We start from the raw sequence: 63,005 nt of genomic DNA on the forward strand, positions 1-63,005 counted from the left end.
TTCCTAAACTGTAATGGAAACGCAGCATTAAAGTGAGCCGGGCCTAATAAGGCCTAACCAAACCGAGCGAGGACGAGCGAGGCCGAACGAGGCCTGCAGTGGAAACGCGCCATTAGTATGTGTTGTATTTTTCAACCTTTCCATTGCAGCCCCTGGTTTGCTTGAAACACAAAGATACATTCTCTCAAAGTTGAATGTATTTATCTATAATAATACGGAAATTAAAGTGTTCCCATTCATATCAACCACCACTTGTTTACAAAAATGTAAATAAATAAATACACCAAAAAGACCCACAAAACATTATTCCACAAATACTCCATTCAAACAGAAACATAAAAAACAAACTGATCATAAGAGTATTTTTTACTCGATTTGGTTGGTTGTACCATTGAAAAAACTACTCCAATGATTCTGCTTAATAATGTTCTTACTGTACTGCAGGTCAAATACATAAATGTCTAAATTGCAGCAGCATGTCAAACATGTCTTATTATTTGCAGTAGTGAAACTAAAACATGCAAAACCACTTTCATGTTGCATAGGTATTTATGAGGAATGAGTCAAATCAATTCTTCATTGTGGTTGATGATGATTTTAAACACCGCCTGTCTGCTCTTTCACCTTTCACCTCAAGCCAGTAGAAGCCAGGGTCTTGTTGTGGTCGTAAAGTGTGTTCCACCTTCACAGACCCCAGCAGAGGTCAGGATTAGCAGGTCGTGTGGATTAGGAGACACGGCACAAACAACTTCCCTTCAGTCTTCAGTACCAGGCAGCAGGCATTCACATCATGTTTTTATGACTCATTTGTTCAGCACATCCTTGATAACACATAAGTAGTTCTGAGCCATTATGACCCCCATTTGGACAAAACAGCACATGGGTTACGTGAACCTCTGGCCCAGGTGGTTTCATTTAAGTATTAGGTCTAAATAACAGTACTTTTTCTTCTTACAGGTAACAGTGTCTTGAGTTTTTGCAGTTTAGTGATTTAAGATTAAACATAGGTTATATATATAATATATGTATTGATAATATACAATCCCACTTTTCCTGCAACACCTGAGTTTTCCACATGTTAATCTTGAAAGCTGTGAGAATTAACTATACCCATTTCAATTTGACGTTAATAATGGGTTCATAGTAATTTTGGGACACTAAAAGGGGCCTGAGGGGATTCGCTGTCAGTGTTGTAAACTTTAATGACTTTCCGGCTAGATTTATTGACTTTTGATCATGTGCTGCGAACTCCATTAGAAAACAGAAAAATATGCTGGGTTTTCAGTTTGAGTCAAATCTAGCTTACTCTTATGGCGCGTTTCCACTGCAGGCCTCGCTCGGCCTCGCTCGGCCTCGCTCGGTTTGGTTAGGCCTTATTAGGCCCGGCTCACTTTAATGCTGCGCTTCCATTACAGTTTAGGAACTGGGGTAGTTACTATAGTAACGCAGTGTAGGCGGAGCCGTGACGTCATCTTCAATTAGAGCCCCAGAAAAACAACACAGCCATTAGCTCTTAGCACTCAGAGCTCACAGCTCTTCATATCTATTCAGAAACTAGACAAAAGTTAAACAAGTACAAACCACAGACTGCCTGTGTCATGGTGAATACAGTCGCTGGTTTATTTATGTCTGTATAGGCCGTTGTTGTGAGTGTGGACGGTCGGAGCATATATAACGTTAGCTTAGCCAAGTTCCATTTAGAAAACACGCATTTTAAAAGGGTTTTTCGCCTGCCGTCTGTCTGCAGACTTGTCAAAGCATTAATTCATGGTTTTTACTAACCGGTATGAGTATGTTGTTACTTCGGCATTATTTTGAAACGTGTATTACAATTAAATCACGGTCAAATATGTTCATCTTGTTGTAGTTGTAGCCCCCTTGCCAGCGATTCTCTCTCTAGTTTAGCATACTCAGCCCGACTCAGCCTGGTTGTTCCTGGCCCTAGAACCACGATTTTATGGGACCAGAAAAACTGTGAATTAGGACCCGCTAGCCGCCGGTACTAGGCCAAGTGGAAACGCAACCAAAAACGGGCCCCGCACGGCTCGGCACGCTTAAAGCGAGCTACCCGCTGCAGTGGAAACGCGCCATTATTACTGGCTTTTCTGTTGCCGACCCAAACTTTAAGGAGATATATTTTAATGGGGTTAATGGTTCACTTTTACATGACATTAAAAAACATAAGAAACAAGTGGTTATGGTTTATAGAAGGTTACATTTAGCTTAAATAATTAATTATTAAACAGGGTATTTAAAGAAGTTATAAGGCACTTTTGACATACAACACATTTAACACAAAAACGACTAGTATATTTGTATCTTATTTTATTGAATTCTGTAAATGTTGTTCAATTTAACTTTTATGCTGAGGTGCTATTCTTTCCCATGTGAAGCACTCAGTTACAATAATTAAAAGATAATTGCTTATTATTTGTTGTTGTATGATAGCATGTATCTAAATCTTAAATGCTACTGTAGTAATGCAAAACATATCATCTTCTCAAAATATCCATTATAAGCACAAAATACTAAAGAAAATCATAAACAAAAACCTAAAACTCTTACTTAGGATATTTGTTGTGAGTGAAATATAAAACTTGATTTGGCACATGGCTCCATGAAGTCATTTAATCTCATTAGAGCACCTCACTCCTGCAGACTGCACACTCAGTGTGATTATATTTAAGATATGGAAATTACAACCATGCAGTTTAGCTCTGCTTCCTCTTTAGTGCTCCTGCGTTGCAAGATGTCCTAATCGGCTCAGTAACTAATTATTTGTGTGCCATTGTAACCTTCCTCTTACAAGTGACGCATGTTGACAGGCGTTAGCCTGCATCACCTCTTGACCTTGCTGCTTCGCTCTTCCTTCCACCTCAGGAGTGTTGTTGGGAACATGTGGGAACCTCCAAGTTTTCCTCTCTTGCGAAATAACTCTGATTACAAAATGCTGATGTTACTAATGAGCTGCTCTCGTGTTTTACTTTTCTTCTAAGTGGCCCCATCTGTCTGAATGAATGCCTGCAACAGCAGATAGTGGTTGGTGTTCATTCGCACACGTGCAGAGAAATCTCAACTAGAGAATATTTCATAATAAAACGTTGATTGAAATATCACAGCTGCCACAGAAATCACGTAATTGCAGCTTTTTTAGTATTCCAGTCAAATCTATTTCAGCATAACAAACAACAGGATAGTATTATCTTGCACCAAACAGTTTGCTGCGTAATCAGGTGAACAAGCAGTGATGATAGAGATGGCATTGGGGTACAATCTCAGCTCACAAAAACAAGATATTTTCAGCCTCTGAGAGCTCCTGTGATCTTGATGGTGTTTTTCCATTAGTGCGTCCGAGTGTGAGAACATCACTGGATCAAAAGGAGCATCATGTTCTGTTTCTAAACAATAGTTGAATCAGACAAGGATTTTCCTTCCTCATTCTTTCCTCCAAAGCTTCCTAGAATAACAGAGGAACTTCTTCATTTCCGAACATGTACAGTAAATCTTGTTCTACCTTGTATGTTTGTTGATACTGCATACTTTGATTTGCAGTATGCATACGATACTGCAGTGGTCCCCATCTCTATTTTAAGACATCCACAGGCTCTTTCAGAAACACATATGACTTCATAAACGACCCCTGTAATGTATAAAATGTATATGTTGGATTTTAATTAATCTAACACTATAAACTACATAAAAGTGGATGTTTTTTTAATCATGTACAAACTTATACTGGTAATGATTGGGTCAGTTTGGTCAAGTTTGATTTGTGCTACTAGTAACAGATGCTAGACCTTTAAGTAATTTATTCTTTATATTTAGCTATTTTTATATCAAATGTATCGAACTATTTCCATTATTTATCTGACAAGTTGATGAAAAACGTTTCCCTGATGTCCAATTTTTAATATGAATTATTCCAAACTCATTATCCATTACAATGTATATGTCTTAACTTTAATTAAATTCCAGCACTTACAATATTGTGTACATCTTATAAATTATGTTGCATATCTGTAAAAAAAGGTCAATCTGTTTGACGAAAGATGAAACAAGTATTTGTAAATGTTTCACAATTGCAGGTAGTAAAATAGTTCAATACACCAGCTGCTCCTCTGTCTGTGTGATGTTGCAATGTGAACAAATAAAAGTGGAGATCAACAACAACTGAGACTGTGATGTGGCCGCAAAATAGCTTGAGATAAGATTGATTGTTTCCAAGGTCCAGAGTTATCTAATTCTGAATCTGAATCTGTTCACTCCTTCACATGCACAAGTGTGTCATATATCAGGGGAGGGGGCAAAGTGCTGCAAGCCAATCCCAGTAATGGTCTATTATGTACAATTCAATTATTAGCATAATGATCTCCAACACTGTTTAATTTGAATAACTTTATTCATTTTAAAAGACTACATTTATAAAATAATTGGAATGATCCCTTTTAACTTTAGGACGAGCAGCTGATTAGATATTATTACATTAACTACACTAACTTTACTGGTCATTACATTTTGAAAGCAGAACAATTGTATTTTCTTGCTGTAAATAACCATTTTTTTGGCCAATTATTTTGCCAATTGTTCAATTAATTGGTCATTTATTGTGTCGATAAAATGTCACATAATGAATCGCTAATACTTTATTATAATAATGTTTGTATTTTTGAACAAGCCTAATGGTATTTTTAATGGAAGTAATTTATCAATATCATCCTTTATACGCAGACTTTTTGTTTAGAAGTAAAGCATTACAAATATGGAATTATAAAGTGAAATATACCCTATCCCAAAGTACCAAAAGTAAAAGTACTTATTAACAGAATAAAAATGTTATTTTTGGAATATAATTATTAATGCATTAATTAGTTTTATCACTTTACCTCTGCATCTTGTAAGAGTGAATATCATTTTAATTGCAAACTATATACTGCTGGAAAGCTTGACCTATAATAATTATCATATCTTTAGTTGATTATATATTTTTTCAATTGAAGAAAGTAATTTTAGTGTAAATAATCCCTCTTTAATAGTAGCTGAACATTTAGATATTTAAATGAAGTACAAGTACCAGAAGGTGTATACTTCAACACAGTACTACAGCAAATGTACTTTGTTACTCTGGGTATATAAATAAATGCATTACTTTCTGACGCGTTGCCACCTGACAGTAGGATCAGTTTGTTGTGTAATCCAATAAGCTCCAGTCCGTATTTCCCCTGGAGCCCATCTGGCTGACTGGCTCGGTTTGTTTACTGGCGGAGGCTGAAGAAGGGGATCCTACAGGACCTGCTGGGAGACTGTACAATCTACTTCTGTTTGTGGAAGAAGAACAGGGGAAAACAACTTTATTTCCCATGCTTTCCTCTCATTCAGATACACGCTTACTTGCTGTGGTGGCAGGAGCCTGAACACAACTCGGAGCATTTATAGGTTGTTTTTTTTTCTATTCCCAAACAAAAAGAAGAAGAAGTGCGGAGCCACGACTGAAGTCTGTCAGAGAGTGGAGGTCTCACTGAAATCTCTGCACTGACTGAGAGTACTCGTTAGAGTTGACCAGGGAAAAACTACACTTTGTTTCCCAAGCGAGAGGAATCAACTGCGATGTTTTGTTTTCGCAGGAGGGATTGAGGGATTCTTTTTTTTTTTTTACGAAAGACACGCTAACGTTACGCCACGCATGCCACAACCATCGAGTCAGCAGCTCCAAAAAATCCTCTAAATTAAGTTATCAGTCGCTTTAATGGGATTTTTCCAGCATGCAAATTGACTCTTGTATTAATAATATACAGTGCAGCTGTAAAGGTATGCGGGGGGTTTCTTAAAGTAAAATATATTGAGATAGTTGCTGAAAAGCAGCGCAAACTTCACTTGTGGCCTGGACTAGAGGTGGAGCTAGGCTAGGCTAGCTAGCTTAACCGTAGCATTTTTTCAGAACAACAAGTCTATTTTTGCTCCTTTTTTCGGACACGGACAATCTAAACTGGTTCAGTTTATCCATCAAATGCATTTGAAGACTTAAAAGGAGCTCTCATATCCCGTAGTGATGTGTGTTACGGGTGCTTTTCCATGAGGTGGCTAACTTTAGCAGTGCTAGCTTGTGTTTGAGTGAACACGTTGGACTCGTTCCTCCGCCCATCTTCCGGGATGGCTTTTATTTATTTTTGTTTACCTGTTGGCCCACTCCGCCAAACAAAACCAATTTCCTGAAGGTATTTCTCCTTCAGTCTGAACTGTGTCCTCGCCAAGGATTATTCTGCATTTGACCCGGAATAGTGGTGCATGGTGTTTTATTCCGAGTCAGTTATGTGGCTCCGGACTTTGTGTTTTGTTTTCACGGTCTGCTTTGTGATGAGCTGTCATCGAGCAAGTGGAGAGGGTAAGTAACATTATTATCACTTTTATTCATAGTTTATATTAAGCATTTTAATCATGTTAAATTGTCTGAAAACGTGGCTGGGTGGACTGTTTGTGTATAAAAACATAGACAATATGCAAAATGCTAAAGATCTACAATTTTATTTAAAAAGAAATGTCGGACTGTCAAATATTTTGCATTTTGTTGTCTATTGCATGTGAGGGGATTCACAATGACATCTAAAAATCATTACTTATTTGTTAATTTCACCAAGATAGTGAGGAAATTATTGACTCTCCTTTTTATAATTTGTTAGAGAACCTTAGGGATATACACTATTAAATCATTGTTGCATTAATTATCAGTACATTTTATACACATTATTAATACAATAGTAAGTGCAATTACATTAATTTGAAAAACATGCTTGGACATATTTTAAACATACTCATGATTCTCAGTGCTGCAAAGTTGTCATTTAAATTATAATGTTGTTATTGATGGTGATTTCTTTTTGAAGGCACGTAGGCAGCAACAGTGGTGTCGTAGACAGTCACTGCATTGAAGGGACAAAGGTTAACACTTATCGGCTATTTGGAGTCTGCAGGCACTGTAAACAATATATTTTTCTCCCAAATAAGTAAGCAGTCTGAGCATTAGGGAGAATTAAATATCTGTTATTGTGAAAGGGAAAGCCTTGGCTTGTTGCTGTGGTCAGTGCAGGAATGCAACAATAAGCCCTCTTTACAACTCCTGACAATCCCTTTTTATATTCAGCAGCCAGCAAGCACCGGGTGATAAGAATGAATGGTTAATATTTGCAATCACCCCGAGACATTTTCAACATTTTCAAAAACCACAATCGGTATTTCACACTCCTTGAATCTGTAAACCTAAATATTGGTTGTATGTGTGAGGAAATGTAAAGCAAACCGATGGGACTACATGCTGGTTTAAAGTACTGTACAGCAAGTGTGCACTTCAAGTATGACAACACCAGAAGTCAGGCTGGTAAACAGTGACAGTGACAGTTCTTTCACTGTCTCATATACTAGAAGATGTTATCATTTTTGATCTAATCAGATGATCCAGTGGATGTTAGTGGTGCTTTATAAGTTAGATGATCATTTTCCAAGTTAACAGCTCTTCATGTGGTTTCTGTTCAAACTTGTAAAATAGCTGTTCTTTTTTACTCATGGATTTGCATATTTGAAAGAAACGTGTCCTGTGTGTTCAGTCCATGTGTTATAACCTTGTCTTGAGTTGGGAAATGAACTCACAGTGTTGTTAAGATACAAGGCAGGCATTTAAAATAAACAAAATGCTTAAAAATCGTAATAAAGCTTAAAAACTCCACAATAAGCAATTCAAATGTATATAGCTATCAATTAAAAACTCTGTGGTGTGATGACTTGTTTACAAAATAATTATTTCTATAATTGTTGCTCTCATTTATGTCCTTCAAATCTGTACATACAACAGAGAATGCATAACAAAATACATCACATTTCGTTTTGGTGCACAAATGCAAAACTAAAGGCATTTAAAGATGCTTTTATTAGGATTATCACTCAGTAAATACTCCCTAAATGCTCTTGTGTTTTCACCCTTTTTTTCTGCTCCTTGCGAAAACATTGCTCCCAGGTTTGTGCTGTCTTACAATAACGTTGACTCAAGCAACACATAATCCTCTTTTGTACGGTATAATAAGTTTGTCCACTTTATGTAAACACAGCATGTAGCCCCAGGTAGCTCTAAATCTCCCCGACTACTGCAGTGCTGCGTGTGGCTGTGGTCGGATTTAAGAGGCGCTCTGAAGGAAAAGCAAAGCACAAGCTCTCTCACTTTTCATCACATTTTAGTGAGGGGCGAATACAGCGATGTCATCAAACCAGTTTGAGCAAGAATTTTAAGACATCAAGTTGTGTAATTGTGCACTTCAGCCCCTTCCACCCCCCTCGAGCTCCTCTCAGACTGGAGAGAGAACCGCAGAAGGGGAGAGAACCTGGGCCTCACACCGGTCTATTTTATAAGCTGGACTGACCAGTGTCCAAGTCAGGAAACCTTGATGGAAACATTCGCTTAATAATAGGAGCTTATATTTAGTGGCAGCGTGATATTCATTTAGTTTATTTATAATCAGATGGCTGCTAAAACGCTCAATTGTAACTGCAAATATGTATTTTTTACATATATTATACTTCAGATAGCTCCAGCTTGGGCCTCTTATTATAACATTACATTCAAGTCACAGAGCTAACCATCTGTTTTTCACAAAGATGAATATAAACAAGTGATCTTGCTTACGTTTACAGTTACTGATCTTCTAATATCTTAGATTCTTAACAATCATGACCAAAAAAGATTCTGCTGTCAGCTGCACAATCACATTTTTAACCTGTTTCTCAAGTTGTGTCACCGTCTTCTTACACATATGTCACCTTGGAATGACATGTTCGGGCTCCATTTGTACATCGTGAAACAAAATGTAAAAGACAACTTTACCTCAGGCTATTTGTCTGAAGGTTTTTCTATCATAAAAACATTTTATTAAGCCAAATAAGATCATAGATCCAGTATATTGTTGGGTCGAGGACCATTTGATATATAATTGCATTTTGAGATTGTAGTATCAATAGTAGGCAAATTATAAAGAGAATAGAGACAGGTGGTACAACACGATACAAAAGAGGCACAAACAGTGTTTTCCATCAGCTCGTTTCAACTCAGGTTTTGTGTGGAGGTCTCAGGTGGTCAGATTGTCAGATTGCAGCGTATTGTTGTGCCATTATAAAGCATCACTTTATCAAGAATGTCAAATGGCGGGGGACCCGATGAAGCCCCTGCAGGCTGTTGTTGAGATCCACTCCGGTCACAGCAGGTCTCGAAGGCAGGCAGCAATCCAGAGTCCTGGTACTCGTGATTTAGGCCTTCCGACAAGGAGGGCATTTGTAAAGTGATGAAACTGTCATCTCCCCTCCACCACCAGCACTTCTCCAAAAACACTGCAAACAAACTGCCACTGCTGTTTTGAAAAAGTCACGAGCACGCTTGACATGTATACAATGGAATCATCTTTACACTTGTCTACCCTCAACAATGTCCGTTTAATCCCAGTTGACAAATTCATGTTTGAAAATTATATACTGCTTTGAAAATGTAGTAAACTGGCACTCCTTCACTCCGACCACACAGGCGTCTGTCAAGGAAGCCTTGTTGTGTCACATCTTTACCCTTGACACCGTTAACAATAAATGTGCTTGCTGTTGTGCTCTCACACTTCAGAGGTAATAATTACCTCACTGCCAACATTGATGAGAAGAATATTATATAGTATAGAATATTGTATCTGAGTGCAGCTGGCGGGCGATCACCAAACGATCTTTGGTCCGGAGCCATCCATACAGGATCCTCTTCAAATGCCTCACGAGGGAACTTTGTGGTTTAATAGGCTTTCTCTAAAAGCCTGAATCACTTTTATTTCATTGTATTCCCTCTAATGTAATGCATTGTCATTGGGCAGCACTTGCTATGTCACCCCTACCTAACAGCTGGCTCATTTGATAACCCGCTCTAAAGACATGTATAGGCGAGCCTGTACTCTTGAGACATTTACCAAGAATAGAGCTGCAATGATTAGTCAACGGATCTTTATTTTAATCGACAGAAAAATAACCTGCAACCATTTTGATATTAGATTTATCTTAGTTTTTCATGCAAAAGCTTCTAAAACATGTAGATTTCCTGCTTATTCTCTGTTTTCACATCATGTTAAATGCAATATTTTATGTTTTTGACTGACAAAACATAGCAATAAAACACATTAAATTCGACTTTGAGAAACTGGAAACCTTTTCAAAATGTTCTAAATCAAACGATCTTCAAATGATTTAGTAAATATATAATAATGAAATTAATTGTTAGTTGCAGCTAGGCCTGTCGCGATAAGCAATTAATTGACTTATCGTACGATAAATAAAAATGAACTCGACTTTTCTGACCTCGATAAATTGCCGTTTAAATGTGTGTTTGTTTACATAAGGATGTGACCAGCATTTTAGCCAGGCGTGCTGTGAGGGGCGGGGCTCACACACAGCCAGGTCATATTTTTATATATATATATACACAGTCTATGGTCAGGACACTCCGTGTGAAACAGCGTAGCAGCCAAATGAATAATATAGAGACAATATTTATCGCAATAATTTCCAGGAAAATGTATCGTCCAACAAAATTAATTATCGTGAAAGGCCAAGTTGCAGCCCTACCCTAGAAGGTTGTGTCTCTGTGAGTTATATTAATACCATTGTCTTAACTGCTGTAATATATCTTATCCTGTGCAGCTGAAGCCAGGAGAAACCTCTCCTAATTAACCATAATTGCAGCCGAGAGCCTTTTTGAAGTAAAAGTTAAATGGACTGTCTGTCGACTCGTCAAACATATCCTCGAGCTGAAACGGTTGTCAGAGTTTAAGCTTGTTTGCCTATGATTTTACTTTAAAGGGGACCTATTATGCAAAATGTACTTTTGATGTCTTTTATACATAAAGTGTGTATGCCAGGGAACTCACAAAGTGTCAGAAAAAAAAACCCTCTCTCTTTTCCTCTGTACCCACATCTCTAAAAAAAGGGTGGTGCTAACAAGCAGATCCAGAATTTCGCTCCTATAACATCATTGGCGAAATGCGGCCGACGTGACACGTCCCAACCTATATTCTCCGGCACACGTGACACCAACCTATCGTCTCCGTATACAGTCGCAGCTGTGTGTCTGTGTATTCAGCAGGAGGTCTGCAGGAGGCACTTAGAGTAAAGTTGTTATATGTAATACATATAATGGCACTGTTCTAGCGGTAAACACTTAAGAAAGAACATGTCAAGCTATGTGCTGTATCAGAAACAATGCGCGGCGTGTTTTGGGAGTAATATGCTGTGTGTTTACATTAGCAAGCATGCTAACACTCAGAGCTAACCATGGAGCTAAGCTAACGCTGTAGGCTACTGGAGAGAATATGTGTAACGTAATGTCCTTGTGGTAAACCTTGCGAGAGAGAAAGGTTTGAGCTCCATACTGTTTCAGAAATAAAGCTTGAAGTGGTTAGGAGCATAACATGGCATTTAATCACCGCAGCGTTTAGCTGAGCTTCTCCCGGTAGAAATCTCTCTCTAGCAGTAGCAGGGAAAAAGCTGTATGACGCTACAAAGGGGCGTGGCTAGTAGCAGACGTTCAATTTAAAGCAGAATCAGCCTGTTTGCAACAGGGCTGCAAAAGAGGGGTGTGAGCAGTATGAGGCATGGCTACAATGGGTGATCTGTTTTGTATTTTAAGCAAAAAATGTCACAGACATGTTTTGTATAGGTATGGCCCTACAATATATTTTTCCAATATAGCATAATAGCCAGGTCCACTTTAAGAACCATAGTTAGTAATAGATTGAATGATATGTTTTCTGTGTTTACAGTGTACCTTTTTAGAACTAAGGGGTGGTGATGTTTTACAGCCGTTCTTAAAGTGGATTACATCCATACATCATACTTTCCAACCTTGAGACCTCAGAAATCGGGAGCATTTCAAAACCACCGCGGGGGGGGGGGATGCTAGTGGATCGCCGGAGCTGTAGATTAACATTATCATGCCTATTGTAGTTTGTAAGTGCAATGCCTTGCGGCCTGTAGCACCATCCTTGTTGATATGTGTGGGCTGGACCTGTATTTCACAGGAAAGGAGTGAGCAGAGGGTCGAGTTGTCCATTCTTGTTCTGTTTTCTGTGACTATCTTCCTCACCCTCTCAGATGCGCACGCTGACAAGCTACCATGGAAACCAAACAATGGTGTAGCTGTATTAAAGTCTGAGTGGAAACAGTCCTGAGTAAATCTGATTTTGTCAGAAATCGGGAGAAATGCGGGAGAAATATGACCCCTGGAGGAAACCGGGAGAGGGCAATAAAATCGGGAGTCTCCCGCGAAAATCGGGAGGGTTGGCAAGTATGCCATACATGCGTATGGACCTTTACCAATACGTCAGATTAGTAAAGGTGAACGTGTATCTCGGTGACCTCGGCATTTTGTGGATTCGGGGTTAGTTTTAGTCTGGGTTAGAAAACAACAGAGCAGCAAAACCTTGAAAAGTGAAGTTTTGCAATCAGCGAGTGTTTGTTCCTGCATGCTCATTGAGGCCTCGGTTTTCTCTGAGGCCTGGCAATAATACACGCCATCACTCTAACTACCTGTAACCAGTGTTTCCACCAGACCAGGGCTGAGAGGGCGTCCACCCCGAGGGGGGGGGGGTTTGTGTGTGTGACGTGTCACGTGACTTGAATTTTTAATTGAGCCGTCCCTTATTGATAATATCTCTTTACGTATTAGTGATGGGAATTCCGGCTCTTTTTAGTGAGCCGGATCATTTGGTTCGGCTCACTAAGAAGAGCCGGCTCTTTCGACTCCTAAATGGCTTCATTTTTCCACAGTTTACCACGGAGCCTCAGTTTCGCTGCTGCGAGGCTCCGGCACTCGCTGGCAGTACACTTTCCGTCACAGGAACACGCTTTGCTGGCGGCGAAAAGAATCCCACCAGACTCCTTTGCCCCTCCAACAGAGGGATGTCCTTGTCCTTTTTCCTTTTCGTCATTTCAAGAGATAAAAACTCTCGATCTTCTCTCGAATTATTTATTTTTTTGGAGGCTGTCAGGCAGGACCCCCCCCTGGCGGAACCGCTGCCTGTAACCCCCCCACCCCTTCATCCACCTCCTTTTTAAAGATCAGAAACTTTAGTGCCTGTTGATGCATGCAGCTGCATTGAAAGGATTGTGCTCAGACTGTGAAGAGCTGACACCCTTTAGCATAGATATGTACAGTATGTGTGCTCCTGCGTCAGTGATATATCTCTGTGCATGATGATATAAAATTAGGGCTCGCTTGTGGCCTAGGCATGTTTTACATCAGGCATTCACAATAGTATCTATCTGGATTTATTACATTGGCATTGCATTTATACTATTCTTGCTTACAACTTGTCTGCATTATGAACAGAATTGTGAGTCAGGTGTCAGATGTGAAGCAATTGACATTTTCTTGTGTGGGCGTATTTTTTCACTTAATTTGATTTAAGCTCTATGGATTTAATGTTATGCCTGGCTGACTCACTGGTGTGCTGCCTGTATGTACTGGGCCAGCTTCAGTGGATCTGTACAAATCCGATTGCATGCACTTATATATTGCAATATTGTGTAGTGGTTTAACTAACAATCACTTACTTGCCTGATTTATTAATCCATCGCAAATATTGAAAAATACACACCACAACTTTCTCTTGTCCAAAACCTAAACATATTCAGTTTATGTTTTCTGTCAGAGTCAAATCCTCTCATTTTATAAGCGGAAACCAGGAGAACATTTTTTCTGTGGACCTTTTTAGTTGAGAATTTTCCAAGGATAAGAATAAAGTTTGGTGCTTTTGCGTCAATTGAATTTATTTTCTTCATTATCTCTTTAAATGCCATTTTAATGCATTTCCATGCCTGACTGAGGGCACTTTGATTATATCTGTGTTCGAACAGTGCTCTACAAACCAGCTCCGCCTGTCTTGTTAGTGGGATAAATGTTTTGTTTTGATCGTTTTCTTGACCAAGTGATGGGAAACCATCCTTCTGGTCCTTTTTAATTAACCTTAAAAGTTCATCTGCCTCAGAGCTGCGAGCACGGAGAGACTTGGGCCATTAAAGATCTGTTCCACTAATGACTCTAATTGTCGATTCGCAGCACCCGGGCTGTGTTTTCGGTCTTGTCTGGCTCAGATTAGGTGATGTATGGAAAGCAGGAGCTGGCCGAATCGCCATAGTAACCTTCGTGATGTCTCCCAGTTTGTTCTCTTTCTCAACAATACAGGCAGCATTTCAATTCTGGGATGCACCTGGTTCGTTTAGCTGGAGCTGTGTGAAGTCTTCACGGACAGAATTTGTTGTTCTCAAGGCCAGAGCGACAAAAACAGTGCTGTTTTTTTTTTTTATAGAAGTTACAATTTCTGCCAAAGTTTTGTTTCTAAACTAAGTGTTCACACATGGATAAGTCGGCTCGGCCAATGTTTTCTCTGCTGCCGCTCTAAAATTCCTCACTTACACACCAAGGCTGCCATGTTCTAGTTTCCAATGTGAGCCACTATCAGTACGGCCGGAGTGTATTAGATTCTCTATTGGGAATGCGCTGCTAAAAATACTGGCCTGGCTGAAAGTGTACACTGATAGGAGCCTGGACTCGCCACCCTGTGATGATTTGCCTTCTTCACAGGGTCACCCAGTGCTCTGCTGGAGACCACACTGTCCCCTAGTACACTGCTAGGGTCTTTGTCTATTAAATTGTTTTGTTTGAGAGTGTGTGGGGTCTTTTATGAAAAGATGGAGGCTCTTTGTAGCGTTAAATGTATTAGTCAATGGATCTACAGGAGGCATTTGCTGCAAATTCCTCCATCAGTTGCAGTCATTTTGATTAGCAGTGTTTAATTTAGAGGCAGATAAGGTTTTGTGACATGCCACGTCATGCTTACAATTCAGCTGTACTCCTCGGACACAACCACAAAGGGAGCTGCAGATCTAAATGTATGACATGTTCTTTTTATCGAGCCAGGTTGCTTTTAATAGCTTGCAGTTTAAACCCATGTTAGGACATTTTGTGTGTATTTTAAACGCGTCAAAGTTGTAGGCTGAACTTCAGATAACTGCTGCGGGGTGAGTCTGCTGGTTAAGGTCATGCAGTGAAAAGCTTGTTGTTTGGACTTGGTCTGGTAGTGTTATGCAGCAGAAGGTGTAAAAGGAGCCGCTGCCATAAAGAGGTGTACGCCTAGCTGTTATACCTCTTCCCCCCTCATGGTTGACCAGTTGGCCCGATGCATGGTTGGTAAACAAATACAGTCCACTCTCCAGGCAGCACACCTCCAGCTGCAGCCATGACTTGTGAACTGTATAATTGGGCCTGGAATGTCCCACATCTCAGCCGCAAAGGAAAACATCTTACTTGTGTTATGTCACACAAAGCATATGCTTAAGAGTTTGGCTCATTTGCAGAACAGAGAGCTAAGGATATCCTCATTACTGTTAGCTCTGCTCATACAGAGCCCCCTGAGTGTAATATGGTTTAATGTATTTTCCAGTAGGTTTCAAAAGCACTGAATACTGCACTATCTGAAGTTTTAGTACAGTTGACATTCTGCCAGAGCTAAAAATAACGAGCTAAATTGGTTTAAAATACAAATCCACATGGACTGAAAAGAATGCGCACCCCTTACTCATCAAAACATAAATAAACAATATAAATAGTTGTCAATGGTGTTAGTTAATGACCAATATTTACAGTCACATACTTACAGTAACTCATAGTAGAGAGCCATACACTATTATTTACAATTAACTAAGAAAACAGTCAGATACCTGACACTTGATATAGTGTAAATATGCAATAAACTAAGTGATTCGTTGAAAAAAAAGACGATTTATAATAGCTATTTGCAGCCCTACATTAAACTCTTGTATCATTGTGATACAGTATAATTGAAAATGATTTGAGACGGTAAAAATGTAACTCATCTCTAGCATAGTGAAAGGGGACCTATCATGCAAAATGCACTCTTGTACGTCTTTTATACATGAATATGTGTCCCCGGTGTGTCAGGGAACTCACCAAGTGTCAGAAAACACAACCCTCTCTCTTTTCCTCCATACCCAAATCTCTAAAAAAGGGTCTGCAACGGATCTGACACAGACTGATCCAGATTTGAATTATTTTCTACGTCACAAAAGGGGTGCTCCGCTTAGTGGTCAATTCTCCACCTATCAGGGGAATGAGAGGTTGGGCCACGGCCGGCCATTGCCGCTCGAAAGCGCTGGAGACGCTGTAGTACATATGCCAGGCCTGTGAGTGGCGCTGTAGTCTGCCACAAAAGCAGCGAAGAAGACATCCCTTGCATGGTTGCCATGGTTGCCCCTTCTGTTTATTCTCCGCTCTGGCTCCCTCCCAGAGGCAAGCTTTTGCGCCTCCTGCTTTAAAACAAATGAATAATGACTCTATATAATCATATGTAAGGGATAATGTGCAGCGACGCGGTCATTATGGGGAAAAGAACACGACAGGCTGATCAGGAGCCCAACGCGAAGCGGATGGATCTAGATCGGCATGAAGGTGTTATTGCGGGTTTCTGCCCCATTACTTCTCTTCTTACTTCTATAAGAATAAAGCACGGTGGACGGAGATCTCTTTTTCTCCCCCTCTCCTCCTCGCTGCAGCCCAGCAGCTGATCTCAAAGCATGCTCCCCTCTCCTGCAGGGGGGCGTGGTCAGCTGCAGCTCACAGAATCAGCCCCCTGCAAAAACAGCGCTGGAAAGAGCAAATAGAGCGAAATGAGGCATGGATAAAATGCAGGATATGTTTGGTATTTTGAAAAAAAAACTATATTTATATACTTTATATAGGTATGGCCCTACAATATATTGTTCAAATATAGCATGATATCCCCTTTTTAAGGAATGTCTCGTGAAACAGGATCATGTGTGGGTGAAGACTGACAAAGCCACAAATCTTCTACTGGTGCAATACGTGACCATTAGTGCTTCAGTTCCCCCTCCCACCCAGACAAATATTTTTAATGCATTAGCTAGGGTTTTTTATGGTCTTGAGTTACAGAAGCAACTCCACAAATCAACTCGGCATTACCAAGGATGAGCATAGACTTGCTCTGAGGACAGCACTCCATATTTGACAGTGGCTCACAGCCAGATATGTGGTTGCTAAACAAAATGTCAGCAAAGACGGTCTGGTCTTTATCAAAGCCAGAGACATCACCACATATTTTTCAGTAAAATATTCCCTCTAATTACCAAGAAATCTATTTTTTTCTTTAGTCCTTGAGACCGTGTCTGACTTCTTTAACCTCCCTTTTCCAGTTTACAGAGCAGACATCTTGCCTATTGCATCAGTCACGTTCAGCACACCATAAATATTATTAGGGAAATGCTTTTTTAATGTTGATGTCCAAAAGCCATAACATTTCCTATTCATAATAAAATAATGTTTAGTTACTCATAAAACGTAACATGTGCATCTTATCCTTTCCACAGAATGGTGTTTGTTTTGTGAGTCATCAATGAAGGTTGTTCCTCTAGTTTCTAAAGAACCTTTGTATTTCCTTTTATATCTTTTCAGTTTGTCCGAGCAAGGACATCCGCAACAATGTGACCAACCTACGAACGCTAGAGAACTGCACTGTGATCGAAGGCCACCTGAAGATATTACTCATGTTCAGGACCAAGCCTGAGGATTTCCGGGGCATCAGTTTCCCCAAACTGACGGTGGTCACCGACTACCTGTTGCTCTTCAGAGTTTACGGCATGGAGACCCTCAGCGATCTTTTCCCCAACCTTACGGTCATCAGAGGCAACAACTTGTTCTTCAACTACGCCCTGGTGATGTTCGAGATGCTCCAGCTGCGAGAGATCGGCCTCCATAGCTTGATGAACATCACCCGTGGAGCAGTGAGGATTGAGAAGAACCCGGATCTCTGCTACCTCTCCACTCTGGACTGGTCCAAGATCCTGGACACAGTGGAGGACAACTACATCATGGCTAACAAGAACGACAGAGAGTGCGGAGACGTTTGCCCGGGGGCGGCCATCGGAAAGACCACCTGCCAGACCACCACCATCAACGGACACTTCAGTGAACGCTGCTGGACCCAGAAGAACTGTCAAAGAAGTAAGCAGTCTTTTTTTATAACTCACAAGTTATATATTTTGTACCTCTGTGATTCTTTATAACAGCACTGGAGTATTGCCTAGCTCTGATCCATAACCATAATACAACATATCACGTCCTTGGACACAAAACATTTCATAAACTTGACAATCATAGAGTTTGAAATGAACCAAATGGGAAAAAATTATCAAGACTCTTTCTGGCAGGGATTTAAATGCTATATAAATAGGACTCCCATTTTAATCTGGTGTGGCTGCAGTGTTATTTCTGGCCACCGGTGACTGCAGGCTAAATACAACCTAGTGCTTAAATTATTAATTGCTTACACTTACACTTTTGATAGTTTATTTGTTTTTAAATTAAAAACATTAGTAGGTCTAACCTTCAACCTCACTGTGAGCATTTGCTGCTTTTTTATTGTTTCAAATAATTATTCTCATTAAACAGATTTATATATATGAATAAAGAATCTGTAGTAAATGGGACACGAGTTGAAGCGTTCTGGTCTATCATGATGCATATTGTCCAGCCCTACATCATAAACCTTTGTACTTCCCCTTTTTTAGATGAAACCATATCAAGTGCTTATTATTAGATACATTTTTCATAATTTTCCTACTGTTACATTTTTCCAGTGACCAGTAGTAGCTTGTGTATTTTTTCCTCCGCTACTTTCCGTCAACACATCATTATTTCCCTCACACATCCAACCGGTCTAACATTTACTGAATTCAACTCGCCATTTGGACCAAATTAAAGCACATGATGGTTGGTGTTTGAAACAAAAATAGTTTCTTGTTCGCGTTAGAATCAACGACTGCTTGTAGCCTAAAGCTGTTTAGCCAAAAGTTGGTTTTGTCCGTTTTTAGTGTTGAAATGTCAGAGCAGTGTCATGTGCTCAGGTTTAGTTAAATAGTCCAAGTTCTGTGTCAATGCAGCTTGAACTGTACTCTAATGTGACGCAACACTTAGACATGGACTGTAGTTTTGTTATTGCTCATGTAGTGGACGAGGTAAAGAAGACATTTAACGTCATGGCACATTTCACATTGTCCCATTTAAGCAAAGCTCCTGCGAGACGGGCCTTTCCCTCTGTGTTCTGTTTTTTACTGTAAAATGACAAGCCCACCCATTTCACACTGCCAAAGAGTTCAAGTTCGAGTGCTGAGAAGAATTTTGCGCATGGGTGCTGTCTGAACACCTTGGCTCGCACCATTACGCAACAGATCACGCATTAGTTTAACGGCTCTTTTGAACAAGTTTCCCTGCACGTCTGCCTTTTTAAAACTCTTAGTAATGTTTGTTTTGTGAGGCAGCTATATGTTGAGCTGACCATCATTATGCTCTTCTGTACCCTTTTCACTAGTGTTTTATTTATAGATTTTCCAATGACTTGAGGTGATTGCTTATAGTTGAGGAAGTGTTGTATGAAAAGTCTCACAGCAGAGATGATTTCCTTATTGTGTGCCATTCTCTGAAGATAAATCAAGCTCAAAGGTTGACCGGCAAGCTCTGATCTCCAGTCATTGGCCTGCATTCGGCACAGGCAGGGCCTGTGGTCTTGTGGTCTGTGACTTGCGGTTTTTTGCCTACTTTCACTAAAGCATGAAAAGATCTGTTAAGCCCCAGAACCACAGGACAGAGAGCAAGGCATTCCTTGTTGACTTCAGATGTGCCAGTTGTTCCTGCTTTTTATAGACCTGCTGTAGTTTATAAAGTAAGCTACTATTCCCAAATGTGTTGCTTTTAGTCCAGGTTCAACAGTCACGTTCTTGCTTGATTTGCGGGACCAGCGTTGCTGTCGGGAAGAAAAGCAATGTGGAGCGGCACCTCACCGCTTCATAAGGAGTTTGACTGTGATTTTCCTTCTGGCAGAATCTACACATCAGCCCCATTGAACAGCATAGTCGTGCCAGCCTATACTGCACATGAGGGGCAGAGCTTTACTCTGTGTGTGTGTTGCAACTTGCATGGCGTAATTTCCACTGGGGACAGTGGAAATCCCACTTTTCGAAATCCCGTTTGCGTCCCCCCACTTTACAAATATGTTATTTTTTAACGCAAGCCGTCATCGCCACGGAGGAGCACACAGCCTCTGTGAGCGAGCGAGACAGAGAGAGCGAGAGAGCACACCTTTATCCATTTAATATAGTTGTAAAAAATAAAGTAAGAAATCATTCCGATGTGTACTACTGTATCGGACAGTAAAAAAAAAAAGGGGAGTGATTAGTAAAATATGCATAAATAAAAAGAAAGAATGCTAATTAGGTAACATAAGATAAGAATAAACAAGTTGAAATGTTTGTTATTGGTTGTGATCATATTCTAAAGATGTTTGGATCATTGAAAAGTATACAGCTCCCTTTCATGAGTGTTGAGAGCTGTATCCATAAATTCATTTTGTGCTCAAAGTGCACCAGATTGATGCATTTCACTTCAACATTTTAAAATAAATCCTCCCAGGGGAGCATGCCCCCGGACCCCCCTAGAGGAGGTGAGGACCCCCCTAGAGGTTGTGAGGTCCACCCCCAAATAAAGCAGGTTAAACTAATTAAATTGAATACATTTTCTTTTAGTAAACACTGAAAGTGGGTCCCGCAGACCCAAACAGCACACAAAGGTTAAAGGTAAGCATATCATAATGTTAAAATGTGCTAAATATATACACTGCAAAAAACAACACAAAAGAGGAGTAACAGTAGCTCATGACTCATAGCTCACTTTTTTTGAAAGTAGCTCTCATCCTAAAAAAGGTTGGAGACCCCTGCTTTAGTCATATCTATTCTCTTCAGGTCTCAGGTCTGCTGTTGTTTTGACTCTGATTTATTTTTTATAAACAAATGTGGAGGATTGATCAAAAGTAGCATTTGAGAGGTAAAATATAATTTCACTTCGCCTAAAAATCTCACTCAAATAGGGACTGTCTGGGACTTTTTTTGACTCCAAAAAGTGTCTGTCAGCTCTCTTAATAAAAAAGAAACGCAGTGGTTAAGTGCCAGAGGTAACTGTGGGTCCCACATCATTTCTGCAGTCTGTACACCAACAGAAAACAAAGCGGCAGAACCACGAGGCTTGGCTTAGTGCCCATGTTTGGAGTCAAAACCCATTTCCCTTCCCTGCTTCTATAACAGGGGTAATTTGAATTTATCTCCTAATTTCCCCCTCCTTTTTACACCAAATTGGGTGCGTCCGTTAAGCAAAGTGGCAAAGCAAGGTTGCAGGAGTTGCTCATCACCGAAGTTGATTAGATTTGGCTACAGAGACACACAAACGCACACCATGCCAACGTGTTTATTAGTGGCAAATACATGACATCATCCTGTGCAGCATCTCTCTCATCCTTGAAATTAACTCCCTTATTATTAATAAGGTTTGATAAGTTATAGAGTTCTATTCAGGGGTGCACATAACTTGTTTGCCCTGGTTCTCAAAGGAGCACCTGGAGATGTTGCTTGGTGCGCATCTTTAAAATGAAATAAACCGGACCTTTTGAGGGGGTCTTGACTTTATGAACGGGGGGAGGTGCGCTAGTGAGCACGCAGCAGGGTTACTGTGTGGAGCGCATAAAGCAGACCCTTCACGCGATAGCGAGGGGTAGAGCGAGGGATCGCAGATGCTGTCGTTCTTCGCGGACGGATTAAAAAAATTAAACCTAAAGTCAATGTGTGGGAAACCCTGCTATCTTACCAGTTCTTATGCAACTCGCATCTCTCTCTCTCTCTCTCTCTCTCTCTCTCTCTCTCTCTCTCGCTCTCTCTCGCTCTCTCGCTCTCTCGCTCTCTCTCGCTCTCAATGTTGGTGCGCAAATGCGCCTTTTTTCAAATGATCCGGTACTCTTTTTTGGCGTGGGGTGTGCATGCGCCTCTGCGCACCAGTTATGTGCAGCCCTGGTTATATTAGAAGGTAGTGCCAGACAAATACTTTCACACGTCGGACATTCGTTTGAAAAAATAATTAAAATAACCATGACTTCCTTTTGAATAAACAGCCATGTCTGAACAGGCTTAATGCAACCCAAAATAAAATAAGTTCATAAAGTAAACTACCTTTCCCAGTCGTGATGTGTCCTCTTCACGTCTCAGGTCACCTAATGGAGTATACACCGAATCATGTGTCCATCCTGTTATTCATGTCTTTATTAGTTTTGGAGTAAATTAAGTTCAATGTTAATCCAAAATATATCAAATACTATTTAAAAACAATCTGTAACTGTCAATAATCAGTAGTTTTAAAACCTTTTGTTTTAAGTATATACATTTAGTTGAAAACAAAGGTTTATGAAATGTGTTTCAAAAAACTTTTTATTTCCTTCTAAAAATAATTGGGTTGAATGACTGGGTGAAGGGAAATGGTACCGTCGAGTGTATTTACTTGTGATGAAGTATTATTTCTTGCCAACATCCAATTGAAGATAATGGGCAGTTGATGATGTTTTGATAATGGCTTTTATGTGGCACAGCTTGTTTGGCTGATAGGACCTCGGCTTAGTCCTGAAAGGACCTGGCAGCTGGACATATTGGCTGTGACTCAATAAGAAATCAGAGGCTTCCCGTTGGGATATTATCTTTTTTCACTGCTGAGCTGCACGTACAGAATGTCCATCTGCCCCTCAAATATTGTCTTTAATTTTGTGTAATATGTTTTCTTATTTATTTGGCACTTTGTGTCTTTATTAGAGAGTGGACGTAAGAGGGATAACAGGAAGTGAAGGGAGAAAGATCGATGGCGTTGTGGTTTAGGTCAGCGCCATAAAACCTTTTGGCCCTCAAGGGGTGCCCCCAATCTTGCATATTTAACGGGCTGCTTTTTATTCAAATGTGTGGAAAAGGCCAAGCATTTAGATTACCGTGAAATTAAATCTAATGGCATTTCCCATTTGTATGTGTTTGATAAATTCTTAGTATATCATATTTGTTAAGCTTTTACCGTCATTTCCATCTTTGCATTAGTGTCATCTTTAAGATCTCAGTGTAATCGAATGCAGCTTATGTTTGTTCTCTTTTCCGAGTAGCCTTTGTTGCATCGAGCCCTGAGAGATATACATGGGCTGGTATTTCCCAGGTGGCCAGTATTTTACACACATGATTAAAAGTGATCTTAATTATCTACACTCTGCCAGAGATGAGACACCCACGGGAGGCCTTCATCTTCCACCTCCTTCTTCTTCTTATTCGCAGCAGCTATCGTCAGTGTTTTCAAGATCTGTTACATATTTAATAAGGTCGAGAACGGCTTTTAGCAGACGCTTCGAACTCCGATTGGTTTGGCACTTTCTACACTTGTAGCATTTGTGACCCTGTGGCTTTTGGCAGAGGTTAGTTGGTTTCGTGCAGCCTGTCACAATTGGAGTATTCCTATGAATCCCATTTCAGTCAGGTCAGGTGACGACTCGCTGCCGGACCTTTATTGATATGGATGTTCCAAATGTACTCTTGGCTCCCATCACATATGTCTGTCCGCCAACAAAATGTACATGAAGATTTGTGTGTGTGTGTGTGACAGCAACACAGACATGGGGTTATAAATCACACAGGGGCATAACCTCTGCGTGTGTCTGTGCAGACAGAGTGGATGGCTATTGTTTAGTCTTGCTGCTAGGAAACATGAGAGTAACACTGTGGTGTAATCGTGCATATGAACACATCAGTCATTCACCCAGGCGATATCAGAAGGAAAAGCGAGGTCACCGGTCACTACGGGGGTGAGAACGGTGCAGAGGGGGATTGAGTAGGGGAGGATGGTTCCCGCCTCACCGTCGTTGACCTTTAGCCCTCCTCTTCACTGACCTTGTCGCAGCTCCCACACGCAACGGGCAGCGCTGGCGCCACGATCCTTTTCCACCCCGAACAATGGCTGCCATAGAAGTTCATGGAGAGTTCTTCCCAATTGTTTCCGGTCTTTGTTGGTCTACTTCCTCTCCGAGGTTATGAATGGAAGCACAGGCCTCGGCTGATGTCTCGGTAGCGGCAGACACTTTTATGAGACCAAAATACTGATGGCCGACCCTTGGGAAGTTGGCAAGGAAGTAAAGAGGACACATTTAGCCGCTAATAAAGCTGTCTGTAGGGAAATAGAAGGATATTGTTACCAAGCTTTATTATTTTGAGATGGAAGAATTGACCCCTGTCGTGACATAACATAAAGAAGCTATGACTTTATTATATTGTCTTGACTCTTGACTTGCCTGTGTGTCACTTTAGATTCTTGGATGTCTCTGTGACATGTTAAAAGCTTCTGTATTCATTGCCTGTGGCATTGCCTTAAAACATGAACTCTGTTTGAAAGCCAAGCCAGCCTGGTGCCCCTCCCATCACATGAATCATTCCTTCTGTTTCTATTTCTGTAATGGCTCCTCATTCATTCTGTATACTCTATAATATTAAACCTTTAAACTTAAATCTGTAGCACTTCACTCCAGCGAGAGGTACGTTTAGATGTTTTCAAAGTTGATAGAAAATGTGTGCTTGTAAAGACATTACATCACCGCTCATTTTAAACTGCTGTGTCACTGAATATATGGGCAAATCAGCTTTTATTTATATAGCACATTTTAAAAACGATTTTTGGTCGAGCCAAAGTGCTGGACATGCAAATAATAAATATATAGATTTAGTTTTGGCAATAAGATTACCCTTCCAAGAAGTATTTACAACCCAGCCATCATGTATGAATTCCTTTCCTATCTTTCTTTGTAGCCACTGTGCAAAGACTTCTAAACTAATATTTAGCCCATCTGTGAGATGTTTTTATCATTTCTCTTGTAAAAAAACTTGTTTGTACCTTTTTTATATTTGGTGCTGAGCATTACAAGTCAGTGTTTGACTCCTATACAAGCTAACATTGTTGTAGGAATAGGAACAAATCAAAAGCGTTAACTTGAATATAAAACACTGGGCATCAGCACAGCAGCCTTTTCTCCTTCTGTATTGACACTAATGTGTTGACAAAGTGGCAATACTTGTGATATACAAAGCTATATGTCCCAAACCAAGGACATATAGCCCATTTCTACAAGGCCATTCAACAAGCTTTACAAAAACACAAAAAGCAATATGTCATACTAAAAAAGAAACACACAAGTTATATTTTAAAAACAGTCATCACATAAAGAATGATGAAGCCAAAGGAATACAAAAGAATGAAGCAAAAAAAGAACAAGACGGGTACAAAATACGATTAAAAAAATAATGGATCTCGTGTATAAGGACTTATTTACGAGAGTAAATTCTGGCTTGTTTCTTTCACCAAGCATTTAGTTTGTAATCAGCCATGAAAAGAAAAAAAGCAATGACACAAGATCAGACAGATACGCGTCAGCCTGCCTTTACAGTCTGTTGCTCTCTTCATGGTTCAGTATGCAGAGCGCTATTCTACTAGCCTAAATCCAGAATGCTCTCAGACCCCCCCCCACACACACACACACACACACACACACACACACACACACACACACACACACACACACACACACACACACACACCATGAGTCTTTTCCTTTGAGCTGACTTAACTGCTCTGGCACTCAGTCTCGTGGAGCTGCACCCTGCGAACCCTCGCCGCTCCTGGAACCATTCCCATGGAATCCCAGACATTTCAGGCATTTGGTAAAGCTGGGCCGACAGGCGTTTCTTCACCGCTGTACGCGCTCACACTCACCCCAGCCATTCGATTCACCTCACTGTTGTTTATTGAATCAGACCCGCAGGAAAATTGTTGCTCTTTATCTACTTTCACAAGTTGCACGAGGCCTTGTAATCTATTTAACCTGTTATTTAAATGTTGTTATGCAGTGGCAAAATATCATTATTATTTAATACTGTTACACTGATGCAGCGGTGCCAAGCTGTAAATGAATAAAGAAATAAAAAAAACATCATGTAATGGTGTTTTTCAACCCTTAGAGTTTGAAAGGCTTGAGGAGGTTTTTACTGCAGTCCACGTAAAGCTAAATGGAAACATCTATTGTAAAAAGTTGAAATTGTGCAATAGATCTGTAATTCCAAAATACGTTTTTAATTTGAGTTCAAGCACAACTTGCGTAACTTTTATTGTTCTTTGTTACTTCTCTAGACTGCTGACTTCTCTTTTTTTAACCTCCATTGTAAGTCTGACATTGTTAAAGTGAGGAGTACTACTACATTGGTTTGTGTTTTTATACTTTGTCATGTTTATTTTTCACAGATTTTCTTTTTAGTGAACACAATCTGTTATTGGTACTTCTGGAAAACTAAAAGATGATTCACTTAAAAGACAAAACTGTGATGAAAATAGACCAGATATTTTGAAAGAGCAGCAGTACCCGTGCTCTCTTGACTTGGACCCAGAAATCATGTGTACATTGCTTTGGGCAAAAGTGTCTGCCAAAAGAAAAAAGTATTTCCAGTGTGACAGGAGAAATTTCTTTGCGAATATTTTGGATTTATTTGTACTGCTTCCCTTTTTTAAGTAAGAAGATGAATTCCGCTGGATAGGATTTGACAAAGACAATGGGTGTTGTCCATTTTATTTTGATGTAAATGTGACATTAATAGTTTTGATGTCATAACAGGTAGTCAAAGTTAATCGAAGAGGTAGTCATTATTTCAGCCTGACACCGAGCGCTGAGAGGAAATGAAGATTCAAGGCTGTGGCGTGCGTCATTTGCCTGTAAAGCAGGCAGTGTAATTGCCATCAATGAGTGCACAGTCTTTATCATTCCTATTCCAGTCACGGACAAACTGGATATCCTGCCTTCGGATGACAGCGGCGGCAGGGCAGCGTTAAAAACAAAAAGTGCCTTTCCATGTTGTTTGTGTGTTTTTGTTCTATTAACCTTAGACTGGGCCAGTTAATGAAATTGTTTACGGCTCTTGTTACCACTCGAGTCGCCTCGACCGAGCCCCGCTGCTGCTGAGTCAGAGCAGCTGAACAGTGGTTAGCGGTAAGAAATTAGACAAATAAATTGATCGTTTTTTGGTCGTCTGGTTCAGGAAGATTCAATCTTTTTGGTTATGTTCTTAATTTTGCTTTAACTTAGTTTCTGAGAACGATTCAATATGTACTCTTCAATATTTAGATGTCAGAGTGACAGCTATCGGCCGTGACTGACATCTAACTTATTTCTGTGCTATACAAAACTAAATCACTGAAATTAGTTGGTATATCAAATGGAATAAATATCACCTGATTGTCGTTCTTATGATTGTAAATCATTCGACAATAAAAAGCAAACGACTCAAACTAGAAGAACTTCAGAATGATTATAATGAAAATATCTGCTTTGTCTATGAAAGTCCCAAAACAGTTACAAATGCCCAAAGAACTTCCCAGGTCCCATGGAGTCAAAAACCCAAAGATCTTCAGATTATCAATTTAGAATTAAAAAAAAAAAAAAAAAAAGCTGCAAAACTCCAATAAAAGAAACTCGTTACCAGCAAAGAACATTTCACTTTTCATGTTAAATGACTAATGATGATAACATATTTATTATTAAAATTGAGTATTGATCGATTTACTGACAGATCAACAAAACACTTCAAACCAACCCCTAAAAAGACCAAAGACAAAGAAGGATAAAAAGCGTTGCATTTGAGAAGCTGGAAACAGTTTGATGGTTGTTTGAAAAATGACTTCATGAAGTTATCAATCAAAAGTTTTGATGTCGACTAATGATCGTATAGTTAGCTGTCAGCTGTTTTCACCTCTTAATGAATGCTTTCCCTCTAAGTCTGGAGGGACCAGGCAGTCTCTCTCTCTCCTCTCTCCTCTCTCTCTCTCTCTCTCTCTGTCTCTCTCTCTCTCTCTCTCTCTCTCTCTCTCTCTCTCTCTCTCTCTCTCTCTCTCTCTCTCTCCCTCTCTTTCTCTCTCTCTCTTCTCTCTCTCTCTCTCTCTCTCTCTCTCTCTCTCTCACTGTCTTCACTTTCTCTCTCTCTCGCTCTCTCTTCCTCTCCTCTCTCTCTCTTCGCTCTTTCTCTCCGAGTCGTCTCTTCTCTCTCTCTCTCTCTCTCTCTCTCTCTCTCTCTCTCTCTCTCTCTCTGTCTGTTATTTTGTGCTAATAAATATAGAATTATAAGTAATTACCCTCAAATGATATAAGGCCTTAACTCACAAACGACATTAAAATGGATTGTCTTCAGTCTACAAGGCCTGGGGTTGTTTGAGTCATAATAAAGCATTTCATTAAATGTCTATATCAGTGTCATTGTCAATGACTTGCTTTTATATGGAAATTGAGCATTAGTAAAGCATTATCGCTGATGTCCCTGTGACTCTTTTCAAAGTCAACAACACGACTCAAACGCCATGCGCTCGATGAATTGATTTATTGCTGATTGGTCTTCATTTGCAGGGGCTGCAGTTTGCAGAGACATGTGTGGAAATAGAAGACTATAATACTTCTGTTGCTCACTAGCAGAGAGGGAACCAGGCCGCTCTGAACTAATGACAGACATCTTCGGGGCAGAGACCAGTAATCACACTAAGGCCAGCCCCAGGGGTTTTGATTCTGTTATAAAACTAGAGTTAAAGATTGTGTAGACCAGTGTTTTATCAAACTTGCAAAACTTTTTTGGTGGAGAAATAAAATAAGGTACAAGAGGTACACTACAGTGTTCGAAAATCTTAAATGCAACATTTCAAATGTTAGTCTCAATTCATGCAATAACACTAAGATGGTGTTGAAGATGTGTTGAACTAAGCAAGGCAAATGTATTTATATAGCACCTTTCAACACAAGGTAATTCAAGGTGCTTTACAAAAATGAAAGACATTCAGACAAAAGCATTTAAAAACAGTAAAAGATAATAAAAGAAACATTAAAAGAAAAATACATGAATCAAAAGTTACAGTGCAGTTTAAGATATGAATAGTTCACACAGAAGTTCCACTTTACTGATGAACACAACGGCTCAGTTTCAATTAAAAGCAGCGGCAAAAAGACAAGTCTTCAGCCTGGATTTAAAAGTAGTAAGAGTTGCAGCGGACCGGCAGGTTTCTGGGAGTTTGTTCCAGATATTTGGAGCAGAAAGCTGACCAGTCCCTGAAGACCTGAGAGATCTGGATGGTTCATCATTTGAACTACACTTTATTTATTGTTGCACTTAGATTTGAGTGAGAAACAAGGAACGTTGTGTTCACCTTTCTCCGTGTGTTTAGCTGTATTGCTTCTATGTTTCCAGCACAAGTTAGTTATCTGGATTCCCGTCTAACTTCAACCTCCAAACTTGTTTGAGTTTGTTTGCAGTTAACCTTTGCAATCAAGATAAGAAATGTTACATATCAAATGTGGTTTATCGTACTAACAATCTAATTGTATCGAACTTATTGAAGTATAATTATTTTAAGAACACTGCAAATCTGATATTTTTTACCATTACTAAAAAAGTAATACTCTCAAGTACCCCCTGCAGTACATCAAAGTCCCCCCCTCACTAGACTGAGGTTTTTTTGTTTAAATTGAAAATAGGAACAAAGAAAAAAAAATAGGTTTCAGATGTCTGACTCATACGTGCCTCAATTTTTAGGACATTTTGTTTTCTTCCAATCTGTGTTCCTCTGGCCCTGTACAGCTCTCACTGTAACTGTGCTGTAAAAGAGATCAGCGTGCCGCTCTGTGGGTTTCTACAGACCAACACCTCTGTATGCCGTTATGAAACCAGTATATGGGTTAGCCTTTTCTTTTTCTTTGTGCCTTTCCCATGCTTAATGCATGACCTAATCAGCCCTGAATATCGAGTCAGCTGTTGTGCAGCCACTGCCAAGCAATGCATGTCACATTTCAAACATAAATCAAAGTTCAAATTTGGCATTTAATTCAGCGCTCAAGTTGCAGCTCTTTTATTCTGTCAGTTAGTTTGAAAGAAAAGTTGAAAGTTCGCCATTTTTCAAAAGCTCTTTATTTCTTCTTCTTAAGATTATTCCCTTCTTGAGCTTCAGCAAAACTTTCTTTCATAAGAAACTAAACACTACCCATGTCACGGCCGTGGAATTTTAATTACCAACCCGCGCACCACCACATTCCCGCTTGGCATTTTCTGGGGTCTAATATGATCTTGACGCAGAAAGCCTGATTATACTGCTGTTTTACTCCTGCCAAATAAAAGTAACTTGGAAAAACTCACAACCCTTAATAATTTCAGAGAGAACTGTGGTTCATAAAACGTACGGAGGCTCTTCATTTTAGGCAGAAACCTCAGGGTTTGGGGGAGTGTGCTCCTCCTCGCCTGAATGAACACATTGCTAATGGCTTGCTGGTGTGCATTTCAATGTTGGTGGAAACAAGGAACATAGAGATAGATAACTGTTCATACAGTGCGTGTGTGTTGGTTGCAGATATCAGACAAGGAGCCGATTATGATGAACTGTGTGAGTCATTCCTTGCAAGCTAAGTGGATTCTTTCTGCCTTTTCGACACCCCACGTTGTTGAAGCTCGCCTTGTGTTGGCAAGCTGGGCAAATCTGTTTCTTCACCTCCCATCTCCAAGTTGGCATGGACCTGACGGGATGTATTATTCTCTATCACACAGGGGCTCGGAGTTGAGTTGATTTGTTGTTGTTTGTGTTGAGCTACGGTGATTGAGCGTCTCATTGTGTGGCAATCATCCAAGTGAAACCTCTGCTGATGAGATAAAGAGACAGGCATTTCTGCAGCATTGTTCCTCGGGCTTTCATGTGATCATACCGCATCAACTGCATAACAAGAGATCAGAGTGGTGTCAGAGGAACCAGAGTAATACGGATAAGGACTTCAGACACGGGAGGCAATTCATTCAGCATCAAGACTCAGACAAATAAATAAAAACTGTAGCTAAACTGTAAACAGACCTAAGTCCAACTGCCGACCCAGCACTATTGTTGTCAGGTGATGCTGTCCAAATGCAAGATAAGTCTTGAGATGCTGACAAGAGCAAACTCAAGCCGAGCATAACTAATTGACCCACTGAGAAAAGACCTCTGCTCTTCACGAGCGGCTAACTGAACGGTCTCTAACGATAATAAAGAAACTGGGCCTCTATCTGGAGATTTGCATGTTTTAGGGAAAGAATGACAAACCGTCTCCTCTGCGTCCTTCTCCGAGGAGATCAAAGATGGCTTGGGGTGGCCCCACTCTCAAAGGTCCTCTGGGTCTCACCCTTGTAAACATTTTTGACAGGCACACAACATCTCCTTCAATGTGGTCACTGTTGTTGATTTTATAAAAGCCCCCATGATGAACAATACAGCTAATTTAGGATCGACTACCAGCATTGATTGCAACTCGGCAGACACGGCCAAGTCAGCTGCTGGCAAAGAGAAGTGTGCAAATCTTTTCGACAGTTTGTTCTTGAGCTTCATAAAAGTGGTGGTGCATGTCTGGAGGTTGATATCAGTTACTCAAATTAAATGACCCTCTTTAACCCTAAAAGTCTGCATCGTCTGTTAAAAAAAGCATTAGACATTGCTGCAAATGGCAATGATGGATTATTATTATTATCATCTACTCATGTAAAGTGCAGCTAGATACATTTATTTCTTTGAGCATTTTTACTTGGAAACACAACTGAAGGGATGTCTTGGTTGTAAAAATATCTCCAAATAAATGTATTTCTTTCTTTAGTTAACTGGTTAAAAAACCATAAGATACACCGCAACAGATTCAATGTGGAGATGCAACTACCTAGTTATATTCCTTTATCTGAACTGTTTATATCCATTTTTAATGAAACTTAAAAAGAACAAATACTTATTCTAATTGATCTAACACAATTTCCAAAGATATTTCATTTTAAATTATACAAAACAAAAAAACAAATCACATGTTCAAATTTGACCCAAAACATATTTGTGGGTGATCATCGCTGAAATGCTCTATCGTTTATCAAAGTTGTTCATTTTAATGAGCAACTTTCTGCTTTAATGCAGGGTTCATATGATAACAGGATTGTGTGACTACCTTATATTAGAAGTTGGCTCAAATGTAGTTATTAATCATAATAATAATACATGGGACTTTTATAGCGCTTTTCATGAAACTCAAAGACGCTTTGGCAGAGAGTTAAGAAAAATAAAGACAAGAGAAAACAAAAAAAATAGATAACAAAGAAATACAAAAATAGATAACAAAGAAATACAAAAAGAGATAAACAAAACAGAAAATAGGGGGGAGGGGGGTGGTCAGTGGTTGAATGCAGTGTTGAACAGGTGGGTTTTGAATGCTGTGAGGGAGGAAGAATCTCTGATGGATTGGGGTAGTGAGTTCCAGAGGGTGGGTGCAGCAACGGAGAAGGCTCTGTCGCCCCAGGACTTGAGGTTGGTCCGGGTGGGGAGGGACAGGAGGTTGGCAGCAGCAGAGCGGAGGGAGCGAGTGGGAGTGTGTCTGTTATTATCTAAATCATTATTAAATAATAATGAATGGCCTTCCACTTATTTAATCATAGTGTCTGAAATGATTATTTTTAAATGTAAAGTCAGCCCTTAGCCCCTGATCCATCAGTTTGTTGAAGGACTTATTATTGTTTTTGTTCAAACACATATTTCAATTTGTATGGACTTTTTTCAGTTGTTCCCGTGCGGTTAACGTATGTAAAATCTGCTAATGAGTTGTGGACATGATGAGACCTGATGCATCGCCCAAGGCAGCGAGCTGTTCATCTCAATACTAACACAACAGGTTTGTCTCAACACGTGTTTGAACCCATTTTACTACTACATTCCAATCAACAATCACATTAAAGACAAAGAAAAATGTTTTCCCGGTTGAAAAGTTCTGACAAGATTGATGTGCCTGAAAATCAGCACTATTTACCAGGAAATACTTGTGTTTAGATTAGTAGAAAAGAAGGCGATTCACAGTTGTGAAGAGACGGAAAAAGTAGAGCAGCTCCAGCCTGTTACTATGTGGCTCTTGTGTCGGAGGGTTTTTCAGACCTCCCATTGCGGCTGCCGCTGTCTGACTGGCTGCGGGGGGAGAGAGGGACACAAAGGGTTAAACTGTGCGCCTGTCTTCCTTGGAGATGGGAGAGGCCATTTGAATGGCTAGCTTCTGCAGCTAGCCTACACATTGGCTAAGGCTGAGGGTGGATCTGCTGCTGGGCCTGTGCTCCGACATGGAGCCAGCTGCAGGATCAGGAGTCAGTGTGAGCAGACTGCAAAGCTTTGGGAGTGTGTTTGTGTGTACATACATCACATTGGAGGGGAAGTTGAAGGGCAGCTTTTCTAATAAACTATTGAGTCTGAACATAAACCTATCAAGCAGATATTTCTTGTTTTAAAGCGTGAAAATCATAATTTTTGTATTGTTGTAAATCTTGTTGCCGAGTAGATTATTTCAATTTACAGACTGACGTAGATAAAAGGTGGTTATATAATTTGTTTTTTCTAGCACCAAGCCCCCTTTAACTCCCCGCGCACACTGCCATTCTCATATTGCTGCCACCCGCCCCAAACACACACTCTTTTAATCTTTAAGAGCTTACCTCTGTGAATCTATGAGGACAGGGGGTCCATGTTGTTTTGGTAATTTAAGGGTCAACCTCAGGACACTAATGAAACCAAGCAGCAACAATAGAGAGCAACAGACTTTGGAGATAATTGTCTCCTGCAATGGGAACATAAATGTCCCTTCTTGTTTTGTTTTAATGTGGGTGAAAATGATTTCAAACCCCTAAAACAGGGGTGGGGAACCTCCGGACCCCGGGCTGTATACGGCCCGTGAGACCATTTGGTACAGCCCTCGAGGTAATTTATAAACACACGCAAAAAAGAAAACAATTTAAGAAATCTAGACCGCAACAAAATTAAACAAGCGAGTGCCTGTTTTTCCTGGCCAAGGTCAGGGTCCTTGAACACAACACGAGCCTAACGCGTCATCACGTGGTATATATCTCGTCTGACAGAGGTGCAGTTCTGACGGAGAGCACCAGAACGCCGCTCCGGCACTTCAGAAATTGCAGTACCCATAAGGAGCCGTACACATGCCGCAGTTTCTGCGTGTCTGTGTCTTTAGTTGAAAGCCCAGTGGCGATCTGTTCATCTGTCATTCTGATCATACAGTCAATAACTTTGTTGTTATTAGCATCTGGTTAGCTAGCTATGCTAACGAATATAAGAAGCTTTTTCTCCAACCAGTGAGGTAAAGGCACATCTTTATATGATCATTATAGTTATAAGAGAATAAAGTAAACGGGTATAAAATACTATATGACAGTCAAAACAAAGTTGTTATTAATAAACAAGAATACAGTTTAAAAGGGGAGTGATTTGTAAAATATCCAAAAAGAAAATCTGCTTACAGTTCTGTTTCAAATGGGTGTTGAGAGATGTTTCCATAGATCTCCTAATGTTGCTCTCAAAGTGCACCAGATTGATGCTTTTAACTTCAACATTTAAAAACAAATCTTCCCGGGGGAGCATGCCCCCCGGACCCCCCTAGAGGAGGTTAGGCCCCCCCTCCCACTTCAATCATGTTCACATGGATAGGAAACTAAATACATTTGCACACATCTTGTGTCCATATCTTTCCGTTTGGATGGTCATGCCACAACCGTGCACGTGCATGCATGCGCGAGTCATGGTGACATATCTGGATTAAGAGGTTGCTTTCAGCATGAAAGAAAGGCGAAATGAATGGGCTGTGATTTTAGTATTTTTAAGCAGAGGTCAATCATTTGTACGGCCCTCTGAGAATGTAGAAACAATGTAAATGGCCCTTGAGAGGAAAAGGGTTCCCCACTCCTGCCCTAAAAGAAGGAACATAATCCCAACTTTACGAGTTGACCTGTAACCTGCCTTTAACCGTAGGGACTCAGTATCTCCTCGGCTGTCAAACGGTCTTAATGTGGCTCTCTTGGCTGACAAGCTAATCTGAGCAGGCAGGTCAGTCAGCTGTATTTACCTCTGACAATCCTCCATCTATCCACACACACTTGTACTCACAAACTCAGCTGATCTACTCACACACACTCACACCTGCAGAGTCTGATGTTACGTAACTGGCTGAATTAAGGGCACGCACACATGTAGATGCATGTACAAACAGCCTACCTACAGACTGGAATGCCCTCTTCTTGGAAACAGATTTGTGTGTGTGTGTGTGTGTGTGTGTGTGTGTGTGTGTGTGTGTGTGTGTGTGTGTGTGTGTGTGTGTGTGTGTGTGTGTGTGTGTGTGTGTGTGGTGTGTGTGTGTGTGTGTGTGTGTGTGTGTGTGTGTGTGTGTGTGTGTGTGTGTGTGTGTGTGTGTGTGGTGTGTGTGTGTGTGTGTGTGTGTGTGTGTGTGTGTGTGTGTGTGTGTGTGTGTGTGTGTGTGTGTGTGTGTGTGTGTGTGTGTGGTGTGTGTGTGTGTGGTGTGTGTGTGTGTACCACTGAGTTGTTGTGATCTCTATCGATCATAGTGTTTCTCAGCGTGAGGAACTAGAAGATTTGTATACATTTTTATTTTTCAAATAACCCTTTCTAAACACAAATAAGGAAGGGACATTTGATTTAATTTTATATCAATTAAAAGTCACTCCTTTTATTGTGTTTAAAAGAAAAGAAACAAGCAAGACATCACGCACGTGTCTCGCTCCAGGTTTCTCGCCCTCTGTCTCACTTTCACCAAGCCTTCTGGATAAGTGTCTGGCTTTTTTCAACTAGTGTTGGATCCCCGCTGTTTGTACTCACCATGCTTGTTGGCCAATGACAGATGGTCTTCTGGGCGGCTGGCTCGTGAGGGAGGAGGGATTTCCCTCCTGCTGACACATAGCTCCGACCATACAAGATATCTCTGGAGTTTGAGATATAAATATATATTGTAATATACTGTAACTTGGGGGGACTTAGAGAATACCTTTATTAGTCCCACAGAGGGGACATTTAAATTGTTACATCGAAATTATAGAGGCAAAAAATGAATTAAGAGCCATGCATAAAATATTAGAGATAGAGATGACAATTTACAAAAATTACTTTATAAGTAAAGTAACAGTATTTAAAAATAAATAAACTAAGTGTTTTTTTTATGCATGCTTTATTAGGTAACATTGAGCTGTCTTTGGCTCTTTCCTGCTGTAACAATGTAAATGTCCCCTCTGGGACTAATAAAGGTATTCTGATTCTGTTGCATGTAGTAGAAGTGTGCCAGATAACAGTAGTACAAATAAAAGTATATATTGCACATTGATTACAGATTTTGTTACAGTAGTTGAACTGAAATCAAACGCAGGTGTCTGAATGCTGATAAGCTTCTGTTTCCTGCCTCTTTTCCCTCTGCTCATATTCAATCCTTTCTTGAACTTCCACATTTGCTTCACTAACTCTGTCCTTCCTCTCTCCCCTGCAGTGTGCCCGATGCATTGTAAACATCGAGCCTGCACCAAGGACGACCTGTGCTGCCACGACCAGTGTCTGGGCGGCTGCCTGAAGCCCCACTCAGCCGATCACTGCGTGGCCTGCCGCGGCCTCCAGCACGAGGACAAGTGTGTGGTCCGCTGCCCCGAAAACCACTTCACTTACAGGGGCTGGCGCTGCGTCTCCTTCGGCTTCTGCCAAGATCTCCACAACAGATGCAAGCGCGAGAAGGAGCGCAGCAAGAGCGCCGACTGCCACGAGTACGTCATCCACAACGGGGCCTGCATCCACGAGTGTCCCTCCGGCTACACCACCGTCAACTCCTCCTCGTAAGTGGACACTCATGCCGGTCTGATGGGCTCCTGATGGTCTGATGGAACAATGTGTGATCAGTGACAGAACACTTGTTATTATCTGGTGTGAAAAAAATGGTGGCTGCTAGGAGCATTCACTGGCTATATTTTATTTACTCTTATTTAAACTCTCAGCAAATGTTCTACATTTTTCTATTAACTTATGAAATCAACAATCTAATTGAGTGTCAGCTTTTCTACAAACCTTATAATATTCCTCATCTTTTATACCTTATTGGTACTTTTAAACCTTTGAATCCCATTCCAAACTCTTCACTAATACAACTCATTCATAGTCCGTCAACTGCTTCTGGATAGAGATTTAAGCCGGCAATGCCGTTGTTGCCTCTTCATAAAATATGTCCTCCTCGTTTGATGTTTGTATTTGATCCAAATAGATCAGGCAGATGACTAGGAAGAAAAAACTAAAGAAATAAAAAGTTGTTTTTCAGATTTTATCTTAAAGCAAAAAGCTTTTAATCTTTTATAAAAAAAGTGATCATAACGATAGCAACAACAGACTCCATTTTAAAAGAAAAAATTGTTAAAACTCGTTAAAAAAAGGTGGTGTTAAATTATAATTTCCTGCCTTGGTTTAGTTATTGTCACTGTGTTCAGAGCACAGAGTGACTCAGCAGGAACTAGAGGTCCTGCTGAGCTCAGACAGCACTGTTTATGAGCACACACACACACACACACACCTCTTTGTAGCGTGTGTGAGACCGCAGAAAGCCATCTCAAAGTGGTGCAGCGCAGCCTGGCACAGTGGCACATCCTGGTTTCGGAGCCTGACTGTATCCATCTGCGGGAAAAAAAAAAATTCTCACACGCCTCACAAATGATTGATGATTGTTTACCAACTGCTGCTGTCCGCATTGCGGTGAGCGAGCTATAGGCACTGACGTGTGAAGTGTTTTTTCCCTTCTTATTTCCATCTGTAATTTACAACCAGTTGTGTGCATATCTTGGTAAGCTTAATCCGAACAGACTTCCCTCCCTGAAGTGTGGTGTTGTGGTTGTGCTGACTTGCCATTGACCTTTATCGCATCCCTCTTTGACAACTTCACTGACCATGACGGGCTGTTGATTAGTGTGGGCGTGGCTGCGAGACTCTGCAGACAGCACTAATCACTTTGCTCGGGCAGAGGTTGAAAACGCAGCTGGATCTTTCAGGACTTATTGTCTTCTGTTACAACAAGACTGGGAGGCACTTAAACTCCAGGGGAGGCTGTCAGTGACCCGGGGAGCAGGACTCCATTGGCCAGCTGCAAATAGAGTGAGTGAGTGAGTCTGGCAAGCAGCCGCAGCAGCGTGGAGCGGGCAGCCTGCCTCTGACGACAGTGATGACAGGCAAAAAGTAATGTGTGTTTAACCTTTATTTATCCAGAGAAGATTTGACAAGCACCATTCATCTCTGTTCAAACAACACACGGCTTCACATTCATGGAGTGACACGCCTGGGACGTTTCTACCTGGACTCTGTAAGCAGATGAGGGTGAAGTGCTACTGATGTTTGATCACTGTTCAGATCCAACGTTTGAGATCAGAAGAAAATCACACACACCCAGATGTTCCTTTTTGTGCAACAGAAATAATGAAAGTCCACATAGATTCATTTATAATCAGTTAAATAAAATGCTTCAAGCTGTAGTGCATTTCATCAGGCTTGTAAAACAATACGAAACATTATTAACACATTTGTTGGGTTCAAGTTCTTTGTTCACATCATATGCGCAACAATTACACTTGGCAGTCATGGCAATACAATTCTTGGGCCTCAGGCACTCTCCAACAATGCTCATTAAGTATCTATAAAAATTGAAGTAATTTAGTTGAAAGCAAAATCTGTATCTAAGACATAAGTTATTGCAAGTGCAATTAGTATTGCAAATGAATAATATGAATGTAAACAGTGCTTAATGAGAATGAATGAGGAGGAGCTTGACACACGGCAGCCATCTTCAGTGCCAGCTTTAAAGGGTTTTGTCATAAAGGCATGACTTCTGGTTTATATCAAATCTATATTTTGACATCACGTGCTTTACACACATAACATTAATTGCATTATATGATACTGTTCTCTGTTATATAGATATATTTATTTTTGTTCAGCAGAGTTGAAACAATAGGAACGTTGTAATAACGAAATAAAAAAATGCACAACAATAACTTCACATTAGTGTATCCAATATAAAGCTATATATATATTATTGTATACTTTTTGCCTACATTGCACACGTGAAACTTGAGTGGGAGCTGCTCGTATCTTTGAAACAATGCTTGAACCAATTTCATTAAAAGGAGCCTCTCGATGGGCAGATGTGATCCCTTCCTGCCAGGTGATCAGAGCTGTAATCTAAACCTTTATACCAGCGCTGACCTGTGATGAACCCACCCTCATCTCAACCTCTGAATCCCGTTCTGTTCCCCTTATGGCACAGCTCTTCTCTTTGGCATCCATCTCCGTCTCTGGCTTCAACCTAAGCTGTGGAAATGAAAGTGCTTTGTGGATAAGCGGTGTACTCCAAGGCGTTATGAGTGTCTAGGCTGAAAGTGCAGATGTGGCACTAGAGGGAAAAAGGTCAAGAGATATGTAACAATGCCATAGACCTTCTTTTGTTTGCAAGACATAGACACGCTTTTCAGCTATTTTATCTTTTGTGTTTTGTCAGTGATGCTTTGTTTTGTTATTTAAAGCTGTCATGAATCTTTTACAAGTGCCTCTGTACCCTCTGCTTTATATTTATCTTATTTGAACATATACTTGTAGATTAGTGCCATGATATCTGTAGCTGCCACCAGCATCCATTATTTGGCATCCACAAAAGAAATGCCACATTCTTCTGTAATTGTTGTGACAGCTTAGTCAACCGTTGCTAAACAATGGCACTCTCACCTCATAAACCAACCAACCAGCCAGCAGCAACAAATACTTGAACACAATCAAGACAAAAACTCTGTGCAAACAGCGCATTGTCTCATTGTCGCCTTAAATACTACATTTGAACCTTCAAAAACAGTCTTGTTGTGAGTAGTTTTCTTTTAGGAACTTACAATGTTCTCTCTTTCTCTTCCACTCGGCAACTCACACAAGAAAAATATAGTTTGAAAAAAAGCTGTCTTTGGCAAGAAGACATGTATGGATTGTTATGAAGGTTTATGATGCAATCAATGTTTTTACTGCTAGCTCATAGTAATGTATCCACAGAAACGAGTTTTCCGCTCTACAGAAAGATTTGGTGTTTTTAAAGTGACTTTTTCAGCTGTCTGGCCGGCGAGTTTACTGTTTCAGTTTAATATCACTGCTTATCAGCCCTTTCAGCCATAACAGGCAGCCGGTTTCAGCAAAAACAAAATCAGACTGTTCACGACCTGCAAGCCAGATGCTTCTAGTATGTCCGTGTTAAAGAGAATTGTAAAAAAAAATTGAATTAACTTCAAAGCACATCTATCAGTTTTTGATTTGTTGCTCCAACACACATATTTCAGAATATTTGACTAATCTTTGTTTTTTGTCACGCTTTTCTTCAATAGGCTGATCTGCACTCCCTGTGCAGGGCTCTGTCCGAAGGTCTGTATGGGTCTGAAGATGGTCGACTCTGTGACGGCGGCCCAGGCTCTGAGAGGCTGCACGGTCCTCAACGGGAGCCTCGTCATCAACCTGCGTGGAGGAAGTGAGTATCTGTGCTCTAATCAGATTACAATATACAACAGAACAACAATAGGAGACATTATTACAAATAAACCAGATTGTAAATTGAAATAAAATAACATTTAGAATCTGAGACCACTTTGAGAATTAGATGATCTCAAGTGGTTTGTTGTGTTTTTATAAAACAATTGACATATTTTGAACAAAAATACACCAATATACATTAATGAACAGATCAAAAGGTCAACACAAATGTAAGAGGTTTGCATGAGGTGTGATTAAAAGGATGTTTTGGTTCTTCAGAAAAAAATGTATTTGTCCTTTCTCTAAGAAAAGGCAAGAAGCTAGGTGTAGATTAACACACAATATTTGTATCAGATTTGTAGCACATTTAACGTAACCATTAGCACAAAGACACATTGGGCATGAACATTGTATGACATTTTATAATGAAAATGTCTAAAAGTTTATTTGATTGTAAACAATAATTTCTTTGCCAGAACAGCTTATTTTGCCAAAAAGAAAGCTGGGATGAACAAAACAAAGAATTGAAAACAGAGATCAGTTTGTTGCCAAACAACAGCTGCCTGAGGAGCTTCAGCACTGAGCATGCTGTGGAAGCACAGGTCACTTCAGGGCTTTTTCTTCTGGTTTTCTGCAGACAACATTGCAGCTGAACTGGAGGCCAGCCTGGGCCAGCTGGAGGAGATCACTGGATACCTGACAGTGAGACGTTCCTACGCCCTCGTATCCCTCTCGTTTTTCCGCAAACTCCGTGTTATTCGCGGGGAGGAACAGGAAATCGGGTGAGTCTCCTTCTTCTGAGCCTCGTCTCATCCTCGCCATGTCACAGCCTCTGCCTGTAATTATGAGTTAAAAGCGGAAGGACTGACCTTTTTCAAAATGTCTTTCTGTGGTAACTGTTTTTTGTTAGATGTTCCCAAATCATATATGAGGTTTAATTCAGTCGAGGTGGAAGGCACTTGCAGCACATTGGGCTAAACTTAAGCATGGCATATGATGCAAAATGTGGGCTAACCACTCTCAGACACTTTTACATTTTTCATATAATCCTCAGCTAAATCCTATGCCTCATGAAGGATATGTTTCATGCAATTTTGTGTATTCTTTTCCAGAAATTACTCGTTCTATGCCCTGGATAACCAGAACCTGCGGCAGCTCTGGGATTGGTCCAAACACAAGCTGACCATCCTTCAGGGACGCATGTTTTTCCACTATAACTCCAAACTCTGCATGTCGGAGATCCGCAAGATGGAGGAGGTGTCGGGGACCAAAGACAGGCAAATCAAGAACGACATCGCCTCCAAGACCAACGGAGACCAGGCCTCATGTAAGAACCTCTGAAAACATGGCAGCTGTTACAGGAGTCACTATGGCAACAGACGAGTCGACTCTGGTACAGACACAATCAGAGTCCTAGTTATTGTTATGATGGTCATTTCCTGTTCCTATATGTTTACTGATGGATTAACTGGGAACAACCAACAGAGCAAAGCAAAGAATAACTGTTGACATGGTAACAGTGATATAGGTTTTGTCCTATTTGTTGTTTCTGGCTTTAACTACATATTCTGATCTAGTTAGGTGACAGTGAACAGGGATGAGTTTATACTGTTTCATTATAGATTGAGACAAGGGGATAATGTTTTATATGTTTTTAATACTTTTACTTTATTCTTTTGAAAACTAAAGAGACTCAGGGTTCCAACGTGTCCTGGAAAACATTTTTAGTCAGGGAAAAGAGCGAGAAAGTAAAATGTCCTGGAAAATCTTGTGGAAAATAATTTCAACTTTGCACCGTTTTTTTCTTCCGCTTAGAATGAGCTGTAACTGAAAACGTTGTTATCTGAAAAGGTGACGTTGTGTTCAGGATCATATCACTGTTTCCAATGGTAGTTTATGAACAAGAGTATTTCCAATAGGCTGCCCCTACAGTATGTTGTAATGTGAACACACCCACAAGTCGCATGATAGCAGATGCCGGTTGGATGGCATTACAGGGTGATGCTTTCTTCTACACTTGTTTTAAACGGTTAAATATAGTTCAGTTGCTAAAGTTGGGGTGCTTGCTAGTAGGGCTGCTCGATTATGGCAAAAATCATAATCTCGATTATTTGGGTCAATAATTGTAATTGCGATTATTAAATGCGATTATTCATTGACTTTGAAAACATCCATTTATTGTACTTTAAAACAAATAATAATTTGAACATTTTAACTGTTGAATTATACGTTCAGGGTAATCAACTGAAAAACCAATACAAAATAAATTATACATTCATATCTACATTTAAATAAATTATATCAAAATAATAAATACCAATAAACAAGATCAACAAACATGTTGCAGTGCACTGTCACAACCTGAAAGCTCCTTAACATATAGCCAACATTTTGGTTCAACATATTCAACATATTCCACTCAGTTAAACATTAAAGGCTGGCCCACCGTCATGGTCCAGAAGTAACAGGAAATAAATGTTGAACTACAATTTAAGACCAAATAAAAATGTTTTGGCCACCATGGCAAATGCTGGTAGGACTGCTCATGTCATCTCTTAACACATTTTTGCTAGAAACTAGGGCTGCTCGATTATGGCAAAAATCATAATCTCGATTATTTGGGTCAATAATTGATATCACGATTATTAAAAACGATTATCCATTTACTTTGAAAACATCAATTTATTGGAGAATTTTTTTTTTTAACAGTATGTTTTTAACAGTTGATTATCCTGAACTTTAAGTATAACTCAACTGAAAAACCAATAAAAAAATAATAATAATAATAAAAAAATAATCGATTACGTTGTTTTCGTAATCGTTGCAAGCCATAATCGTAATTGCGATTACAATACGATTAATTGAGCAGCCCTACTTGCTAGCTTGTTTTGCGTGCAAACATTTAGCAGCCGGGTCATAACAGCAAACTGGAGCCCAACTGTATACCGGCAGTGGCTCAGTCAGTAGGGGCTTGTACTGGGAGCCGTAGGGTCGCCGGTTCAAGTCCCCGACCAGACCTAAAAATGGAGTGTGGACTGCTACTTGGAGAGGTCCCAGTTCACCTCCCAGTTCACCTCCTGCCCTGTCGTGGTGCCCTTGAGCAAGGCACCGAACAACCCCCTTCCCCCCCACTCCCATTGCTCCCTGGGCGCTGTACAATAGCTTCCCACTGCTCCTAGTAAAAGCAGAGAACACATTTCACTGTGTGTGCTGTGTGCTCTGCATGTGTGACCATTAAAGAGGGTTTCATCCCCCCCAATATTATTATTAGTCAAATACAGGATTAATACTTGCTATTTGTAAATGGTAGCTTTACAATGAAGTGCTGTGCTTTTTGTAAGAGATAAGTTATAGCCATGTACTCCAATTTTTATTTTGGTTCTTTTTTTTCTTGATCAGGTGAGAACCATCCGTTGAAGTTTACCCAGATCCGAACCATGAGCGATAAGATAATGGTCAAGTGGGAGCCCTTCTGGCCTCCAGATTTCAGAGACCTGCTGGGCTTTATGGTGCTCTACAAAGAAGCGTAAGTACATTTTAAATCCATCTTTAACATTCAAACCTAGATCTCTGCCAGACAAATATTTTATTAGCTGCCATAGTACATCATATTTATGAAAAATATGAATTGAATCAGATCAGATGCATTTTGGATGGTGTTAATGGCAAAACACTTGATATAACACAACTAATCTGTTACTGTTTACAATATTAGCCCGGTACTTTACTCTATAACATCAAAACTCCTGAAAGAGTCTCTTCAAATAATTACACTGAACTGACTAAGAAGTCATTGAAGGAAGCATTTTAGATTCAACACAATAGATGTAACATTCTCTGCCTGCAGTAGCATTACCACAGAAACTAATATGAGGTCACCTGTTGGCTTTAGTGAAGCACCAAACAATTAACTGGACATCAATCCTGCAATATATTGTATCACTAGGTCATGCAGGTTGAGTTTGAATTAATTTAAAGGTATTATTTATTTGTATTCAATAGTTTTGGACCTTTATTAGTTTAAAAAAAAATCCTGTTTTAACCGTCTCTTCTGCCTCAGAGATGTTTTGTAAAGCTTTTTAGCTTCACTGCCTGGCCAGATATATTCCATGATAAATGGCTGTAAAACATCAAACTGAAACTCAATATCCTTTTCTCAACTGGAATACAATTTAAGCCGGCATATAACTTTTTACTGTTATTGTTTTTCCCCAAAATAGAACTTTTCAGAACGTAACTGAGTTTGACGGGCAGGACGCCTGCGGCTCCAACAGCTGGGTGATTGCTGACGTTGACCCTCCGCGCCGGGCCACAGAGGGGGACAAGGAGCAGTTTGAGCCGGGTCATCTCATCTTGCCTCTGAAGCCGTGGACGCAGTACGCCATCATGGTGAAAACGCAGCTCTCAGCCTCTGACGAGCACCAGGTCCTCGGAGCCAAGAGCGAGATCATATATGTCCGCACCAACGCCACCAGTAAGACTGATTTAGATCTGTGTTGTTCACTGGATATAAAGTTAAATACTCCCCCGATTTATTTGAAATCTCTGGATTATTTATGTGAATAACAGATGAGCTGTTTAAGAAAGTGAAAAAATATGGTATCAGTAAAGGCATGAGGTTACAGTAACGGACATGAACAATTATCATCATCGAGCAATCTCTTAAAAGAAAATCAATGTTTGAGACACGTCTTCCTTAATTAAAAAAACTAGTACAAATCTCAAACCTCAAACCAAATTCTTAAGGTTATCAAAAGATGCTGTTATTTGAAGCTCCAGGTTACGATTTGTGAAATAATTTTTCGCAAAAAAAAGCCCTTTTCTTTGCTGGATTTTGACTTTTTTAGGGGTTGTCTGGAATCCACATTTATTGTGGTGTCACTATCATTGACTGGTGCACTCCAGTGTTGTGTGTGTCAGTCTGTCAGCTCAAAAAATGTCCTTGGCACAAGAACAGGGGAGAGGCAGACAGATGGCACGATCCGCTCGGGGCGCCATCGACCGACGCTGTGCTACCTCGTGCAGCAAGGTGTCTGCAGCAGGCGGTCACACCACGATGATAAATCTCTTCCCCAGTACTTAATTGTACTCTGCCACCCACGGTGTGCATCGTGTACAGATGAATTTGTCGTAGTCATGATGGCCCGTCTAACCGGCTTCCTTTTACACAATGAGCTCTTCCTTCCTGATAAACCGCATCAAACATGACATCCTTCGCTCACACAATAGGCTTCCAGCAGCAGACACATCACTCAGTCAGTCAGAGATGTCGGGAGGGTTGTTTTCTTACCCGTCTGGCAACCTCCCCGGTTCCTGGTCTGTCTCATGTCTAACCAGAATACCTCTTCAGAAGGGCAAAGCTGTCATTATGAATAAACTGCTGCTGGTGAAACTTAGTCTGACAATGCAGTCGGACCAGTGTGTGGCACCGTCATGAAACAGGGACAACACGATCACACTGTGACGACCCAGCTCTCTGTGTCTCCTCAGGGTTCAGTCTGTCGTGCTTCCTCCCGTTCATTCCCCTCTTCACAGTTTCTGTTCAGTGATATTTCTATCGTCTCTGAACTCCTAATCTACCTCAGGACGGGACGCTGTTAAGATGTAAGGTGTCTGGTTTTTTTTGCTTCCCACTCGAGAATCTGATTCATACGTCTACTTAAAAGGCGGCTCAGCAGACTGACAGTTATACGGTGATGCCAGTCTGTGTTCCCGCCACATGCAGCTGGTGACCTCTTTTTGTACTCTGTACTGCACAGAATACACACTTTGTAATCAGATGCCCATATTTGGCACAAATCAATGATCACAAAATTTGGTGGGATAGACGCTAAATACATTTTGTCAGCTACATTTCATTTTCACAAACAACAAGCAGTTAGTGCAAGAGTTCCCATACTGCTATTGCAAATCACACTGACGCATGTTTATCATGCCTCTTGCATTAGTGGAGCTAATCTGTGTTCACTAAGTAGGGTCAAATTAGGAATAGAAAATTCATCTTAACATGCAGTTTGTTTTGCAACTGGAAATTACACGTAACTTTACAGTCGTGAAATTATACTTACATTTCACTGATGCACCTCAAACTGCGAAGGATGCATAATTGTGAAAACCAAGGTTAATACAGTAAGAAGAATAACATTTTAAAGAGTTAAACATTTGAATCAAATGTAATATTGATCACCTTAAAAAAAATTAGGAGAGAAATTGATAACTACAAATGTATTTTTAAAATATTCAGTATATTGAATGGGTTTTTTATAAAATTAGTTAATTGACCCTTCAACATTTTATGATTTTATATTTGTATTCATAATTAAACTTATTTTTTAATAGTTTAACAGGTGCACCCTATTCCTCACAATTGTGTACATGTTTGTAACTGTTTTTGTAACTTTTTTTGTCAACGATTATGCGTATGCTTTAAGAAGCCCTGCTGAACATCAACCAATCCCACTTGTTAAACCTCTGTATTCCTCTGATCTCTCCTCAGAACCCTCTGTACCGCTGGACCCCATTTCCTCGTCCAACTCGTCCTCCCAGATCATCCTCAAGTGGAAACCTCCCAACGACCCCAACGGTAACATCACCCACTACCTGGTCTTCTGTCAGCGGCAGCCGGAAGCCATCGAGCTCTACAAGTTCGACTACTGTCAGAAGGGTGAGCCGCATTGTTGTGGTCGTCTGTTGTTGTGTCTGCGTCTGAGTTTGCGGTTTGACTGTCTGACTGACTGAGGAGGAATGTCTTCTGTCATGTTCACATTACTAGAAAGGCTCCTCCCACTCAACAGCATTTCAAGCTCTTAACTGCTTCCGATGACCCCAATAGATAACATGACATTTTAAGTACATATTAACTCTGGGGTGTGAATCTTAATGCATCGCCGTTCATCAGTTCAATTCCAATTCAAAAGGCTATGATACCTTTTATAAATCAATTATCAAAGCATTATAGGTTTTGCAGAATTTGTTGCTACTTTTTAAATAGTTTTTTTTTTTTACATTAGCCATCTTAACCATGACTCAAGTGGTAGTAGTTGGTTCAGCCACAAGGAATGAGAGCTCGGTTTTAGAGGAGAGTTTAATATTTCAGCTCATTGACTTGTCATACATACATAAAGACCTACTTTTAACTTAAAGGGGACCTATCATGCAAAATGCACTTTGTGATGTCTTTTATACATAAATATGTGTCCCCGGTGCGTCGGGGAACTCACGCAGCGTCAGAAAATAAAACCCTCTCTCTTTTCCTCCGTACCCAAATCTTTAAAAAACGGGGGTACAACGAGCGGATACAGATTCCATCCGAACTGACGTCAAATTGGCGGCGGACCCACAGAAAGTTGCTATCAGAAAGAATGCCTGACGCGTTTTGGACGTAATCTCGTCTTTGTTTACATTAGCAAGCCTCGCTAACACTCAGAGCTAATCTGTACTGAACTGAGCACATGTGTTTTAAAAAGCAGGAAATACAAAAGGACTCACCTTGTGATAAACCTGCAAGAGAAAAAGCATTTTAGCTCCATACTGTTTCAGAAATAATCCTTGACGTGGTTTGGAACAGGATGGCGTTTTATCACAGCAGAATTTAACTTTATCTCCGGTAGAATTCTGATCAGGCATTAGCTCCGCCTCCTCTTCTTTCTTTTTTTCAAGCTAAGGACCCAAGATCCGCGTTTCTCTAACAGGGCTGCAAAAGAGGGGTTTGAGCAGTAAGAGGCATGGCTACAACGGGTGAACTGTTTGGTATTTTGAAAAAAAAACTTCACAGACATGTTCTGTATAGGTATGGCCCTACAATATGTTTCAAATATAACATGATAAGTCCACTTTAAATTACATTACTTAATTATCAAAACGAAAGCATACCATCTTAACGGCAACAATTCAACAACAAACATCCAAAACTAAAACAATACAAAAATGTATAAACAACCATCAAAAGCTTATCCTCATTTTCTTTATATATTTGTTTGCTTACTTCATGTACATAAAACATTACATTTGAAGAAACTCCTAAAAATTAACAGACATTTTAACCTTTTTTAAAAAGCTTTCATTAGCTGTACATGCCCCTGGCAGATCTGGAAGAGTGGCTTGTCTTTTTTAGAACATTCAATTCACCAAAACTGGAGTTAATAAATGCCAATAGAAATATGTCAAAGAAACAGTGTTCATGGTGTCTCAGCAGGAAGGACAAACAAGGGCAAGAGAAAAGCATTTATGGAAAGGTTTTATCTTTCAAACATAGTGGCGCATTTGTTTGAGTTGAACCAAGATCTAATCTCTACCCTTGAGCGAGAAAATCTAGTGCAGTTAAGGTGATCTCTTTATTTGCTTAGTATTATTTCGACTAATGTACGTGAAACCTGGCACTGGATCTTCCCCTCACTCTGCCTCAGGTTCAAGCGAAGTTCAGACATATATCTTGGTTCAGTTCTTGCTGTCTCAGCCTGACCTTCACGGATGCACTGCCATCAGTTCCCGACAATGTTTGCATAAAACTGAGCCCAAACTTTCCTCTTCTGAACTCCCATCTCTCTCTCACATCCTGGAGAGATAGGAGTCAGTAGGGAGGCAGTGTCACTGGTAATTTATCTCAGAGACAGGGTGAGGACTCGGTGATGACACTGACAGACTTGCCCCTCAAGCTTGTGCCAGTGTTCGTTGATGTTTGTGCATAAAACATGTCTGTGTTTATTGCACCAACAACCCCATTCACTCCCTTGTTCTGTTCACCAGGGATGAAGGTGCCGTCTCGAGTGCCCACTCAGGTGGACAGTGACGAAGAGCAGAAGTGGAACCAGACGGAGGATCAGGGCCAGGGGACGCGATGCTGCGGCTGCCCCAAGACCGACAAGGAGCTGAAGAAGGAGAAAGAGGACTCGGAGTACCGCAAGACCTTTGAAAATTACCTCCACAATGAAGTCTTTGAGCTCAAGTAAGACAACTGACAGCAGAGTACTTCTTTTAAGAATTAAACATAAGGAAAATGTAGTGTTTTTGTTTGATTAACTCAGAGTTGTCAAACTCAATACACTTCAACATTGATTTCCATTTATCTTCCCACAAAACATGTTCCATCTTGTGTTTGCTATTTGGATCCTGCTGAGCACTCTTATATAAGAGAGTATTTGTGCTAAAGCAAATCATGTTAATACATTCTTCCCTATTATGTCTTCTATTAGTGTCACTACTACACTGAAACTAGCTCAATATTTCCTGCAGACCCTTCTGCTTATCAGTTGTATGGAAACGGTAAATATAATTGTAAATGCATCCTAGAACTGTCCTGTTTTGCAGTAAATTCAACCCAGAAAAGCACACTAAAGTGAACTAAACTGTATAATACAGGGTGATACTAGGAAATAAGTTGTTCTCACAAAGAGTTGTCCACACTTTCAAATTCAACGGTGTTTTAAAGGTGATCCAAATATCACACCGGTCATCTTCTTAGAGAAAGTGAAACCCAATTTAATAATGGAGCTTAAAGCACATTTTTAGACAATTTCTCCTGAAAAACACTAATGGTGTTGCTCTCATACACACTCAAAATGAGACATGGTTGTGTCATTTAAAACAAAGGAACTAGAGAAAGAAGGTTAAACGTAACTCCTTTTCATCGCATCACAGCTAGCCAATTGAGTGCTTGTGAAAGTCACTTTCAGGAAGTGACAGACTTTGTCAGACACAGGTTTGCAAAGTTGCAAGCAGATCTGACATCTTTTTAATTTCTTGTACATTTTGCCTTGCCTTGTTTAGAGGCTCCAGACATCGGCGGTCTGCGATGGGCATCGCCAACCGAACCCTCCCCTTCCTTACCACCGCCCCCAGCCCGCCCCACGGCACAGGCACCCCCGAGGACGGGGAAACCGTTGGAAAGCATAAAGACAGTCGTCACCGTCCACGCCAAGGAGTCCACCGTCATCTCCCACCTGCGCCACTTCACAAGCTACCAGATCGAAGTTCACGCCTGCAACCACCCGACCGACCCGCTGCGCTGCAGCATGGCGGCGTACGTCAGCGCCCGCACCATGCCTGAAGGTAAGGAGGCACCTGGAGCTCTCAAACAAAACATTAACATCAATGAGTTTCGACCTGGAGATGTTGGTTATTCTTACAAAAGGTGGCTTTTCATTCCCTCCACACAAATGTTTTCTCACTCTCGGTAAAGAAAGAAAAATAGTGGTTTAAGTGAAAGAATGTCATCTGTTTGTTGGGCAACAAACAGATTTTTTATTTTGGTAATGCCTTCGACTCGTTCATTACAAAGATGTTTTTGTACTGTGTATTGAAATTCCTAAAATATTTGTTGAAGAACTCAATGAATTGGGACCTTGAGCTTTCTTTAGAGAACATGCATTTCTGCACTCGTAGGAATAACCAAAAACTCCAACTAACAAAGAAATCATACATTTCTTACCGTCCTTTCAATTCAACCCACCTTTTGTTGTCATAACAACATAAGAGTCCATCAAAATACATGCAACAAACTCAGCGATCCCATCTTTGTCCTTGTCCATAATTTTTTTTAAACGTAACACTATTCTAAAAGACACAGGGAGCCATGGGAGCGTAGGTAAAACTATAATGATGTCTGTTTTTCCGTGTGAGCAGAGGAGAGTGATAGAGAGAAAAAGAAAAGTATTCCTACTGGATACTCATACATCTCGTCCTCTATTTTATCCACACAAACCTGGGTTTTGCTAGAAATATGATTTATAAGACAATGTGATTTTGTTCTCCCCGCAGACAAAGCCGATAACGTCTTGAGTCCCATCAACTTCGACGTGACAGAAAATGCTGTGCACATCACATGGCAGGAGCCAAATTCTCCCAATGGCATGATCATCCTGTACGAGGTCAACTACAAGAGACTGGGAGATACTGAGGTGAAGAAACACACACACACACACACACACACACACACACACACACACACACACACACACACACACACACACACACACAGTGTTTTCAGTGGTTGGGTCACTGAGTACATCAGTTCACTGCGAGTTTACAACAGCACATAAACAGTTATACTCATTCACAGTCACAAAGCACTTTTTATATTTCCGGTTCTCATTTGTCTAACGAGCCGCTAATGAAAGACAATTTCACTGACAATCAAATGTAATGCATCCATCTTTAAACTGCCCATGCAGCACAGACAAATAAGAGAGGCAATACTTATTACTGGACTTGCATTTTGAATTTGTGGTTTCACTAATGTGATTTGGGTGATAAAGTTAATGGAAAAGTAATTTTAGAGTTGCACCATGTTTCAGTTGCTATGGAGACAGGTCTACAAAACATCTGGTTGATGTTGCAGACTGTTATTCGCTGTGGAAAACAAGAAAAGACATGGATGCTTTCCACAGTGGAAATATTAAATACAACTTTAAATCCAATGCAAATGTTTTTTTAAACTGGAAAAGGATGAAGCATTGGTTTGTCATGTATTGTTCACATCTCTCAGGTCTTACTGTGTGCACATGTAAAAATTCTGTGTACATATATACATATTTGCACACATGTTTTTATTTTCGGGATTGTGGGAAACGGTATTTCGATCTCTCTGTCTGTACACACAAACTGGAAGATTGACAATAAAGTTGACTTTGACTTGACACCTGGACCTCGGCGTTGTTCTCCTACAGGAGCTGCACTACTGCGTGTCCAGGAGCATGTTCAGAGAGACCCACGGCTGCAGGCTGAAAGTGATGCATCCTGGGAACTACACGGTAAGGATCCGGGCCACGTCTCTGGCCGGTAACGGATCCTGGACCGACCCCACGTACTTCTACGTACAGGACGCAAGTAAGTCTGCATCTGACATGAAGCCAAACCAAGACATGCATACATCAATATGATTCTATTCACACAGTTTTACAATCAAGTATTGCTATTTGACATCTCTTAAATGCAAAACCACACAGGACAGGATTTACAAATAACTTTGCACAGATTCACACATTTTTTTTATTCTATCATTTGACCGCACAGGGCTCCGTAGAAATACAATATTTTTTCTGAAATGTAACTTTAGTTAATTTTATATTATGAGACTAGTTCCCACCAGCAGCACACTTGATGAGGAGTCCATACATGGAACATTTGATTACACATCAATCTGAATGTATGCAAAAGCAGAAGATTAAAATGCAGATGCTTTGTATGACTAAGTCCTCTCAAGCATTACATCGAGATCAAAAGATGCTACAAGTTGTACTCGTGTATGTTCACAGAGCCAGATATTGATCCTTGAGCTGCAGCTCGCTGAGGGTTTATTAAGAGCTTGTTGTTGTTCTTACCTGAAATGTGACTCACTCTCTGTGTGTTGAACAGGCGATCCTCTCTACACGGTGAAGATCGTCATCGGACCGATCATCTGCTTTGTGCTGCTGCTGTTCGTGGCCGGTGCAGGATTTGTGATGTTCAAGAAGAGGTACGGAATCAGTACATCCTGTTGTTGTCATGCATTATCCTATTATGATATATTTATTAAAGTAAATGTTGTGTTTTTCCTTTTAGTCAAACTCAAGGACCTAGTGGTCCAATCTACGCCTCTTCTAACCCAGAGTACCTCAGCGCTGCTGACGGTAAGCAAAGAGCCGCTTCATCAATAATATAGAAGCTTACTTATGTCCTCTTTAATATGCTCGCACATGACACAGTCGGATTGGATTTCCAAAACAAATACATTTGTCGGAATAAGTCCAAAACCTCACTCTACTGAAAAACATGCCCAATGATCTCTTCAGTCCTTCATTGTGTAACACTAACCAGATGTCTTTTAAAATGCATGCAAAATAACATCAGATTTGGAAAATGCAGGATAGGATATAAATCTGATTACTGATCAATTGCATGATCACATTATCCAATGTCTTGTTCTAACCAACCTTCGTAAGGTCCTGTGAACTCAGTCGTTATAAGCTGCATGTGTAACGTGTTCCTGTAAAATGTGCCTGCAGTGTACGAGGAGGACGAGTGGGAGGTGCCCAGAGACAAGATCAACATTTTGAGGGAGCTGGGGCAGGGCTCGTTCGGCATGGTGTACGAGGGAATTGCCAAGGACATCATCAAGGGCGAGGGGGACTCACACGTGGCGGTGAAGACGGTGAACGAGTCGGCTAGCCTGCGGGAGAGAATCGAGTTCCTGAACGAGGCCTCGGTCATGAAGGCGTTCAGCTGCCACCATGTGGTGAGGAGAGACGACATGTTCTGAAACTCATCTAGCACTTAAACACAGAGCTTTTTGGTTACTGATACGTACAAGTGCAATGTGGGGTGTGAATCAATGAACCCCACAGAAACGTTTCAACTGTCCATATGTAGACCAAACTGATCGGAGAAGGATATATTTTTTAATTCTATTTCAGTTTAGATTTTTCGATTTCATTTAGTTTAGTTTTATTTTATTTTTTTGTATTTTTTTTTTGTGTTTCAGTATTTATGTTTTATTTATTTGTTATGGTCTGTTTTTGTTAGTGCCAGGCATAATGTCTGAGTAGTATATAGCTACATATACAAACAAAATACATGGTTGGAGAACTCTGTAGGGATGGCCATAATGGTAAAATATTTTTGCGAATCAAGTTAAATTCCCTAGTTGGTTACATTGGACTTGAGACTTGAGAAAAGTGATGAATTTGAATCTCCTGGAATATCAAGTCAGTTCAATTTCAGTGGTTCAATGTAGAGAGAATTGACAGAAAAGCTGTTTTATGATAAACTTTAATTTAATTTTCATTAGTTTATTTAACCAGGAAATAATCCTTTATTATTGTTTAGTTTTTCTTTAAGGATATGGTTTATTATCTAGTACAAAAGCATTTTTTACTGCCTATTTTTGTTTAAGTTTACAACAAATAACCCTGATCTAGAATAGTAGGTGCTAACTGTCTCACCTTCCAGAGACCAGACCTACATATAGCTGTGTGAAGGGCAGCAGAGTCACCTTGCTGTTACCAGACCAGTTGTTTGTTAGATAAATGCATAATGCAAACAAGCCAGACTATATACCAAATAAAAGAACCCTTCTTGTCCCCACAGGTGCGTCTGCTGGGTGTTGTGTCCAAAGGGCAGCCCACCCTGGTGGTGATGGAGCTGATGACGCACGGAGACCTGAAGAGCTTCCTGCGCTCTCTGCGACCCGACGCTGAGGTGATGCTCATATCTGCTTTTAGCTTTAGTGAACAGGCAGAAGTACTCGTATCTTCTGCCATGCTCTTATTTTTCTTTTTCTCATTTCTGCTTTATGTAGATAAATGGTGCAGTACTTTTTCTTATCTGTAAACACATTTCAAATGTGTGTTTTCTTATTTCCTTTTAGCTTCTGCATTGGAAATCCTGTTTACTGTTTTACTCGAATTTAGAGAAGTTAGGACTTCCTTCTGCACTTTATAATACACTTTACTTAACAAACTTTACATGTAAAAGCACAGTTTCTCCCCAACTGCTGTCGTGGATAAAGCCACAGATGTTCAAACAGAGAACAATTTCAGTGTTTAAATTAACCAACAGTTAAGTCAACACAATAAGTAGGAAGTATTTTCTGAGGACAAATGTGACCCCATCTGCTGGTTTCCTCCCAGACAGATTGTGGTGGATTCACGACTAATCCCCAAATATAATCGGATCATAATACGGATGGTCACACTAGTTTTACCTACCGTACCTTCAAATTAACCACATTTTGCGTCCTACCTTCAATTGTTTTTTATTAGTGTACAGATTATTGTGTACAGACTAGCTTGTACAAGTTGATTATCTATTTAAGTGTCATCTTCTGAAGTGTGTCAATATCCAGATGGCACTTGGAATGCAATAGAAGGAGGTTTAAGTTATTGGATGTTGACAGAAGAGTTTAGCAGTCGGCACTTGGCAGCTGAAAACAGACTTGTTTGGAGACGAACAGCAGGTCTCCAAACTGACTGAAAAGGCTCTCGTCTAAACTGCAAACCTCAGGTCAGCAACAACAGCAACACGGAGGCCACTGTCTGCTGGCTCCATCTGGTCCGAGCCCTAATGATCTAACAGGCTTCAAATGTATATCAGAATCAATAAATAAACATCAATAAAAGACTAGAACATGCCATCAGAAACAAAAGATTCAAATAACAGTCATAATAAAAGATAATAATGAAAATGATAAAACACTATGTATTAAATGATGGTAGTGTTTTATTTGGCGCCACTTATATTTTGTCATGTGTATTGTCGTGAAAATAGACTTGAAGTGTAAATAAAGGCTTCATGTTGCGGTTTGAGACGCGAGCCTGCACGGAGACAGCTGCGAAGTTTAAAATGAGATCGTATCTATTGCATGAGTCGGCAAGTAAAAAATGCATATGACAAGCGTGCAGTCTTGACTTTTGAAGTTGTGCGTGATAATAAACCTTTGGTTGTAATGAACCTGATTATTTTGACTTCATCCTGCGCAATCAAAGTTTCCAAATCACGTGCTGTTGACATGGAACAAGGTGTGAATTTTTATGTTGGCAGATCAGATATTAAAAATCTGTCTTGTGTCCTTTCAGAACAACCCCGGGCGCCCGCCTCCCACTCTGAAGGAGATGATCCAAATGGCCGCTGAGATCGCAGACGGCATGGCGTACCTTAACGCCAAGAAGTTTGTCCACAGAGACCTGGCAGCCAGAAACTGCATGGTGGGAACCGACCTCACCGTCAAAATAGGAGGTACGTTTTGGCAACAATGCAGGGTGGTTCTCACATCACTAGGACAGCTTATTGAATTTGAAATAAGTATTTACCATTTTTAACATGTAGTCAGGAAATTGCTGATGTATTTGTAAAAAAAAAGGTGGGGAATTATTTTATAAATGTGTGGCTTTTATGACTTTATGCATCAATAATTGACAATGCTTGTATGACGAACATAAGATATTCCACATAAAGCTAGATAAAGTGGTGTGGACTGTTTGTTTCTCTGGACATGCAGGACGTTGTGTTGAAATGGATACATTAGCTTGTTGATGTAGACTCTCAGTGGCTTTTGGTTTAGATGTATAACCATTATAACCTATATATTCATTATGTTTTCTTAATTAAACTTATTTATGCAGAACAGACAAAATACCTAAACTGGCTCACCTCAACAAAAGCATCAAGTTGAATTACATCTATTAATTCAACATATTTTTTAACATAAAACACAGATTTTGAAAGCAGATTAAACACTCCAGGGACGAAGAAATCCGTAAAGAACAAGTGCTAAATTGTATTAGTGCCTTAAAAACATACCACTTTGTATCAAATCACATCAGTGTGGGTGTGTATGACTACAATCAATAACAATCTTTTCCTCGCAGACTTTGGCATGACGAGAGACATCTACGAGACGGACTACTACAGGAAGGGAGGCAAGGGGCTGCTGCCCGTCAGGTGGATGGCTCCGGAGTCTCTGAAGGATGGAGTCTTCACCGCAAATTCAGACTGCTGGTCAGTGACACCTCTTTATGTGTGTGTGTTGGCGCGAAGATGCTGTATGATATAACAGGGTGTTAAGTGACAGATGGAGTTGAACAGCATCTTGGACAGGAGATGTATATCTCAAGGATCAGGGTTTTTCGAGGACATTCATAAAACTTGATCATTTTTCATACATCGTCTTAAAAGATTCTGCAAGTGAAGAAAAATATAGGATCATCAGTAGCAGTTTTACCTTAATAAACAGACGTCATCATCATGTTACAAATATTAAAGTTCCTATCCTTGATTAAACCCCTAAAAGCTAACAACACGTTTGTTCTAATGGCTTAGATGTGTCTCTACACATTTGCCCCATTTAGTATGTGTGTATCTATGATTATGCAAATCTGACTGATACTAAAACAGACCATACTCGCTGTGTCCCAAAGATAAATAGACGGAACATTGGTTTGCTTTGCTTTGTAGCAAAACCCATCTGTTTTTGGGAACACATTTAAAACAGTGCTCTGAAAAATGGCTTCAGAAAACTAAGTTTAGCTAGAACATAACCATTTTTTTATTTCCACTGATAGCCCTGGTTTGACTTTGCAATAAGCTTATTATGGCGAGAGAGAGAGAGAGAGAGATATATATCATTGTGACACTGCAGGTGTTCACTGCCTATTTCGCTCATGATATGTCTGGTAGTATACAGTATAAAAATAATAAGTGCATGTTAAATAGGTCTTTATCATATGAGATCAGATCATGAGTGTGTTCTGTAGCTAACCTGTTTTCATCTGACATTGTTTACTAGCATCGCAGCCTCCGCCCTCGGGCTCGCTGCGTTGAGTGTTTACAAACTGATTTCCGCTGTCAGGTGTCTAATTGGCTCTTCCTCTTTGTCCCTTTGTGGCTGTTGTTTGTCGTCCACTTGTATTCCAGGTCGTTTGGAGTAGTGCTGTGGGAGATCAGCACGCTGGCCGAGCAGCCGTACCAGGGCCTGTCCAACGAGCAGGTCCTCAAGTTCGTCATGGACGGAGGATACCTGGACCGGCCGGACAACTGCGCCGACAGAATGTGAGTACAAGAGATGGACTGAGAAAATATATTGTGATCATTTTCCCCCTACTTGAGTATGTTGGTTGACATTGCTCAGTCACACAGATGTTCTTACTGTCTACAATAGAGCCTCAACAGGTAGTCAATATAACAGTCACAATTAGGTTATAGGTTATATCCCGAAAAGTATAGAGTTTCTGAGATTTTATTAAGTAAATTAATTAAACCTTTTCATATCGGATAATGTTTAAGAAGAACGTTTTAAAAACTTGTAAAACGAACAATTAACTATGGTGAACTAACAAGACTAACCCCGATCTCACTCTTTATCCTCCACCAGACACAACCTGATGCAGATGTCTTGGCAGTACAACCCCAAGATGCGTCCCGCCTTCCAGGAGATCATCGAGATGCTGCGCGAGGACCTGCATCCTTCCTTCCAGGAAATGTCCTTCTTCTACAGCGAGGAGAACAAGCCGCCTGAGAGCGAAGACTTTGACCTGGACATGGAGAACATGGAGAGCATCCCGCTGGACCCGTCGTCCTACTCCCAGAGGGAGCAGTGCTCGGACAGGGACGAGGCCTCCTCCATGGGCCTGAGGGGCAGCTACGAGGAGCACCACATCCCCTTCACACACATGAACGGGGGAAAGAACAACGGACGAATACTGGCCCTGCCGCGGTCCAGCCCCTCATAACATACTGTACACATCCCGTGCAAACACATCATTGCTATAGATTTGAATATATTTTTGTTTTTTGTTGTCATTTTATATATATAGCACACTTTTATCACACTCTCTACAGGAGCCCCACAGTGCATATCTCAGGACCTTATTTTTCTCCTCCAATGCCACAAAACACACACTACAGCAAGTCCGCACACGGATGCCAGAAGACACTTTTTGTATTTAAGGACGGACCCTCCCGCGTCCCTCTCGTTCATGATTGTAGCTTATATACTGTATATATATATATATATATATATATATATATATATATATATATATATATTGCCAAGTTTGTGCTAGAATGGGTGGATTAACGATTCAACTGTGAAACAAACTCTTGACAAACAAGAAGGCTGCTAAACCCCTCCCAAGTCCAGACTGTTTCCCCCTCCCCTTAATTCAGCAAGAGGCTTCATCCCCGGGTTGCTACGTATTTTGAAAAAAAGTGCCCTTCTATTTTGTCTGTGGCCTAAATCAGTTGTCATGGAACTGTGTCTGAGTCTTTGTACGCAAGCGGATGACGAACTATGATTGAAAGACTTTGGGAACGCTGTTGGATGGTCTGATTCGGTCCATCGTCGAACAAACTCTTATCCACTGGAGAAGCTGGTTGAAGTGGCCTACCTCCTCACACTCTGCAGTATTCCAAAATGGCACACAGGATAAACACAGGACTTTTGTTGGGTTATATTTTTTAATTTTTATTTACGTCTCTTTCTTTTCTTTTCCTTATTTGTTTTTTGAGTTCCCATTTACAGCTGAAGGATATTTAAACTGTTTTCAAAAACATGTTGGTGAACGAGTTCCTCAGATTGACCAATAGCTGCTTCTTATTTTAGTGGGTATAGAAGATAAAAAATATATATATAAATATATATATATGAATATATTGTTGATGTTTTTGTACATAGCTGATATGTTGTCCTTCTTGAGGTATTTACGATCATAGAAAATGTTTTTACATGTTAGTCTCTGTTTATTTTTTCTAATCCAGAAAATCCTACTAATTCGCTTTTTTTTTGGACTCATGATCAACCAACAGCACTTGGTCTTTTTGCTACGCGATGCCTGGGAGTAAAGAGTGTTTGGCGTCTTCAGCTTAAGATGTCTGCCCGTCATATCAAGATCAAATAAAATAGTGCTGTAAATAAAGCAGCGAGGTGCATTCGTGAAGAGGCTCCTTCAGTTTTTTCTGATATTTTCCTTTCTTTCATTGATACTGTTTTTCAAGTCAGTTCTTTGTTTCTTTAGGGAGTACTGAGATTGTTAAATATGTGTGTATATAAAGGGAAGTTTGTGTTTTATGTCAGTGAGTATGGGAAGGTAAGAGTTTGTTCTCAACAGAGCCAGAAATGCAAACATACAGAGTAAACAAACTCGAGCCTGAGTGAGATGGGAATTTGGGAAAGGCCAACACAGATATTGATCTTTTTGGATATGAGAGAAATCCTTTGGCAGATTATTTTTGTTACACAACCACTCAACACTACAACCAATATTTTTGGCAATGAATGCTCAAATATGTTTTTTAGAAGATATTCTATTTTTTACATACTGATAATTTACTCATGATTAGGCTTTTAATTTGGAAAAAACTTGATCATAGTTGCAATCATTTTAAACAAGACAGCTAAAACTAAATACAACTAAGTAAAAAAAGAAATGTCCTGATAGATTCAAATGCAGCCCATAAAATGTTTATGTACAGTACTTTTCCATGTGTATGTCTGCCAATACGCCTATAGTATTTAATAAAAACCTATCCCTAGGGAATAAGACTAATGCATTTATCAAACTGCATATATTAAATGCTATGTGCAGTAATGTTTGTAATTGTTTATCATGCTGGATGGCTGTGCCATTGTTCATGTATTAGGGTTAGTACAATGATGCCACCTGCTGGACGCCAGTATATGGAAACTACCCTCTATCTCAGGGGTGTCGAACTCAATTTCATCTCGGGCCACATTAGCATCCTGGTTGCACTCAAAGGGCCAGTTGTATAAGACTATAAAAATACATATATAAATATTTAATATATATAAAATGTATTATATTACATTATTGCCTCTGAATTGGATTATTATCGGATGGGGTAATAACTTCATAATTAACTATGTCTGAAAGCAGAGGTCGAGGGCAAATAATTGCAAGTCTCTTCAGTGATCATTTGACAAAACGATTTAAAAAGAAAAGCCAAATTCGGGAAAAAAGTCAAAATAAAATTAAAATAAATGACATTTTGAAAAAAAAGTCAGATTCTGAGAAAAAGGCAAATTCTAAGAAAAAATGAATATTTTGAAGAAAAACAGTAAAATGTTGAGAAAAAAGGCAAATTTGAGATGCATTGTGGGACATGTAGTTTATGGGCTACGTTCTTCTGTAAATCGGCCTGTAACCGTATAATAAACATATTCTTTGCTAGCGCTTGTGGGCCACAGAAAATGAAGTCACAGGCCGGATTTGGCCCCCGGGCCTTGAGTTTGACACCCCTGCTCTATGAGATGACATACTACATGGCCAAGCTTTGAACAATTTACATACGTATTAATCCTGCACATAACTGCACAATATTAAAAACACATTTAATAATGAATCCAGATATGAAAAACAAGTAAGCTTCGAGGAAAATTGGTTTAACACTTCCTTATTTAGAGTTTAGATGAAGTCATGCATGACATGACATTTATCTGATGCTTTTATCCAACACGACTCGCAATAAGAGCAATAAACCATAAACGTTTCAAACGAACAAGGTATGCATAAAGGCACAGGTAGTGCTGCGTACCGGTACGCCGAACCGGTACTGGACTTGTAAAAAGTTTCGGTTCAAGTCCGGTTAAAACCGGAACGTCGGGAACCGGTACTTGGACTCGCAAAAAAACTAGCACTTACGTATATTCTGGTGTCTGTGGTTATTTAAACATTCCCTGATAAACGTTATTCAGCGTCAATAAATGAGTGCTAATCCCAGTGTGCTCAGTGTACAACATCACATGTCATTTCACCTTCGATTCACGGTTTGAAAACGTAGCATTTCACCACATGCTAATGCTAACCGAAAGTGAAGAATTTTCAGAATAAAAGTATTAAGTTAATAGTGTGAACTTCCGGTTTTTTCAGAATAAAACTGATTTAAATTAAATAGTGTATTTAATTCAAAATTACGCCATATCAACATTGATTTTAATTTCTAACAGTATGTATGTATATCACTATGTATGTAGTATGTACTGTATAATGTACACATGTAGAGTTGTAGAAAAGACATGGTGTACAGACAGTACAGTACACTCTGACTGTACAGTCACTACAGTGTAGTGGACTCAGGGACTGTTTGGTTACTTTAGTTTGGTAAATGAAATAAATGTTTGAACTGTGTAGTAGTTCACTGTAGTTGCTGTCATAAGTCATTTGTAGACTAAGTGGCAAAACGTTTTTTTTTTACATTTGTACTTTGTAGAGAAATCTAGACACAAGTTGGAAGGGAGCACAATACCTGACGAGTTTGAATTTGAGTTGATTATGAGTTAATTTTCACACAACTTGACACAAGCCATGGGTTCAGGTCCGGACTTATAAGTCCGGACCTGAACCTGAACCTCTGGACTTGAGTCCGGACCTGAACCTGAATGTGAGTCCAGGTACGCAGCACTAGGCACAGGAGCTTGTAAATAATATGGTGTTACAGATGAGCTTCACTTACAATGTGTATTTGCATATTGAAAGAGTTTGGTTAGGTTTTGGCTGCTCTTATTATTCCTTTTACTGTTGTGAAAAGATACTTTTAACAAAGTATTTCAAAGCTATAGTGAATTTCTTTGACACAACTTTCTTAGCACCAAGTGTGGTTATAGGAGCTTTCACTTATAGCACACTCTCTTAACCAGCAGGTGGAGTCACCCACTTGTTATGAAATTGTAGATTCACTTAAAGGCAAAAAAACAACAACACATGAATTAGTCAATTATAATTATTGAGGCATGTATGTGTGTTCATCACTTTAATGTTGAAGCTGGTAAAGGTGAAGTTAATTTGCTTTATATGCTGCTGGCTGGGTATATTCATGTACTATTTTAGGCTACTATTTTTTTTTAAGGATCTTCATTTGTGAATTACCTAAAGTTATAAAACTAGAGTTAAAAATACTATATCTTCCCCCAAAATCTAGTGGCGTAGAAATGTTAAGTAGCATAAAATGGAAACTCAAGAATCTCAGATTGTTACTATACAGAATGACACCACTGCCCACCTGTTTTCAATTTGATAAAAAAAAAAAAATGCTTAATGGAACATTTTACCTGAGCGCCTACCTGCATTCCCTTTAGTTGCCTACATAAAACAGGTTTCCACCCTTAGCGTGCTGG

The 63,005-nt window shown here is 40.1% G+C and overlaps 1 protein-coding gene across 1 annotated transcript; it reads left to right on the forward strand.

Annotated features, from left to right (window-relative positions):
* Positions 1-5,244: 5,244 nt before the first annotated feature.
* On the forward strand, positions 5,245-60,411 carry insra (insulin receptor a). Its single transcript, XM_034208472.1, is given in 22 exon segments — positions 5,245-6,379; positions 17,546-18,094; positions 36,369-36,705; positions 40,264-40,403; positions 41,043-41,187; positions 41,518-41,732; positions 43,805-43,931; positions 44,626-44,879; positions 46,902-47,069; positions 49,151-49,349; positions 50,171-50,272; positions 50,274-50,452; positions 51,161-51,300; positions 52,069-52,228; positions 52,757-52,856; positions 52,943-53,010; positions 53,386-53,615; positions 54,467-54,577; positions 55,954-56,113; positions 56,746-56,875; positions 57,791-57,925; positions 58,248-60,411. Coding segments are annotated over 22 exon segments (4,104 nt in total). The 5' UTR covers positions 5,245-6,282; the 3' UTR covers positions 58,606-60,411.
* The last annotated feature ends 2,594 nt before the right edge of the window (positions 60,412-63,005 follow it).

Source organism: Gymnodraco acuticeps, unplaced genomic scaffold, assembly GCF_902827175.1.
Source record: "Gymnodraco acuticeps unplaced genomic scaffold, fGymAcu1.1, whole genome shotgun sequence".
NCBI classification, from domain to species: domain Eukaryota; kingdom Metazoa; phylum Chordata; class Actinopteri; order Perciformes; family Bathydraconidae; genus Gymnodraco; species Gymnodraco acuticeps.